Source organism: Coffea arabica, chromosome 8e (assembly GCF_036785885.1).
Source record: "Coffea arabica cultivar ET-39 chromosome 8e, Coffea Arabica ET-39 HiFi, whole genome shotgun sequence".
Taxonomy (NCBI): domain Eukaryota; kingdom Viridiplantae; phylum Streptophyta; class Magnoliopsida; order Gentianales; family Rubiaceae; genus Coffea; species Coffea arabica.
This window is the reverse complement of record NC_092324.1, coordinates 30,890,744-30,962,832: the sequence shown is the minus strand read 5'-3', so window position 1 is coordinate 30,962,832 and position 72,089 is coordinate 30,890,744.

The window sequence follows — 72,089 nt, the reverse complement described above, 5'->3', positions numbered from 1 at the left end:
TTAGCTAAGGCTCTATCCCTATCCCTATGTACATTCAAAAACCACCACTATCCAAAAGGTGCCCTAAGATTCAGGGCCTAGTCAGTCGCTGGGGTCTGGGACCCAGGCGATGGGGTAGACTCCTCCCCAGGGTCGGCCTACGCACACGAAGCCTCATCACTACACTCTTCCAGGCCGTCGTCACACAAATTAAGGATCGCCTCAGCGCGACCCCTGACCTTGCGAGCTCGCTTCAGCTCTCGCTCTCGTGCCTCCTTTAATTGAGCACAAAGGTCGTCCACTCGATCCTCAGCCTCAAGCACGTCATATTCTAACTCTTTTATACGCGCCGCTTGCTTATCCTTGGTCGCCCTATCTTGAATAGCATCGACCTCCAGTCGAGCATTCTCTCTTGCCAACCCCTTGCGCTCTTTATCCAGCGCAAACACGAGAGTGATCGGATAAGCATATCTCTCTTTACACGGGCACCGTCGAAGACGGTTCGACGGGCTCCAACGAATGACGGCCCCTCCCGGCCGTATCTGATAGGGGATCACAGGAAGTACTTTACGAGGTCTAGCCCCCGAAAGACTAGCACTAGTGTCACCCTGTTCGGCCATCCTACATCACAAGAACATGTAGTTATCAAAATAAGCTTAAAGGCCAAAAGCAACAATCCGTAAGGCAAACAATCCGATAACACCCAGGCTAATTCAAACCTAGGCTCTGATACCACCTGTGACAGCCCCACCTTCCCCTAAGGCGAACCAAAGGGGTTAGCGGACTGCCTGCCCAGCTCTCGCCAGGACTACGGTACAGTTAACGTCGTTCTATAACGTTCCGGAACACACCAATGCAAGCAAACAAGTCAGAAAACACAAAATAAAAAAAACGAAAATTTGCGCCGAAGATGAATAGTGCAGGCCACGTCAGAATCCGGCCGGAATCTGGCCGGATTAGCGGCCGGATTCTTGGCCGGATACTGTCCAGTAAGCATCTCGAATTTTTTCAAAAGTTCCACTCAATCCGGCCGGCAATCCGGCCAAGATTCCGGCCGGATTGTCTGGCCGGATACCGGCCAGTGAGCAACTGGCCGGATTTTCAAATTTTCACAGGCAATCCGGCCTTCAATCCGGCCAGTTTCTGGCCGGATTCCTGGCCGGATTCAGGCCAGTGACCTTCGGTCAAATTTTTTTCCTTTTCCGTTTGAAATCCGTGGTGATCCGAAATCCATCAAAACATATATATACAATGGAAACCAACATTTACAAGCCAAACGGCCTACCAAAGTATCCATTTCGTTCATACATATACAATAGCCATTTACCCCAAACATTGGTGCAATCAAAGCACTTAGGGTTTTCACCCTCAAGGAGCTAATCAAAATACATATACATGAGCTCAACTTGTCACAACCTTTTCCAAAAGAATTCATTTGCCTGTAAGGAAAACAAATAACACGGAATGAGCCAAAGCCCAGTGGTATACCACCCATTAAGCAATCAAATTCATATAAGAGTGAACCTTCATTTAAAGTGCACAATTAAGCAATGAAGCAAAACGGTAAAAGGATACGGTCGGCTCTCAAGAGCCCAATTCCACGCTTGCCATCTTGATCCAATTGCATTGACCCTCCGTCAATGGTACGAGTACCAAACCGTAGACCTCACTATACTTCCATTCCTTCCACCAAACATACCCCAACCGGGCCCGCACTCCAATTTAGTAGTTTTTGGTAATACTCGAGTTTACCGGAACCAAGGGTCTCATTACCACAAGGTTCCCCAGTACAGTCCCCGTGGCAATTCAATCTTCACGACCAAGCCCTCGCCGGCTCGATCCAATTGACTACCAAACGGGGTTGAGCTCAGTAATACAATAAGGTCGTTGGACATCGTCCAAACAACACCAAATCAGTTTCCATAAAATGGAATTCACCAACCAATATATCCAGTTCAGTAATGCAATAAAACGGTAGCCATTCAGTGACAATATCAAAAGAGGTGAGGGCGGTCAAGTACACCCTCACCTTAATCAATTCCAATATGCAAGTAAGCCTTCAAGGCATCACATAAACATTTAGCAAAGCCACATAGTAACCATTTAGTGAGTAGTATACTCACCAAGTGAGAAAGTGGTGTTTCATACACCGCGATCACCAAAACGTCGTGAGCTACCGTCACGCCCTAGAATCACACAACAAATGCAATGAGACTCGAGAACGAGTCACCAAACAATGCTAAACACAACCCCAATAGGGTTTCATATGCATAAGTAGGCATGATAGCAAACCAGAAATTAAGATATGGCCTTAACTTAAGCCTTGATAGAAAAACCGTGTTTGAGCGTATAATGCGGTAATGGCGTCAATTTCACTACGGTTATCGGTTGGGGGTGTAAGACCCACCGTTTCGAAGCTATGAAACAGGGTTACAATAATGTAGAAGGGCACTCAATCCAGTTCCTAGCACCACTAGGTCAAAAATGCCAAAAACTATACCAGAATTCCCAAAACAGGTTTGCAAAAGACAGAAAACTGTAATCGGTATAACTCAGTCTATACAAGTCCAAATGCCGAAATTCCAAAGGCATATGTTAGCTAAGACATTCAGCTACATTTCATCAGAAGACACCAACTCCAAAATCCAAACCAATTCCAGTCAAAATGTCCAATTACTATCGCAGTTTTCGCATTCTGTCCAAGCAGAACAGCTACCGTAATATCGTCATAACTCATTCTACATTGATCCAAATGACCTGAAATTTTACAGGCATCTTCATCACATCAATACCTACAACTTTCATGTTTTGAGCAAAGTCTAATTCGGCCTCTAACCTAGTGATCTAAAACCGGACAGAATTGGGGATTTTCAAACCCTAACTTTCCAATTTTCCATCCAAATCCAAAATTAGTTGCATTTATCCACATTTCACATCCACTAGAGCCATTATAGTCCATTGCCAATCATCAAAGATGGCCACAACATTCATTTCATATGAAACCAGAAAAATTCCCAAGAAAATAGAAAACTTCACCAAATCACTTCAAACCAAGATAAAACCAGAAATTTCAGCACTTCACTCACTAATAAGCATAATTTAAGCTTCATAAGGTGTAAGAGGGTGTTCAAGCTTCACTTACCAAGAAACAAGAGAAAGAGAGATTGTGGTCACCTTTGCTCTTCAAACAAAGTTCACCAACACACTTACTATCACTAGAAGCAAAGTTTTTATGGATTAGAACTAACTTAAGCACTTGATTTGGTGGATTTTGGATCAATTGGAAGCTTGAAAAATGATGAAGTTCTTCTCCTTCTTGAGCTTGGGATGGCCGGCCAACACAAGGTAAGAAATGGTGAATTTTTATGATTTTTTTGAGATATTTAACCTTTGGTCAAGAAAGTCAAAATTGGGAATAGTAATTCTTAAAAAACTTCCAATGAGGAGGTGACACTTGTCACCTCCATAAATGCATTCTTATCTTTCTTTCCTCTCTCACATCAATCACTTCACACATTCTACTTATCACTTAACACCCGATAAATTTTAAACAGTATCCGAAACTTAACCTTATTGGCCGAATTTTTCCGAACTTTTCGCACTAGTGGGTCCCACGTCCACTATTTACTCATAATTTTCTAAAAAGTCACCAATGCTAGAAAAATCATCTTAAAACTATAATTGCTCATAAAATCCACTAGGAAAATATTTCTAAGCCAGAAAATGCAGAAAACATGCAATTAAGGGGAAATAAACCCTAGGAAAATATTAGGGTTTTACGGGTTCTCACATCCGGTGCTTCAATGCTTTGCGTCTGAAGTGTTGCAATGTTTATCGGACGTCCGGTACTCAAGTGTTGTACGTCCGAACGAAGTGAGTAAATTTAGAGAACTCGGCTTATTATTTTCAGACGTCCGAGAATGCGTTCCTTATGTGTCTGAAGTCACTCGAAGGTTGTCGGACGGCTGATGCAGACTTTTTGTGCGTCCGACTAATGCTTCAGCATATGTTAGCTTGTGTTTGCTCCAAATCTGAAAACATCTATTTAGGAAATATTAGTAACATCCATTTGTTTTGTAATCATCAAAAGATACGAACTGAGATGAACAATCTACCCCTTTTTGATGATGACAAAATAATGGATGGAGCAAAAAATTAAGTACAGCTCCCCCTTACTTAATGCATCTCCCCTCTTTGCTTAAGTACATAATTTAAGTACAACTTCTTTATTTTTTTATTTTATTTTATTTTTCTGGTTTAATTAATTATTTACTCACCAGTTTTCTCTGAATAATTTATTTCAACCATTTTAAACTTATTTACATGGAACTATGGTTTACATGTATTTTTAAAATGACTTGTTACAAAAATTAATTTTTGGTAAGCTCGTTTAGTAAGAATAGTGAATACGTGTTTGGAAACAATAATCGAATCGAGAATACAATAAGTTTGAAAAATTGGAAACTTGTACATTAGTCTTAAAATAGGTATTTTTATGTTTAAATACTCAAGTGTTAGTTAGTTATATTATCGTTATAAGAATTTATTAGAAATTTCACTCTATCGTGTTTAAATTGGAAGTACACCTTTTCACGTGCGCGATTAATTGAGAAACTTAAGACCTTTATTTTGGGACTATTAAGAATGAATAATAATAGTATGAATGAAATTGCATTAGAGGTTTAGTGCACTAGTAAAACAAATTCGAGAAAAATCGAGCACGAAATGCGCGCGTGCACGTGCGAAGGGAGAGTTGACTTTTGGAGCAATTCTTGTCCACAAACTTATAAGCTTCACAAGGAAGCTTCTTTATCAGCAACGCCACTTCTTTGCTTTCTCATAGCAGCCGAGCTGCACCAAGAAAAAGAAGAACAAAACCCATCATCATTCCACTTCAAATCTTGCACCTTTTCTCTTCAAAATTCACATACACTTTACTAACCACTTGGTGATCAACCTAAGCTAGGAGAAGAAATTGCTTTCCACTTTTTTTTTTGAGGTTCAAGAGGCCGAAATTTTCTACTTTATTCATCAAGGAAGGTAAACAACGATCAACTACTAAAATCTTAGTTTGTGGAAGATATCTTGCACTTGTGAACTCATAATTTCATATAGGTAGCTTTATATTGTTGAAAATTTTGTGTGTGGACTCTATGAAATTCCACTATGGCTTGATGGACTGATTTGATGAGATTTGATGTTATTTATGTTGGATTAGTGCTTAATCTAGTGGAAATAAGTTGTATTGTGGAAGAAAGTTGTGACGCCCCCACTTCTCCCTAAGGCAGACCAAAGGGTATCCGCAGAGCGCTTGTCCAACTCTCGCCAGGATTCAAGTAATTCCCGTTCAAGCTTATTGCAGTACTAGACGTCACGATCAGATAAAATAAATGCAATTAGTGTGGAAGCGTTCAAGTTTAACAATGTTTAACAATTGCCCAATCCTTACATAGGATTTCCAAAATACAGCCCAAATACCAAGATATACAATAACCATAGTGTCTAGTCAATATCACTGAAATCCTATTACAAAAGTGCCACAAAAATAGTTCTTCCGAGTTTCAATCCATGTCCAATCCTGTAAAGAAAAACAAATCTACAGGGTGAGCAAAACGCTCGTGAGACCAAGAACACACATCCAAGCACATAGTCCAAGTAACAAGCCCAAATAACAGGTCAAATAATAAAGTGCGGGTAATTTACAATTTCAATACAATATAAACAGAAACAATTCAAGAATATGGTAGCTCTCAGGAGCTAAGTTCCACTTGCTTTGCCAATGTCACTCGTATACCTTCCCGCGATGACATTCCGTCATCCGGGTCGATATTTCAAATCCGTAGATCACCACTTACTTCCATCCGTCCACCGTACTCCGCACCGGATCCACATGACATTTATAAGGCGATACTCCATGAGTATGCTAAGCGAGATCTCTCACATAGATCAAGCTTATCAGGTAATTCTCATGGCTCACCAAGGTTCGCGACCAAGCCCATGTCGGCTCGAGTTCCAAGGTCGGCCTATGAGTTTGGGCGTCCCCCATGTACATTTGAGAGTCGAGGAGATTCACTCCAACGACGTATGCAGCCATAGCATACTATTTCATATAATTCATGCATTTGATACATTCAAGCATTTGAACTTTTGAGCATTTGACATATTCAAACATTTCAAGCATGAGTGATTCATTTCAAATGAGAACGAGTGTAATAAAGTACATACTCGACTCCATTTTCAAAATCTCAAGTCATCGATAGTAAACAAGCATGTATAAAGTTCACAGGAGTTCAAGTAGTCACACACTTGACACTCACCAAGTAAACAAGAAGAAAAGTCACTTGAAGTTCAAGTGTCCACCATGGGATCCTCTTGAAGGTCCTCACACGAGCCTGAGTAATTAATAATGATTCATTACTCATAAACCCCAATTATCGAAGAAGATTGCACTAGTGTACAACCTAAGGAAATCTCATGAAAATGAACCCCAATTATTCGTAAATCGAGGCTCAAAGATGGGGTTTTAAAACACTAGAGTAATCGAATTTTCATCTTTGAAATCAAGCATAAAACGTTCAAGTAATATCGAAGGAATAAGGAGAATTCGAAAAACTCCATTTCCTTAAGATTCGGAAATTTCAGTTTTGATATGAGATATTTGAAAAATCGTATCTCACTCTTTACAAGTCCAAAATTAGAAAACTTGATACCGTTGGAAAGCTGGGAATGTCTAGTTTCCAGTGCCTCAAACGGCACTCAATTTCGACATCAGAGTAAAAAGTTATGGCCGAAAGAAAAAGACTGCCTGGGCAATCTGGGAAAATTTTCCAGTTTTGCTAAACCTTTGAAATCACTACAATTGACCAACCAGATCATGTTATTTTTCAATGAAACTTTCTACACCATTCATATAACATGTATACATCATAAACAAGTCATTAGAACCTTAAAATTTTGCACCAAGGTGCACGAACATGGCAGGGATAAAATGGTCACTTTAGTTCATTGCACCTTCCTTGAGTTTCTACCAACAACCCAACATTATTCCACTAATTTAAGCACTAAACCAACATTAATAGCCTCATCATTCATTAAATCAGTCTATCCAACCAAAGTGGGAGTTCATAGAGCCCACACAACAATTTTCATCATAAATAAAGTTACCCACATGAATATACAAGATTATAAGTGCAATACTGCTCCCATAAATCAAGTTTTCAAGGTTTGATCATCACTTACTTTGCTAGATGTTCAAGGCAGAAATTTTCGGTCCTCCTTAGCCCAAGAAAACTGCAGAAAGGAGCCCCCTTTTGTAGCTTAAGATGATCACCAAGTGTTTAGTGAAGTGTGGATAAATTTTGAGGTGAACTGGTGAAGGATTGGAGCTAGATTTGGTGAAGAAAAATGAGGAATTTTGGTTGTTCTTCAAGCTCAAGATGGCCGGCTGTCTTGGTGAGGAGAGAGAGAGAGGTTTGATCAAAATGAAACTTTCTTGGGAAGCTTTAATATGTGGCCCAAAATGAAGCAAAAGTCAACTCTCCCCTCGCGCTCGAACGCGCGCGTTTTGTGCTCGATTCCTCTCGAGTTTGTTTCACTAGTGCACTGAACCTCTAATGTACTTGTATTCATATTAATATTATTCACTCTTAATTACCCGAAAGTAAGGGTCTAAAGTTCCTCAATTAATCGCGCGCATAAAAACGCGTACTTCCGATTTAAGCGCGATAGAGTAAAATCTTAATGAAATTCTTATTACGATAGTATAACTAACTAATATTTGAATACTTAAACATAAAAATACCTATTTTAACACTAATATACCAAATCTCCAATTTTTCAAGCTCATTATATCCTTAAATCAGTTATTGTCTCCAAACGCGTATTCGCTATTCTCATTTAACGAGCTTCCAAAAATTAAATTTTGAAGCAAGTCACTTTAAAATGTAACGAAGCTATAGACCCATGTAATTAGATCTAATTAGGTTAAAAAATAATATTCGGGACAAACGGGCCATTAAATATTTAAATAAGCTCGAAATGGATTTTAAAATAATAATTTTTTTTGTGAGTCCTCACATCCTCTCCCTCTTAAGAGAATTTCGTCCTCGAAATTTACCTTGATTCACGAACAGGTCTGGATACTTTCCTCGAATTGCTTCTTCAATTTCCCAGATTGCTTCCTCTAGTCTATAATTTCTCCAAAGAATTTTTACCAAGGGTATCTGCTTATTTCTTAATTCTTTCACCTTCCTATCCAGAAGTTTTACCGGTTTCTCCTCATAGGTCAAAGTCTCATCAATCTCAATACTTTTCGATTGTAAGACATGTGAAGGGTTTGGATGATACTTCTTAAGTATAGACACATGGAACACATTGTGAATCCGAGACAAACTCAGTGGCAATTCCAACTTATACGCTACCTTTCCCAAGCGTTGGATAACCCTTATAAAGCCCTACAAACCTTGGTTGTAGTTTCTTCCCTTTTCCAGACATTAAGCTTGCTTTCAAAAGAGTAATCTTGAGAAATACTAGATCTCCAACCACAAATTCTAAATCCTTCCTCCGGTTATCTGCGTAACTCTTTTGACGACTCTGTGCGGTTTGAATCCTCTGACGTACCAGCTTTACTTTCTCATTAGTTTCCTCAATCCAAAACACTGTAGTCGGGTTTAAAATCTTCCATTCACCTACTTCGTCCCAACAAATCGGAGATCTACACTTTTTGTAACAGTCCCACTTTCCCCTAAGGCGAACCAAAGGGGTTAGCGGACTGCCTGCCCAACTCTCGCTAGGACTACGGATCAGTTCACGTTGATCTAATACGTTCCGGAACATACCCACGCGCGTAAACAAGTCAAAATCACAAAATAAAAAAAAATAAAAATCGAAGCCGATGATGAACAGTACCGGCCATGTCCGAATCCGGATACTAGGCCGAGAGTAGCCAAATTTTTCTTTTGCCGTTTGAAATACAAGTTAATCAGAAATCCAACCAAATGTCAACCAAACATTGAAATGTAACATTTACAAGCCAAAAGCCAAAGCGGCATATCAAAACGATTCATCATGGATATACATGTTCGGTTTGCCAATCAAAAGAAATTGAACCCAATACACATTAGGGTTTCATTCAAAGAGCTATTCAAAAGACATTTACAGGAGCTCAACTTGACAACCAACTAACACAACCTTTTCCAAAAGTGGTCATTTCCTGTAAGGAAAACAAATAGAACGGAATGAGCTTAAGCCCAGTGAGTTACTACCACATAAGCAACAAAGAGCATATAGCATAACCTTTCATGTCAAGTACACAATTAAAGAATAAAACAAGTCGGTAAAAGGATACGGTCGGCTCTCAAGAGCCCATTTCCACGCTTACATTCTTGATCCAATCTCATTGACTCTCCGTCAACGTTTATGAGTACCAACCGTAGAACCCACTTCACTCCCATCCCTTCCACCAAACATACCCCAACCGGGCCTGCACTCCAATCAGTAGCTTTTGGTAATACTCGAGTTTACCGGAATCAAGAGTCTCATTACTACAAGATTCCCCAGTACAGTCCCCGTGGCATGTCAATTTTCACGACCAAGCCCTCGCCGGCTCGATTCAATTGACTACCAACGGGGTTGAGCTCAGTAGTACAGTAAGGCCGTTGGATACTCGTCCAAACGACACCAAATCAGTTTTTCATGAAGTGAATTCAATATCTCATATAGCAAGTGCAGTATATCAGTGAAGCGGTAAACAGTCATTAACGGTATCACAAGGGGTGAGGGCGGTCAAGTACACCCTCACCTCAATCAATTCCAATAGCCAAATAAGCCTTCAAGGCATCAAAATCACATATAGCAAAGCCACATTGTAACTTGCAAGTGAGTAGTATACTCACTTATCACTTAAGTGTTGTTTCATGCACTTCCGTCAAGAGAACGTCGTGAACCACCGTCACGTCCTAAAACACGTAAACAAATACCATGAGACTCGATAACGAATCATAAAGCCATACCAATCACAACCCCAATAGGGTTTCATATGCATATATAGGCATTATAGCAAACCAGAAAATCAGGAAATGTAACCATCTTGGCCATAACAACAAAAACAGTTTTGCCCTCATTATGCGGTAATGGCACAAAATGCGCTACGCTTATCGGATTAGGGTGTAAGACCTACCATCTTGAAGCTAAAAGACAGGGCTACAACAATGTAGAAGGCCACTCAGTCCAAATCCTAGCACAACTAGGTCAAATATGCAGAATACCAAACCAGAACTGTAATTGCAGGTTTATAAATCACACTATGCTGTAATCAGTACAACTCAGTCTATACAGGTCCAAATGCAGAAATTACAAAGGCATATGATAGCTAGGCCATCAAGCTACATTTCATCAGAAGACACCAACATCCAAATCCAAAGCAATACCAGTCAAAACAACCCATTTCAGATGCAGTTCGCACATTCTGATCAACCCAGAACAGCAACAGTAAAATCGACATTTTTCACTCTACACTACTCCAAATGACCTGAAATTTTACAGGAACCTCAAGCACATCAATACCTACAACTTTCATGTTTTAAGCAAAGGCCAATTCGGCCTCTAACCATATGATACAAAACCGGACAGAAAGGGGGTTATGAAACCCTAACTTTCTCAAATTCCATCCAAACCCAAAATTGGTTGCAATTACCAATCATTTACACCTACTAGAGTCATTACCCCTCATTACCAACCATCATAAATAACCACAACATCATGATCACATTAAACCAGAAAATTCCTCAATAAAATAAAAACTTAACCAATTCATCTCAAACCAAGAAATAAACCACAAATTTCAGCACTTTAGCCACCACTAGGCACAAATTAAGCATCATTAGGTGTAGGAGGAATTTCAATCACCACTTACCTAGTAAACAAGAGAAAAGGAGTTGTAGAACACCTTAGCTTCCTTGAACACTTCCACAAAATCACTTACTAGCACCAAATGGAGGGATTTTATGGAGTAGAAACAATTGTAAGCAATTGGTTTGGATGATTTGAGCTAGTTGGAAGCTTAAAATTGGTGAAGTTTTCTTTCTTCTTGAGCTTAAGGTGGCCGGCCAACATGGAGAAAGAAAGAGTGAATTTTTGGTCAATTTTTGAGATATTTAATCCAAGGGTAAGAAAGGTCAAAAAGGTGAATAGTTGTCTTAGGCTTCAACCAATGGAAATGTGACACTTGTCACTCCATTAAATGCATTTCTATCCTTCTTTTACACTCTCACATCAATCACTTCACCTCCTCTACTAATCTCTTAACACCCGATAAATTTCACTCAGTATCCGGAACTTAACCTTATTGGCTGACTTTTTCCGAACTTTTCGCACTAGTGGGTCCCACATCCATTATATATCCGTAATTTTCCAAAAACTACTCAATGCTAGAAAAATCATCTAAAAACTATAATTACTCATAAAATCCACCAAGAAAGTTTTCCTAAACCAGAAAATGCAGAAAACATGCCATGAAAGGGAAAAAACCCTAGGAAAACATTAAGGGAAAATACGGGTTCTCACACTCTCTCCCCCTTAAAGAAATTTCGCCCTCGAAATTTTCTTACGGAATCTATCATGATCTAAGGTACCCAACGGATCGCACCTTTCTCTGGTTCAGAAAATCGGGGACCTGTTGTGGCTCCAGTGAATACACTCGAGCCGCTACCCTAGGTTTGGTCCCTTCCACCTTGGTCGATTCGGAATTAGTCCTCGCCCTCTACCTTTACCTCGAGTACCGGGGCCATTTAGGTGCAAAAGTCTATAGATCCTCACCTATCGTGTGCGTAATACTCCAACTAGGAACAAAATAAAAACACAAAACAAATACACGAAAAGCACGCAAAAGCGTAGGTACCAAAAGATAATACTCGAATATATACATTTATTTACAAAACCACACCAAAAGATATACAAAATACCCGACCTCCAGTCGGTACAAAACCCATTATGCACACGAGCACTCCGGCTCCAAAAATCTAGTCAGTCCACCAAATAACCAAAGAAAGTAGCCATGCCAGTCCTAGCAAAAGTAATCTACCAGCTACTCATAATACAAAAGTGACCCTAATCACCTCCCCTAGGGCCCCGGTTCCCAACGGAACCTAAAGTATCTATCTCGCCTATCTGCTCTGGACCAGTAGCTCGTGGTGGTGCCTCCGCGGCCATGTCTAGTAAAACCCCACAGTCAAACGTAATACTCCGGGCCCTCTCCCTAAGCTGCATCCTCATAGCGAAGAGGTGCTGGTGTGTGTGTCGGAGATCCCGCTCCAGGTCCCTAACGCGCAACGCCTGCCAACGGCTAAACTCTCTAGCCTCCTCCAGCTGCGCCCTCAAAGTCTCAACTGTCCTGCCTAGGTGATAACGCTCGTCATCCATCGCTAAAACAACCTCGTCAGGATAGCCATAGGTATACCAGCACTCACAGGGTCGGCGCGACACCTGTCCAAAAGGGGAATACAAACTATAAGGCTCCCCAAGCCTCCTCCGATATCGGATCGCCCGCTTACGCAGCACCCGGTCCTCTGGGCCCCTCGCACTCGGAGGTCTCGGTCCCGGTCCCATGCCGCTAGAACTGCCCGGATCCATACCTACAAACATTAATTCGTTAGTTAACTGACATTTCAACTTAAAATATATCATTCATCTTAAAGAAAATAATGTATTCCTAAGGCCTATCACATATGTCCCACAATTGCCCAAGTCCTCTAACCTAGGCGCTCGTATTTCGTTCGTATCCGGGCCCAAGAATCCCATCCAAGATAATTCACAACTCGAGCCGGCCGGTCCCAAGCGTAAATCATCCTTATTAAAGATTCCTACCCGACATACATACTTAACTTCCTCATGTCCCATGCTAATGATCCTTACACTTATCACATGCCCGGTTCATAACTTATGCTCAAACGAGCACTTAGACATATTCATGAAATTCGGACCACAACACCACTTGGCCCAGTCTCACTCCGCGCAGAGACCACGCGAAGTGGCTCTGATACCACTTGTAACAGTCCCACTTTCCCCTAAGGCGAACCAAAGGGGTTAGCGGACTGCCTGCCCAGCTCTCGCTAGGACTACGGATCAGTTCACGTTGATCTAATACGTTCCGGAACATACCCACGCGCGTAAACAAGTCAAAATCACAAAATAAAAAAAACGAAAATCGAAGCCGATTATGAACAGTACCGGCCATGTCCGAATCCGGATACTAGGCCGAGAGTAGCCAAATTTTTCTTTTGCCGTTTGAAATACAAGTTAATCAGAAATCCAACCAAATGTCAACCAAACATTGAAATGTAACATTTACAAGCCAAAAGCCAAAGCGGCATATCAAAACGATTCATCATGTATATACATGTTCGGTTTGCCAATCAAAAGAAATTGAACCCAATACACATTAGGGTTTCATTCAAAGAGCTATTCAAAAGACATTTACAGGAGCTCAACTTGACAACCAACTAACACAACCTTTTCCAAAAGTGGTCATTTCCTGTAAGGAAAACAAATAGAACGGAATGAGCTTAAGGCCAGTGAGTTACTACCACATAAGCAACAAAGAGCATATAGCATAACCTTTCATGTCAAGTACACAATTAAAGAATAAAACAAGTCGGTAAAAGGATACGGTCGGCTCTCAAGAGCCCATTTCCACGCTTACATTCTTGATCCAATCTCATTGACTCTCCGTCAACGTTTATGAGTACCAACCGTAGAACCCACTTCACCCCCATCCCTTCCACCAAACATACCCCAACCGGGCCCGCACTCCAATCAGTAGCTTTTGGTAATACTCGAGTTTACCGGAATCAAGAGTCTCATTACTACAAGATTCCCCAGTACAGTCCCCGTGGCATGTCAATTTTCACGACCAAGCCCTCGCCGGCTCGATTCAATTGACTACCAACGGGGTTGAGCTCAGTAGTACAGTAAGGCCGTTGGATACTCGTCCAAACGACACCAAATCAGTTTTTCATGAAGTGAATTCAATATCTCATAAAGCAAGTGCAATATATCAGTGAAGCGGTAAACAGTCATTAACGGTATCTCAAGGGGTGAGGGCGGTCAAGTACACCCTCACCTCAATCAATTCCAATAGCCAAATAAGCCTTCAAGGCATCAAAATCACATATAGCAAAGCCACATTGTAACATGCAAGTGAGTAGTATACTCACTTATCACTTAAGTGTTGTTTCATGCACTTCCGTCAAGAGAATGTCGTGAACCACCGTCACGTCCTAAAACACGTAAACAAATATCATGAGACTCGATAACGAGTCATAAAGCCATGCCAATCACAACCCCAATAGGGTTTCATATGCATATATAGGCATTATAGCAAACCAGAAAATCAGGAAATGTAACCATCTTGGCCATAACAAGAAAAACAGTTTTGCCCTCATTATGCGGTAATGGCACAAAATGCGCTACGCTTATCGGATTAGGGTGTAAGACCTACCATCTCGAAGCTAAAGGACAGGGCTACAACAATGTAGAAGGCCACTCAGTCCAAATCCTAGCACAACTAGGTCAAATATGCAGAATACCAAACCAGAACTGTAATTGCAGGTTTATAAATCACACTATGCTGTAATCAGTACAACTCAGTCTATACAGGTCCAAATGCAGAAATTACAAAGGCATATGATAGCTAGGCCATCAAGATACATTTCATCAGAAGACACCAACATCCAAATCCAAAGCAATACCAGTCAAAACAACCCATTTCAAATGCAGTTCGCACATTCTGATCAACCCAGAACAGCAACAGTAAAATCGACATTTTCCACTCTACACTACTCCAAATGACCTGAAATTTTACAGGAACCTCAAGCACATCAATACCTACAACTTTCATGTTTTAAGCAAAGGCCAATTCGGCCTCTAACCATATGATACAAAACCGGACAGAAAGGGGGTTATGAAACCCTAACTTTCTCAAATTCCATCCAAACCCAAAATTGGTTGCAATTACCAATCATTTACACCTACTAGAGTCATTACCCCTCATTACCAACCATCATAAATAACCACAATATCATGATCACATTAAACCAGAAAATTCCTCAATAAAATAAAAACTTGACCAATTCATATCAAACCAAGAAATAAACCACAAATTTCAGCACTTTAGCCACCACTAGGCACAAATTAAGCATCATCAGGTGTAGGAGGAAGTTCAATCACCACTTACCTAGTAAACAAGAGAAAAGGAGTTGTAGAACACCTTAGCTTCCTTGAACACTTCCACAAAATCACTTACTAGCACCAAATGGAGGGATTTTATGGAGTAGAAACAATTGTAAGCAATTGGTTTGGATGATTTGAGCTAGTTGGAAGCTTAAAATTGGTGAAGTTTTCTTTCTTCTTGAGCTTAAGGTGGCCGGCCAACATGGAGAAAGAAAGAGTGAATTTTTGGTCAATTTTTGAGATATTTAATCCAAGGGTAAGAAAGGTCAAAAAGGTGAATAGTTGTCTTAGGCTTCAACCAATGGAAATGTGACACTTGTCACTCCATTAAATGCATTTCTATCCTTCTTTTACACTCTCACATCAATCACTTCACCTCCTCTACTAATCTCTTAACACCCGATAAATTTCATTCAGTATCCGGAACTTAACCTTATTGGCCGACTTTTTCCGAACTTTTCGCACTAGTGGGTCCCACATCCATTATATATCCGTAATTTTCCAAAAACTACTCAATGCTAGAAAAATCATCTAAAAACTATAATTACTCATAAAATCCACCAAGAAAGTTTTCCTAAACCAGAAAATGCAGAAAACATGCCATGAAAGGGAAAAAACCCTAGGAAAACATTAAGGGAAAATACGGGTTCTCACACTCTCTCCCCCTTAAAGAAATTTCGCCCTCGAAATTTTCTTACGGAATCTATCATGATCTAAGGTACCCAACGGATCGCACCTTTCTCTGGTTCAGAAAATCGGGGACCTGTTGTGGCTCCAGTGAATACACTCGAGCCGCTACCCTAGGTTTGGTCCCTTCCACCTTGGTCGATTCGGAATTAGTCCTCGCCCTCTACCTTTACCTCGAGTACCGGGGCCATTTAGGTGCAAAAGTCTATAGATCCTCACCTATCGTGTGCGTAATACTCCAACTAGGAACAAAATAAAAACACAAAACAAATACACGAAAAGCACGCAAAAGCGTAGGTACCAAAAGATAATACTCGAATATATACATTTATTTACAAAACCACACCAAAAGATATACAAAATACCCGACCTCCAGTCGGTACAAAACCCATTATGCACACGAGCACTCCGGCTCCAAAAATCTAGTCAGTCCACCAAATAACCAAAGAAAGTAGCCATGCCAGTCCTAGCAAAAGTAATCTACCAGCTACTCATAATACAAAAGTGACCCTAATCACCTCCCCTAGGGCCCCGGTTCCCAACGGAACCTAAAGTATCTATCTCGCCTATCTGCTCTGGACCAGTAGCTCGTGGTGATGCCTCCGCGGCCATGTCTAGTAAAACCCCACAGTCAAACGTAATACTCCGGGCCCTCTCCCTAAGCTGCATCCTCATAGCGAAGAGGTGCTGGTGTGTGTGTCGGAGATCCCGCTCCAGGTCCCTAACGCGCAACGCCTGCCAACGGCTAAACTCTCTAGCCTCCTCCAGCTGCGCCCTCAAAGTCTCAACTGTCCTGCCTAGGTGATAACGCTCGTCATCCATCGCTAAAACAACCTCGTCAGGATAGCCATAGGTATACCAGCACTCATAGGGTCGGCGCGACACCTGTCCAAAAGGGGAATACAAACTATAAGGCTCCCCAAGCCTCCTCCGATATCGGATCGCCCGCTTACGCAGCACCCGGTCCTCTGGGCCCCTCGCACTCGGAGGTCTCGGTCCCGGTCCCATGCCGCTAGAACTGCCCGGATCCATACCTACAAACATTAATTCGTTAGTTAACTGACATTTCAACTTAAAATATATCATTCATCTTAAAGAAAATAATGTATTCCTAAGGCCTATCACATATGTCCCACAATTGCCCAAGTCCTCTAACCTAGGCGCTCGTATTTCGTTCGTATCCGGGCCCAAGAATCCCATCCAAGATAATTCACAACTCGAGCCGGCCGGTCCCAAGCGTAAATCATCCTTATTAAAGATTCCTACCCGACATACATACTTAACTTCCTCATGTCCCATGCTAATGATCCTTACACTTATCACATGCCCGGTTCATAACTTATGCTCAAACGAGCACTTAGACATATTCATGAAATTCGGACCACAACACCACTTGGCCCAGTCTCACTCCGCGCAGAGACCACGCGAAGTGGCTCTGATACCACTTGTAACAGTCCCACTTTCCCCTAAGGCGAACCAAAGGGGTTAGCGGACTGCCTGCCCAGCTCTCGCTAGGACTACGGATCAGTTCACGTTGATCTAATACGTTCCGGAACATACCCACGCGCGTAAACAAGTCAAAATCACAAAATAAAAAAAACGAAAATCGAAGCCGATTATGAACAGTACCGGCCATGTCCGAATCCGGATACTAGGCCGAGAGTAGCCAAATTTTTCTTTTGCCGTTTGAAATACAAGTTAATCAGAAATCCAACCAAATGTCAACCAAACATTGAAATGTAACATTTACAAGCCAAAAGCCAAAGCGGCATATCAAAACGATTCATCATGTATATACATGTTCGGTTTGCCAATCAAAAGAAATTGAACCCAATACACATTAGGGTTTCATTCAAAGAGCTATTCAAAAGACATTTACAGGAGCTCAACTTGACAACCAACTAACACAACCTTTTCCAAAAGTGGTCATTTCCTGTAAGGAAAACAAATAGAACGGAATGAGCTTAAGCCCAGTGAGTTACTACCACATAAGCAACAAAGAGCATATAGCATAACCTTTCATGTCAAGTACACAATTAAAGAATAAAACAAGTCGGTAAAAGGATACGGTCGGCTCTCAAGAGCCCATTTCCACGCTTACATTCTTGATCCAATCTCATTGACTCTCCGTCAACGTTTATGAGTACCAACCGTAGAACCCACTTCACCCCCATCCCTTCCACCAAACATACCCCAACCGGGCCCGCACTCCAATCAGTAGCTTTTGGTAATACTCGAGTTTACCGGAATCAAGAGTCTCATTACTACAAGATTCCCCAGTACAGTCCCCGTGGCATGTCAATTTTCACGACCAAGCCCTCGCCGGCTCGATTCAATTGACTACCAACGGGGTTGAGCTCAGTAGTACAGTAAGGCCGTTGGATACTCGTCCAAACGACACCAAATCAGTTTTTCATGAAGTGAATTCAATATCTCATAAAGCAAGTGCAATATATCAGTGAAGCGGTAAACAGTCATTAACGGTATCTCAAGGGGTGAGGGCGGTCAAGTACACCCTCACCTCAATCAATTCCAATAGCCAAATAAGCCTTCAAGGCATCAAAATCACATATAGCAAAGCCACATTGTAACATGCAAGTGAGTAGTATACTCACTTATCACTTAAGTGTTGTTTCATGCACTTCCGTCAAGAGAATGTCGTGAACCACCGTCACGTCCTAAAACACGTAAACAAATATCATGAGACTCGATAACGAGTCATAAAGCCATGCCAATCACAACCCCAATAGGGTTTCATATGCATATATAGGCATTATAGCAAACCAGAAAATCAGGAAATGTAACCATCTTGGCCATAACAAGAAAAACAGTTTTGCCCTCATTATGCGGTAATGGCACAAAATGCGCTACGCTTATCGGATTAGGGTGTAAGACCTACCATCTCGAAGCTAAAGGACAGGGCTACAACAATGTAGAAGGCCACTCAGTCCAAATCCTAGCACAACTAGGTCAAATATGCAGAATACCAAACCAGAACTGTAATTGCAGGTTTATAAATCACACTATGCTGTAATCAGTACAACTCAGTCTATACAGGTCCAAATGCAGAAATTACAAAGGCATATGATAGCTAGGCCATCAAGCTACATTTCATCAGAAGACACCAACATCCAAATCCAAAGCAATACCAGTCAAAACAACCCATTTCAGATGCAGTTCGCACATTCTGATCAACCCAGAACAGCAACAGTAAAATCGACATTTTTCACTCTACACTACTCCAAATGACCTGAAATTTTACAGGAACCTCAAGCACATCAATACCTACAAATTTCATGTTTTAAGCAAAGGCCAATTCGGCCTCTAACCATATGATACAAAACCGGACAGAAAGGGGGTTATGAAACCCTAACTTTCTCAAATTCCATCCAAACCCAAAATTGGTTGCAATTACCAATCATTTACACCTACTAGAGTCATTACCCCTCATTACCAACCATCATAAATAACCACAACATCATGATCACATTAAACCAGAAAATTCCTCAATAAAATAAAAACTTAACCAATTCATCTCAAACCAAGAAATAAACCACAAATTTCAGCACTTTAGCCACCACTAGGCACAAATTAAGCATCATTAGGTGTAGGAGGAATTTCAATCACCACTTACCTAGTAAACAAGAGAAAAGGAGTTGTAGAACACCTTAGCTTCCTTGAACACTTCCACAAAATCACTTACTAGCACCAAATGGAGGGATTTTATGGAGTAGAAACAATTGTAAGCAATTGGTTTGGATGATTTGAGCTAGTTGGAAGCTTAAAATTGGTGAAGTTTTCTTTCTTCTTGAGCTTAAGGTGGCCGGCCAACATGGAGAAAGAAAGAGTGAATTTTTGGTCAATTTTTGAGATATTTAATCCAAGGGTAAGAAAGGTCAAAAAGGTGAATAGTTGTCTTAGGCTTCAACCAATGGAAATGTGACACTTGTCACTCCATTAAATGCATTTCTATCCTTCTTTTACACTCTCACATCAATCACTTCACCTCCTCTACTAATCTCTTAACACCCGATAAATTTCACTCAGTATCCGGAACTTAACCTTATTGGCCGACTTTTTCCGAACTTTTCGCACTAGTGGGTCCCACATCCATTATATATCCGTAATTTTCCAAAAACTACTCAATGCTAGAAAAATCATCTAAAAACTATAATTACTCATAAAATCCACCAAGAAAGTTTTCCTAAACCAGAAAATGCAGAAAACATGCCATGAAAGGGAAAAAACCCTAGGAAAACATTAAGGGAAAATACGGGTTCTCACACTCTCTCCCCCTTAAAGAAATTTCGCCCTCGAAATTTTCTTACGGAATCTATCATGATCTAAGGTACCCAACGGATCGCACCTTTCTCTGGTTCAGAAAATCGGGGACCTGTTGTGGCTCCAGTGAATACACTCGAGCCGCTACCCTAGGTTTGGTCCCTTCCACCTTGGTCGATTCGGAATTAGTCCTCGCCCTCTACCTTTACCTCGAGTACCGGGGCCATTTAGGTGCAAAAGTCTATAGATCCTCACCTATCGTGTGCGTAATACTCCAACTAGGAACAAAATAAAAACACAAAACAAATACACGAAAAGCACGCAAAAGCGTAGGTACCAAAAGATAATACTCGAATATATACATTTATTTACAAAACCACACCAAAAGATATACAAAATACCCGACCTCCAGTCGGTACAAAACCCATTATGCACACGAGCACTCCGGCTCCAAAAATCTAGTCAGTCCACCAAATAACCAAAGAAAGTAGCCATGCCAGTCCTAGCAAAAGTAATCTACCAGCTACTCATAATACAAAAGTGACCCTAATCACCTCCCCTAGGGCCCCGGTTCCCAACGGAACCTAAAGTATCTATCTCGCCTATCTGCTCTGGACCAGTAGCTCGTGGTGGTGCCTCCGCGGCCATGTCTAGTAAAACCCCACAGTCAAACGTAATACTCCGGGCCCTCTCCCTAAGCTGCATCCTCATAGCGAAGAGGTGCTGGTGTGTGTGTCGGAGATCCCGCTCCAGGTCCCTAACGCGCAACGCCTGCCAACGGCTAAACTCTCTAGCCTCCTCCAGCTGCGCCCTCAAAGTCTCAACTGTCCTGCCTAGGTGATAACGCTCGTCATCCATCGCTAAAACAACCTCGTCAGGATAGCCATAGGTATACCAGCACTCACAGGGTCGGCGCGACACCTGTCCAAAAGGGGAATACAAACTATAAGGCTCCCCAAGCCTCCTCCGATATCGGATCGCCCGCTTACGCAGCACCCGGTCCTCTGGGCCCCTCGCACTCGGAGGTCTCGGTCCCGGTCCCATGCCGCTAGAACTGCCCGGATCCATACCTACAAACATTAATTCGTTAGTTAACTGACATTTCAACTTAAAATATATCATTCATCTTAAAGAAAATAATGTATTCCTAAGGCCTATCACATATGTCCCACAATTGCCCAAGTCCTCTAACCTAGGCGCTCGTATTTCGTTCGTATCCGGGCCCAAGAATCCCATCCAAGATAATTCACAACTCGAGCCGGCCGGTCCCAAGCGTAAATCATCCTTATTAAAGATTCCTACCCGACATACATACTTAACTTCCTCATGTCCCATGCTAATGATCCTTACACTTATCACATGCCCGGTTCATAACTTATGCTCAAACGAGCACTTAGACATATTCATGAAATTCGGACCACAACACCACTTGGCCCAGTCTCACTCCGCGCAGAGACCACGCGAAGTGGCTCTGATACCACTTGTAACAGTCCCACTTTCCCCTAAGGCGAACCAAAGGGGTTAGCGGACTGCCTGCCCAGCTCTCGCTAGGACTACGGATCAGTTCACGTTGATCTAATACGTTCCGGAACATACCCACGCGCGTAAACAAGTCAAAATCACAAAATAAAAAAAACGAAAATCGAAGCCGATTATGAACAGTACCGGCCATGTCCGAATCCGGATACTAGGCCGAGAGTAGCCAAATTTTTCTTTTGCCGTTTGAAATACAAGTTAATCAGAAATCCAACCAAATGTCAACCAAACATTGAAATGTAACATTTACAAGCCAAAAGCCAAAGCGGCATATCAAAACGATTCATCATGTATATACATGTTCGGTTTGCCAATCAAAAGAAATTGAACCCAATACACATTAGGGTTTCATTCAAAGAGCTATTCAAAAGACATTTACAGGAGCTCAACTTGACAACCAACTAACACAACCTTTTCCAAAAGTGGTCATTTCCTGTAAGGAAAACAAATAGAACGGAATGAGCTTAAGGCCAGTGAGTTACTACCACATAAGCAACAAAGAGCATATAGCATAACCTTTCATGTCAAGTACACAATTAAAGAATAAAACAAGTCGGTAAAAGGATACGGTCGGCTCTCAAGAGCCCATTTCCACGCTTACATTCTTGATCCAATCTCATTGACTCTCCGTCAACGTTTATGAGTACCAACCGTAGAACCCACTTCACCCCCATCCCTTCCACCAAACATACCCCAACCGGGCCCGCACTCCAATCAGTAGCTTTTGGTAATACTCGAGTTTACCGGAATCAAGAGTCTCATTACTACAAGATTCCCCAGTACAGTCCCCGTGGCATGTCAATTTTCACGACCAAGCCCTCGCCGGCTCGATTCAATTGACTACCAACGGGGTTGAGCTCAGTAGTACAGTAAGGCCGTTGGATACTCGTCCAAACGACACCAAATCAGTTTTTCATGAAGTGAATTCAATATCTCATAAAGCAAGTGCAATATATCAGTGAAGCGGTAAACAGTCATTAACGGTATCTCAAGGGGTGAGGGCGGTCAAGTACACCCTCACCTCAATCAATTCCAATAGCCAAATAAGCCTTCAAGGCATCAAAATCACATATAGCAAAGCCACATTGTAACATGCAAGTGAGTAGTATACTCACTTATCACTTAAGTGTTGTTTCATGCACTTCCGTCAAGAGAATGTCGTGAACCACCGTCACGTCCTAAAACACGTAAACAAATATCATGAGACTCGATAACGAGTCATAAAGCCATGCCAATCACAACCCCAATAGGGTTTCATATGCATATATAGGCATTATAGCAAACCAGAAAATCAGGAAATGTAACCATCTTGGCCATAACAAGAAAAACAGTTTTGCCCTCATTATGCGGTAATGGCACAAAATGCGCTACGCTTATCGGATTAGGGTGTAAGACCTACCATCTCGAAGCTAAAGGACAGGGCTACAACAATGTAGAAGGCCACTCAGTCCAAATCCTAGCACAACTAGGTCAAATATGCAGAATACCAAACCAGAACTGTAATTGCAGGTTTATAAATCACACTATGCTGTAATCAGTACAACTCAGTCTATACAGGTCCAAATGCAGAAATTACAAAGGCATATGATAGCTAGGCCATCAAGATACATTTCATCAGAAGACACCAACATCCAAATCCAAAGCAATACCAGTCAAAACAACCCATTTCAAATGCAGTTCGCACATTCTGATCAACCCAGAACAGCAACAGTAAAATCGACATTTTCCACTCTACACTACTCCAAATGACCTGAAATTTTACAGGAACCTCAAGCACATCAATACCTACAACTTTCATGTTTTAAGCAAAGGCCAATTCGGCCTCTAACCATATGATACAAAACCGGACAGAAAGGGGGTTATGAAACCCTAACTTTCTCAAATTCCATCCAAACCCAAAATTGGTTGCAATTACCAATCATTTACACCTACTAGAGTCATTACCCCTCATTACCAACCATCATAAATAACCACAATATCATGATCACATTAAACCAGAAAATTCCTCAATAAAATAAAAACTTGACCAATTCATATCAAACCAAGAAATAAACCACAAATTTCAGCACTTTAGCCACCACTAGGCACAAATTAAGCATCATCAGGTGTAGGAGGAAGTTCAATCACCACTTACCTAGTAAACAAGAGAAAAGGAGTTGTAGAACACCTTAGCTTCCTTGAACACTTCCACAAAATCACTTACTAGCACCAAATGGAGGGATTTTATGGAGTAGAAACAATTGTAAGCAATTGGTTTGGATGATTTGAGCTAGTTGGAAGCTTAAAATTGGTGAAGTTTTCTTTCTTCTTGAGCTTAAGGTGGCCGGCCAACATGGAGAAAGAAAGAGTGAATTTTTGGTCAATTTTTGAGATATTTAATCCAAGGGTAAGAAAGGTCAAAAAGGTGAATAGTTGTCTTAGGCTTCAACCAATGGAAATGTGACACTTGTCACTCCATTAAATGCATTTCTATCCTTCTTTTACACTCTCACATCAATCACTTCACCTCCTCTACTAATCTCTTAACACCCGATAAATTTCATTCAGTATCCGGAACTTAACCTTATTGGCCGACTTTTTCCGAACTTTTCGCACTAGTGGGTCCCACATCCATTATATATCCGTAATTTTCCAAAAACTACTCAATGCTAGAAAAATCATCTAAAAACTATAATTACTCATAAAATCCACCAAGAAAGTTTTCCTAAACCAGAAAATGCAGAAAACATGCCATGAAAGGGAAAAAACCCTAGGAAAACATTAAGGGAAAATACGGGTTCTCACACTCTCTCCCCCTTAAAGAAATTTCGCCCTCGAAATTTTCTTACGGAATCTATCATGATCTAAGGTACCCAACGGATCGCACCTTTCTCTGGTTCAGAAAATCGGGGACCTGTTGTGGCTCCAGTGAATACACTCGAGCCGCTACCCTAGGTTTGGTCCCTTCCACCTTGGTCGATTCGGAATTAGTCCTCGCCCTCTACCTTTACCTCGAGTACCGGGGCCATTTAGGTGCAAAAGTCTATAGATCCTCACCTATCGTGTGCGTAATACTCCAACTAGGAACAAAATAAAAACACAAAACAAATACACGAAAAGCACGCAAAAGCGTAGGTACCAAAAGATAATACTCGAATATATACATTTATTTACAAAACCACACCAAAAGATATACAAAATACCCGACCTCCAGTCGGTACAAAACCCATTATGCACACGAGCACTCCGGCTCCAAAAATCTAGTCAGTCCACCAAATAACCAAAGAAAGTAGCCATGCCAGTCCTAGCAAAAGTAATCTACCAGCTACTCATAATACAAAAGTGACCCTAATCACCTCCCCTAGGGCCCCGGTTCCCAACGGAACCTAAAGTATCTATCTCGCCTATCTGCTCTGGACCAGTAGCTCGTGGTGATGCCTCCGCGGCCATGTCTAGTAAAACCCCACAGTCAAACGTAATACTCCGGGCCCTCTCCCTAAGCTGCATCCTCATAGCGAAGAGGTGCTGGTGTGTGTGTCGGAGATCCCGCTCCAGGTCCCTAACGCGCAACGCCTGCCAACGGCTAAACTCTCTAGCCTCCTCCAGCTGCGCCCTCAAAGTCTCAACTGTCCTGCCTAGGTGATAACGCTCGTCATCCATCGCTAAAACAACCTCGTCAGGATAGCCATAGGTATACCAGCACTCATAGGGTCGGCGCGACACCTGTCCAAAAGGGGAATACAAACTATAAGGCTCCCCAAGCCTCCTCCGATATCGGATCGCCCGCTTACGCAGCACCCGGTCCTCTGGGCCCCTCGCACTCGGAGGTCTCGGTCCCGGTCCCATGCCGCTAGAACTGCCCGGATCCATACCTACAAACATTAATTCGTTAGTTAACTGACATTTCAACTTAAAATATATCATTCATCTTAAAGAAAATAATGTATTCCTAAGGCCTATCACATATGTCCCACAATTGCCCAAGTCCTCTAACCTAGGCGCTCGTATTTCGTTCGTATCCGGGCCCAAGAATCCCATCCAAGATAATTCACAACTCGAGCCGGCCGGTCCCAAGCGTAAATCATCCTTATTAAAGATTCCTACCCGACATACATACTTAACTTCCTCATGTCCCATGCTAATGATCCTTACACTTATCACATGCCCGGTTCATAACTTATGCTCAAACGAGCACTTAGACATATTCATGAAATTCGGACCACAACACCACTTGGCCCAGTCTCACTCCGCGCAGAGACCACGCGAAGTGGCTCTGATACCACTTGTAACAGTCCCACTTTCCCCTAAGGCGAACCAAAGGGGTTAGCGGACTGCCTGCCCAGCTCTCGCTAGGACTACGGATCAGTTCACGTTGATCTAATACGTTCCGGAACATACCCACGCGCGTAAACAAGTCAAAATCACAAAATAAAAAAAACGAAAATCGAAGCCGATTATGAACAGTACCGGCCATGTCCGAATCCGGATACTAGGCCGAGAGTAGCCAAATTTTTCTTTTGCCGTTTGAAATACAAGTTAATCAGAAATCCAACCAAATGTCAACCAAACATTGAAATGTAACATTTACAAGCCAAAAGCCAAAGCGGCATATCAAAACGATTCATCATGTATATACATGTTCGGTTTGCCAATCAAAAGAAATTGAACCCAATACACATTAGGGTTTCATTCAAAGAGCTATTCAAAAGACATTTACAGGAGCTCAACTTGACAACCAACTAACACAACCTTTTCCAAAAGTGGTCATTTCCTGTAAGGAAAACAAATAGAACGGAATGAGCTTAAGCCCAGTGAGTTACTACCACATAAGCAACAAAGAGCATATAGCATAACCTTTCATGTCAAGTACACAATTAAAGAATAAAACAAGTCGGTAAAAGGATACGGTCGGCTCTCAAGAGCCCATTTCCACGCTTACATTCTTGATCCAATCTCATTGACTCTCCGTCAACGTTTATGAGTACCAACCGTAGAACCCACTTCACCCCCATCCCTTCCACCAAACATACCCCAACCGGGCCCGCACTCCAATCAGTAGCTTTTGGTAATACTCGAGTTTACCGGAATCAAGAGTCTCATTACTACAAGATTCCCCAGTACAGTCCCCGTGGCATGTCAATTTTCACGACCAAGCCCTCGCCGGCTCGATTCAATTGACTACCAACGGGGTTGAGCTCAGTAGTACAGTAAGGCCGTTGGATACTCGTCCAAACGACACCAAATCAGTTTTTCATGAAGTGAATTCAATATCTCATAAAGCAAGTGCAATATATCAGTGAAGCGGTAAACAGTCATTAACGGTATCTCAAGGGGTGAGGGCGGTCAAGTACACCCTCACCTCAATCAATTCCAATAGCCAAATAAGCCTTCAAGGCATCAAAATCACATATAGCAAAGCCACATTGTAACATGCAAGTGAGTAGTATACTCACTTATCACTTAAGTGTTGTTTCATGCACTTCCGTCAAGAGAATGTCGTGAACCACCGTCACGTCCTAAAACACGTAAACAAATATCATGAGACTCGATAACGAGTCATAAAGCCATGCCAATCACAACCCCAATAGGGTTTCATATGCATATATAGGCATTATAGCAAACCAGAAAATCAGGAAATGTAACCATCTTGGCCATAACAAGAAAAACAGTTTTGCCCTCATTATGCGGTAATGGCACAAAATGCGCTACGCTTATCGGATTAGGGTGTAAGACCTACCATCTCGAAGCTAAAGGACAGGGCTACAACAATGTAGAAGGCCACTCAGTCCAAATCCTAGCACAACTAGGTCAAATATGCAGAATACCAAACCAGAACTGTAATTGCAGGTTTATAAATCACACTATGCTGTAATCAGTACAACTCAGTCTATACAGGTCCAAATGCAGAAATTACAAAGGCATATGATAGCTAGGCCATCAAGCTACATTTCATCAGAAGACACCAACATCCAAATCCAAAGCAATACCAGTCAAAACAACCCATTTCAGATGCAGTTCGCACATTCTGATCAACCCAGAACAGCAACAGTAAAATCGACATTTTTCACTCTACACTACTCCAAATGACCTGAAATTTTACAGGAACCTCAAGCACATCAATACCTACAAATTTCATGTTTTAAGCAAAGGCCAATTCGGCCTCTAACCATATGATACAAAACCGGACAGAAAGGGGGTTATGAAACCCTAACTTTCTCAAATTCCATCCAAACCCAAAATTGGTTGCAATTACCAATCATTTACACCTACTAGAGTCATTACCCCTCATTACCAACCATCATAAATAACCACAACATCATGATCACATTAAACCAGAAAATTCCTCAATAAAATAAAAACTTAACCAATTCATCTCAAACCAAGAAATAAACCACAAATTTCAGCACTTTAGCCACCACTAGGCACAAATTAAGCATCATTAGGTGTAGGAGGAATTTCAATCACCACTTACCTAGTAAACAAGAGAAAAGGAGTTGTAGAACACCTTAGCTTCCTTGAACACTTCCACAAAATCACTTACTAGCACCAAATGGAGGGATTTTATGGAGTAGAAACAATTGTAAGCAATTGGTTTGGATGATTTGAGCTAGTTGGAAGCTTAAAATTGGTGAAGTTTTCTTTCTTCTTGAGCTTAAGGTGGCCGGCCAACATGGAGAAAGAAAGAGTGAATTTTTGGTCAATTTTTGAGATATTTAATCCAAGGGTAAGAAAGGTCAAAAAGGTGAATAGTTGTCTTAGGCTTCAACCAATGGAAATGTGACACTTGTCACTCCATTAAATGCATTTCTATCCTTCTTTTACACTCTCACATCAATCACTTCACCTCCTCTACTAATCTCTTAACACCTGATAAATTTCACTCAGTATCCGGAACTTAACCTTATTGGCCGACTTTTTCCGAACTTTTCGCACTAGTGGGTCCCACATCCATTATATATCCGTAATTTTCCAAAAACTACTCAATGCTAGAAAAATCATCTAAAAACTATAATTACTCATAAAATCCACCAAGAAAGTTTTCCTAAACCAGAAAATGCAGAAAACATGCCATGAAAGGGAAAAAACCCTAGGAAAACATTAAGGGAAAATACGGGTTCTCACACTCTCTCCCCCTTAAAGAAATTTCGCCCTCGAAATTTTCTTACGGAATCTATCATGATCTAAGGTACCCAACGGATCGCACCTTTCTCTGGTTCAGAAAATCGGGGACCTGTTGTGGCTCCAGTGAATACACTCGAGCCGCTACCCTAGGTTTGGTCCCTTCCACCTTGGTCGATTCGGAATTAGTCCTCGCCCTCTACCTTTACCTCGAGTACCGGGGCCATTTAGGTGCAAAAGTCTATAGATCCTCACCTATCGTGTGCGTAATACTCCAACTAGGAACAAAATAAAAACACAAAACAAATACACGAAAAGCACGCAAAAGCGTAGGTACCAAAAGATAATACTCAAATATATACATTTATTTACAAAACCACACCAAAAGATATACAAAATACCCGACCTCCAGTCGGTACAAAACCCATTATGCACACGAGCACTCTGGCTCCAAAAATCTAGTCAGTCCACCAAATAACCAAAGAAAGTAGCCATGCCAGTCCTAGCAAAAGTAATCTACCAGCTACTCATAATACAAAAGTGACCCTAATCACCTCCCCTAGGGCCCCGGTTCCCAACGGAACCTAAAGTATCTATCTCGCCTATCTGCTCTGGACCAGTAGCTCGTGGTGGTGCCTCCGCGGCCATGTCTAGTAAAACCCCACAGTCAAACGTAATACTCCGGGCCCTCTCCCTAAGCTGCATCCTCATAGCGAAGAGGTGCTGGTGTGTGTGTCGGAGATCCCGCTCCAGGTCCCTAACGCGCAACGCCTGCCAACGGCTAAACTCTCTAGCCTCCTCCAGCTGCGCCCTCAAAGTCTCAACTGTCCTGCCTAGGTGATAACGCTCGTCATCCATCGCTAAAACAACCTCGTCAGGATAGCCATAGGTATACCAGCACTCACAGGGTCGGCGCGACACCTGTCCAAAAGGGGAATACAAACTATAAGGCTCCCCAATCCTCCTCCGATATCGGATCGCCCGCTTACGCAGCACCCGGTCCTCTGGGCCCCTCGCACTCGGAGGTCTCGGTCCCGGTCCCATGCCGCTAGAACTGCCCGGATCCATACCTACAAATATTAATTCGTTAGTTAACTGACATTTCAACTTAAAATATATCATTCATCTTAAAGAAAATAATGTATTCCTAAGGCCTATCACATATGTCCCACAATTGCCCAAGTCCTCTAACCTAGGCGCTCGTATTTCGTTCGTATCCGGGCCCAAGAATCCCATCCAAGATAATTCACAACTCGAGCCGGCCGGTCCCAAGCGTAAATCATCCTTATTAAAGATTCCTACCCGACATACATACTTAACTTCCTCATGTCCCATGCTAATGATCCTTACACTTATCACATGCCCGGTTCATAACTTATGCTCAAACGAGCACTTAGACATATTCATGAAATTCGGACCACAACACCACTTGGCCCAGTCTCACTCCGCGCAGAGACCACGCGAAGTGGCTCTGATACCACTTGTAACAGTCCCACTTTCCCCTAAGGCGAACCAAAGGGGTTAGCGGACTGCCTGCCCAGCTCTCGCTAGGACTACGGATCAGTTCACGTTGATCTAATACGTTCCGGAACATACCCACGCGCGTAAACAAGTCAAAATCACAAAATAAAAAAAACGAAAATCGAAGCCGATTATGAACAGTACCGGCCATGTCCGAATCCGGATACTAGGCCGAGAGTAGCCAAATTTTTCTTTTGCCGTTTGAAATACAAGTTAATCAGAAATCCAACCAAATGTCAACCAAACATTGAAATGTAACATTTACAAGCCAAAAGCCAAAGCGGCATATCAAAACGATTCATCATGTATATACATGTTCGGTTTGCCAATCAAAAGAAATTGAACCCAATACACATTAGGGTTTCATTCAAAGAGCTATTCAAAAGACATTTACAGGAGCTCAACTTGACAACCAACTAACACAACCTTTTCCAAAAGTGGTCATTTCCTGTAAGGAAAACAAATAGAACGGAATGAGCTTAAGGCCAGTGAGTTACTACCACATAAGCAACAAAGAGCATATAGCATAACCTTTCATGTCAAGTACACAATTAAAGAATAAAACAAGTCGGTAAAAGGATACGGTCGGCTCTCAAGAGCCCATTTCCACGCTTACATTCTTGATCCAATCTCATTGACTCTCCGTCAACGTTTATGAGTACCAACCGTAGAACCCACTTCACCCCCATCCCTTCCACCAAACATACCCCAACCGGGCCCGCACTCCAATCAGTAGCTTTTGGTAATACTCGAGTTTACCGGAATCAAGAGTCTCATTACTACAAGATTCCCCAGTACAGTCCCCGTGGCATGTCAATTTTCACGACCAAGCCCTCGCCGGCTCGATTCAATTGACTACCAACGGGGTTGAGCTCAGTAGTACAGTAAGGCCGTTGGATACTCGTCCAAACGACACCAAATCAGTTTTTCATGAAGTGAATTCAATATCTCATAAAGCAAGTGCAATATATCAGTGAAGCGGTAAACAGTCATTAACGGTATCTCAAGGGGTGAGGGCGGTCAAGTACACCCTCACCTCAATCAATTCCAATAGCCAAATAAGCCTTCAAGGCATCAAAATCACATATAGCAAAGCCACATTGTAACATGCAAGTGAGTAGTATACTCACTTATCACTTAAGTGTTGTTTCATGCACTTCCGTCAAGAGAATGTCGTGAACCACCGTCACGTCCTAAAACACGTAAACAAATATCATGAGACTCGATAACGAGTCATAAAGCCATGCCAATCACAACCCCAATAGGGTTTCATATGCATATATAGGCATTATAGCAAACCAGAAAATCAGGAAATGTAACCATCTTGGCCATAACAAGAAAAACAGTTTTGCCCTCATTATGCGGTAATGGCACAAAATGCGCTACGCTTATCGGATTAGGGTGTAAGACCTACCATCTCGAAGCTAAAGGACAGGGCTACAACAATGTAGAAGGCCACTCAGTCCAAATCCTAGCACAACTAGGTCAAATATGCAGAATACCAAACCAGAACCGTAATTGCAGGTTTACAAATCACACTATGCTGTAATCAGTACAACTCAGTCTATACAGGTCCAAATGCAGAAATTCCAAAGGCATATGAGAGCTAGGCCATCAAGCTACATTTCATCAGAAGACACCAACATCCAAATCCAAAGCAATACCAGTCAAAACAACCCATTTCAGACGCAGTTCGCACATTCTGATCAACCCAGAACAGCAACGGTAAAATCGACATTTTTCACTCTACACTACTCCAAATGACCTGAAATTTTACAGGCACCTCAAACACATCAATACCTACAACTTTCATGTTTTAAGCAAAGGCCAATTCGGCCTCTAACCATATGATACAAAACCGGACAGAAAGGGGGTTATGAAACCCTAACTTTCTCAAATTCCATCCAAACCCAAAATTGGTTGCAATTACCAATCATTTACACCTACTAGAGTCATTACCCCTCATTACCAACCATCATAAATAACCACAATATCATGATCACATTAAACCAGAAAATTCCTCAATAAAATAAAAACTTGACCAATTCATCTCAAACCAAGAAATAAACCACAAATTTCAGCACTTTAGCCACCACTAGGCACAAATTAAGCATCATCAGGTGTAGGAGGAAGTTCAATCACCACTTACCTAGTAAACAAGAGAAAAGGAGTTGTAGAACACCTTAGCTTCCTTGAACACTTCCACAAAATCACTTACTAGCACCAAATGGAGGGATTTTATGGAGTAGAAACAATTGTAAGCAATTGGTTTGGATGATTTGAGCTAGTTGGAAGCTTAAAATTGGTGAAGTTTTCTTTCTTCTTGAGCTTAAGGTGGCCGGCCAACATGGAGAAAGAAAGAGTGAATTTTTGGTCAATTTTTGAGATATTTAATCCAAGGGTAAGAAAGGTCAAAAAGGTGAATAGTTGTCTTAGGCTTCAACCAATGGAAATGTGACACTTGTCACTCCATTAAATGCATTTCTATCCTTCTTTTACACTCTCACATCAATCACTTCACCTCCTCTACTAATCTCTTAACACCCGATAAATTTCATTCAGTATCCGGAACTTAACCTTATTGGCCGACTTTTTCCGAACTTTTCGCACTAGTGGGTCCCACATCCATTATATATCCGTAATTTTCCAAAAACTACTCAATGCTAGAAAAATCATCTAAAAACTATAATTACTCATAAAATCCACCAAGAAAGTTTTCCTAAACCAGAAAATGCAGAAAACATGCCATGAAAGGGGAAAAACCATAGGAAAACATTAAGGGAAAATACGGGTTCTCACACTTTCGACCATATAGCACTTCATATGGGGCCATTTGAATAGAAGAGTAAAAGCTTTTATTATAGACAAACTCCACCAATGTCAAAAACTTACTCCAACTCTCCCCAAAAGAGTAAAAGCTTTTATTATAGACAAACTCCACCAATGTCAAAAACTTACTCCAACTCTCCCCAAAATCCAAAACACAAGTCCTCAACATGTCCTCAAGGGTCTGAATTGTCCTCTCAGATTGTCCATCAGTCTGAGGATGATAAGTGGTACTAAAATTTAGTTTAGTCCCCAACACATCTTGCATCTTTTGCCAGAATCTCGAAACAAATCTTGGATCTCTATCGGATACAATATTGACAAGGATTCCATGTTACCTAATGATCTCATCCAAATACAACTTGGCCAACTTCTCCAATGGGTATTTTATATTAATCGGCAGACAGTGAGCTGATTTGGTCAGTCTATCCACTATTACTCAGATAGCATCATGGCCCTTTTGTGTCCTTGTTAATCCTGATATAAAATCCATAGTGATATCCTCTCATTTCCATTCAGGTATTTCTAAAGGTTGTAAAAGTCTAGATGGTTTTTGATGTTCAGCCTTAACCTGTTGACAAACCAAATAGGTCTGGACAAATTGAGCAATCTCCTTCTTCATACTCTCCCACCAATAAAAACTCTTCAAATCTTGGTATATTTTATTCCTTCCCGGGTATACCGTAAACTTCGATCGGTGTGCCTCTTCCAAGGTTTCCTTTTTAAGCCCTTCATCTTTTGGCACTACTATTCGATTCCGAAATCTCAATACACCATTTGATCCTAAGTTAAAATCTGACTTGTTTCCCTTTTTGACTTTTTCCAACCATTTTTGCACTTCGGCATCCTTTTCCTGGAATTCCTTGATACGTTCCATCAGAGTAGAATTCACTACAATATTCCCCAAAATTACTTTCCTCGGTTCCAATCGAGAATTCCAATAACTAACTTCTTTCAACAAATGAAATTCCTTGATCATTAATCCAGCCATTTGCACCTGACGACTCAAAGCATCGGCCACTACGTTGGTCTTTCCTGGATGGTACTTAATTGTACAATCATAGTCTTCCAAAAATTCCATCCACCTACGTTGCCTCAAATTCAGCTCCTTTTGAGAAAACAAATACTTAAGGCTTTTGTGATCAGTAAAAACCTCAAATGTCACTCCATACAGGTAATGTCTCCATTTCTTTAAAGCAAATACCACCGCTGCCAACTCCAAGTCATGAGTCGGGTAATTTCCCTCATGTGGTTTCGATTTCATAGAGGTATACGCTATCACTTTGTCATTTTGCATTAAAACACATCTCAATCCTTCTTTAGATGCATCTGTATAAATCACAAAGCTATCCTTTCCATTCGGTAGAGCTAATACAGGTGCTCTCATCAAACGTCTCTTTAATTCCTGGAAACTCTCTTCACACTTAGGACTCATATAAACTTTTCACTTTTTTTGGTCAACTCAGTCATGGGTCCAGCAATTCGGGAAAAATCCTGAATAAACCTCCGGTAATACCCTACTAGTCCAATGAAACTTCGAACCCCAGTAGGGTTTTCCGGTCGTTTCCACTTTGCGACAGCTTTAACTTTAGTCGGATCCGCCTTAATCCCATTTTTAGAAATTATATGTGTGAGGACTCGTAAAAACTATTATTTTTAAGCCTAATTTGTGGCTTAATAAATTATTTAATTGGATATTTGCCTCGAGGAATATTTTCTAGTCTTATTAGACCTAAATACATGGTAATATAACTTCGTTATATTTTTAAAATAACTCATTTCACGAATTAATTTCCTGGAGCGCGTTTAGTAAAAACAGTGAATAGTGCCTGGAGATTTTATCCGCTTGAGAGTACAATAAGTTTGGAATATTGGAGACATGTACAATGGACCTAAATTCGGTATTTTAATGTTTAAATACTCAAGTGATAGTTATTAGTACTATCGTTATAAGAATTTCCCGGAGGTTTCGCGTTATAGCGTAAAAAATTGACGGTACGCGTTTTCACACGCGCGACTTTATTTGAGGGACTTTAGACCTTTATTTCGGGACAATTAAGAGTGAATATTATCTACATGAATATAAATACATTGGAGGTTTAGTGCACTAGTGAACCAAACGCGCGAGAAAATCGAGCCCTAATCGCGCCAAACGCACCCTAATGTGAGTTGACTAATGGGTGACTTGAGGCCACAAGTTAATGTCTTCTCTTGGAAGCTAAAATCTGATCACTCTCTCTCTCTCTTGAGCTTCAAACAGCCGGCCAGCTCTCTCTCTCTCTCTCAACCTCCAAGTTTCAAAATTTCTTCTCACAAAAACCTCACCAAATCATCTCCAAATTCAACCAAACTTGCACCACACTTAGCTTAACACTAGGAGATCATTTTGAGCTGAAAAAGGGTGCTGGAAATCATGGTTTCTTGGAGCATTTTGAGGGCCAAAAATTCTGATCTAGTACACTAAGAAGGTATAACATGATCCATCACCTTAAACTTGGATTATGATGGTAGAAATGCATCTTTAAGCTATTGCATGTGGTTGGGTGGCTTGATATGGTTGTAAAATGTTCTAGTGGGCTCTTTGTATTCCCACACTTGGGTTGTTGTTGCTGATTAGAGGATCAATGTTGGGTTTAATGGTAGTTTAATGGTTATAATGATGGATTTATGGAGTATTATTGTTGGAAACTCAAAGTAGAGGTCATGACCAGAAATTGCTGAATCTGCCCCTGTTTTGTTCGGCCATGATAAGGCCAATTTTTGGTGATTTATTGGCATGAACCTGATGTGTATATGTTATATTATATGTGTAGAAATTTTCGTTGGAAAACATTAACGTTTGGATGGGCAAATGAATTTATTCGTGGACTAGGCAAGCTGGAAAATTATTTTCGGGTAACCCTGTCCAGCGGTAGCATTTTGGCCATAACTCTGTCCTCGGGTGTCGAAATCAAGTGCCGTTGGTGGCGTTTGAAACTAGACATTCCTGGATTTAATTTGAGATAAAATGCACGTCTGATTCTTGGTGAGTGAGCCGAAAAAAATGTTTTAAGATAGCTGTCCTGTCTCTCGGATTTGCTGGAATGGCTTGTCGAGGCAGCAACTTGAGGCTCAATTTTGAGCTGGTTTCTTGCCGAATTTCAGAACATTTCCTTCTGTGAACTTTTAGTCCCGTGAATGTATTTTCTAACGCCATAAACCATGCCTCATTCCGAGTTAAATTGATTGAGTTGTGACTAAAACAAGAGGACTGCCCTGTTTTGGAAAAACGTAGTATTTGGACTGATTTGGGGCAAAACTTGGGAATGATTTTATTAATTGAAATTTTGATGCTAAACCATTACCAAAGGTATCATGGATGTATCTTAGACCTTTATTCCACCAATGAACCATGGTCGGATAGTTTTCTTGGTTAAACGATTTGAAATTGGGGAATGAAAGTCAAAAGGCAGATTGCCTTAGAAATTTTCCGGAACTTTGGATGATTAGTTAACTACCTTCCCGAGGGTATTTTTCCCTGAAATTTGATAGATAAATACCTTGCATATAGGAGTAAAATACTGCCGATTTTGGCACCAATTCAAGTTCGTTTCTATACTGAATTAAATTTCTAGTGTTGGAGGTTCAAAACTGGAAATTCTTCTTCAGTCTTGAATCTTCCTCAACTTGGGGCTACTATATCTTGGTGCTCGAAACTCCGTTTCTCAATCCGCTTGTTTTTTTATACTCTTGGATTGCAACACTATTTGATTTCCAAATTTCAAAGGTTAGTTCAAAACAAGTGAATTTTGCCGAATTTCCAAAATTGGCCAAAAACCAACCTTGAAACTGTCTTAGTATTCTACAGCAGTAACTTTGATCCAACTTTTGAATACCTTCCATTTGGAATCATGGAAAAGTGTCTTCTAGAAACTTGTAGTACTCGGAATTTAGTTTCCAATGGTATCAAGCTTTCCAATTTTGGACCTACGTAGTGCAAGATACGATTTTTCTAGAATTGACACCCAAAGCTGAAATTTGGCAATTTCTTAGAAATGAGATTTTGGAAACTTGCCTTTTTTTCTCGATACCGATTGAACATTTTGAACTCGATTTCATGAAAAATGTTAGTCTCTTTCTTTAGACTTTAAAACTTTACTCTTGAGCCTCGATTATTAATAATTAAGGCCCAATTCATGAATTCCCTTTAGATTGTACAACCTTCTTTGATAAGTAGGAGTTCTAAGTGATAGTGTATAATAGTTAATGGTTATTTGCTCAGGCGCTCAAGGGGACCTTCAAGAAGAACTCGAAGTGGATGCCTAGACACTTGTTTGAGTATTACTCTCTTGTTGCTATAGGTGAGTGTTCCATATAGGAATACGTAATTGGAATAAGTCTAGGACATGCATAACCCATGATTATTAAGTGTTAAGTGCTATATGTTAAGTATTTACCACACTCATGCATATCTGAATAAGGTATACTTGAATTACTCGACATGAAATACCTGAAATATGTATATTTGAACTATTCGATATGAAATGCTTAAAGAGCAGATTTATGTGATTACTTGAAATACTAGATATGAAATGCTTGGAGAGCATATCTACATGATGTGTTTAAATGATTAATTATGCTATGACAGCATAAGTCGGTTGGAGTGAATCTCCTCGACTCTTATGTGAAAAAAGTGAAAAACGGCCAATGGTGGCCTATTAAAATGACATATGTCTACCAATTAACCGTAATTACCACCGTTTACCGTTTACCGTGTTTACTTACCGTTTTCTAATCCATTCGGCTACTTGCTTACTTGATTATCTGCTTACGTGATCACCAACTTACTTGATCACTTGATTATCATGAATCGCATGTTATATGAAGCTGTCCATCGTTGTTAGGCGAGTGTGTACTTTACCTCACTCGACCTACTCAAATGATGAATTTTACCTTTTGCCGAATTACTTGATTACTTGTGCATGTTGTAAGCTCTAAGCTGAACTTGGGCCCTGCCTCGGTTACTGACCTACTCGAGCCAGGACTGGGCTCGGTCGGGTAAGTTGGAACCCTGGACAACCGTTTCGGTATACTCGAGTATTACCACTGGAGGGATAAGGTGATGGCCAGTCAAACCGAGGGGATCCGGAAGTCATAAGGTGCAGATGACCGACAGAGTTCCACTGAAACACCGTATCCTATAGTATATGTTTACCTTGTATCATGATAATTGTTTCATGCTAAAATGTCAACATGAAATCCTGAGCCATGCCTGCGATATGCTCCATACCTGTTACCTGTTTAATGTACTCATATCATGATACCTGTTTCATGTTAATGCTCCATACTTGTAACATGCTTAATTACTCGCACCGGTACTAAGCTCCAATCACTCGTGAACTATACATGCCAATGTCTTGAACCATGATAACTGTCTCATGATAAATGTCTCATACCATGATAAATGTCTCAAATTACCCGTACTATGATTATCACCTCATGATAGCATGCCATTGGGTAACCTTGAACCATGCATATGATATGCCCAATCTACTTGATTTATTTGAACTGTTAGAGTGTCTTGGAACCTCACTGGGCTGTGTAGCTCATCCCACGTTGTGGTTTTCTTTTACAGGGTTCGAGACCAAGGGTGCTCGTGAGTAGTACTAGATTGCTTTCTTTTGAAGACTTTAAGTTATATTATAACGGATGGCTTTTGTGCCCTTTTCCGTTGGGTTGTATTTAAGCTTGAAAGCTACATAGTTGTAAGTGTAAGATATTTGAAGTACCTTAATTATGTATTGAAGTTACTTATAGTATTTCGAGCTCTCGAATGATGGATTGTAGTGAGTCCTGGCGAGAGCTGGGCAGGCGTCCCGCGGATACCCTTTGGTTCGCCTTAGGGAGAAGTGGGGGCGTCACAATATGCCCCAAGAATGTCACTTCTTTCAACCAAAATTCACACTTGCTAAACTTAGCATACAATTTGTGTTCCCTCAGGGTTTGCAAAACAATTGTCAAACGCTTCTCGTGATCTTTCGCATTCTTAGAGTACACCAATATATCATCAATAAAGACCACTACAAATTGATCTAGATAAGGCTTAAAAACCCTATGCATTAAATCCATGAAAGCGGCAGGTGCGTTCGTTAACCCAAATGGCATCACGACAAATTCAAATTACCCGTACCTCGAGTTAAAAGCAGTCTTGGGTATATCCTTCTCCAAAATCCTCAATTAAGAATAACCCTGCCTCAAATCCAACTTGGAAAATACTACAGCCCCTTGCAGTTGATCAAACAATTCATCAATGTGGGGCAACGGGTACTTATTCTTGATAGTAGCATCATTTAAGCCTCGGTAATCTATACACAGTCTCAAACTCTCATCCTTCTTCTTAACAAACAAAACCGGGGCTCCCCACGGAGAGTCACTCTCTTTAATAAAGCCCTATTTCAACAAATCCTGTAGTTTTAATTTCAATTCCTTTAATTCGGTTGGAGCCATCCGATATGGCGTCTTAGAGATAGGCGCTACTGTCGGAGTCACATCAATCCTAAAAACTATTTCCCGTTCCGGGGGTAAAGACTCTAATTCTTCAGAAAATATATCCAGGTAGTCCTTTACTACAGACATATCTTCCAATCTCACTTTATCACTAGGGGTGTTTATTAGAAAAGCCAAATATCCTTGAGCTCCCTTACTTAACAATTTTCTAGCCCGGATCCCTAAGATAAATACAGATGAAGCTAGTTTACCCCTTACTTCCAATCTCAGGATTGCCTCTCCTGGAATGCACAATTCTACAATCTTTGTCCTACAGTTCAACTGGACATTGTAACGGGCTAATAGTCCATCCTTAAGATCACATCATACCCCTTAATTATTAAACCTATTAGATCGGCCAATAATTTTCGTTCTCCAATCTAGATTTCACAATCCCCATACATCAAGTTATCAACTAGACTTTGATCCCCGGTAGGTGTTTTAACCTCCAAGTCGTAAGGTAACTTAATTGGCTTCAAGTCTATTCCACTCATGAAATTAGGGTTCACAAAAGAATGAGTCACACCCGGATCAATTAAAACCCTAGCTAATCGGTGAAAAATTGAAATTGTACCTTCAACCACCTCAGTCGCATCGGGAACCTGTTGATAATCCAACGCATAAACCCTGGCCGGTACTTTCGGTTGACTTTCTCCGGCACTGGTTTGCTTAGAGATTGACTTTTCTAACCTCTGAGTGCTACCTCCCCCTTCATTTTGCTTGGACAGTTCGCGAGTTGGTGCTCCGTACTACCACATGCCAGACACTTCCCAGATTTTTTCCAACAATCATTCTCAGAGTGGTTGGGTTTCCCACAGTACCCACAAGTAACTTGATGGGTTACAGCCGAACCAGTAGAAGGTGCTCCCCTAGCTTGAGTCGGCCCACTACGACCTCCTCTAGATAAAGCTCCCCTAAAAGCTCCAGTAGTCCTTGTTCCTCCCGTTCCTCTTCCCATTTTGGGAGGTTGTGCATTCTTACTAGTCTGCCCAGAAGTATGGCTTGAAAAATTCCTTTTTCCATTGTGAAAGTCCCTCACTTGTAGTCTTGCACTCTCAACCCTTTGTGCCTTCTCTAGAGCCTCAGTAAATGTAGAGATTTGGGCTGTAGCCAAGCCCTCCTGGATTTCCACATTGAGTCCCTGTACAAACCATCTAATCCTCCTCCATTCATTGATCACCAATTCAGGAGCGTACTTAGAAAACCTAGTAAACTTCCCTTCGTACTCAGCTACACTAAGGGTTCCCTGTTTCAACTTGATAAATTCATCCTCCCTTTTTTCTTAGATTAAGGGCGGAAGAAATTTTTCATTAAACTCTCTCGTGAAATTCTCCCAGGTCCAAGGGGTTTGAACTCTCTCCCATTTTCCTTTTATCATGTCCCACCAAGCACGAGCCAGTCCCTCAAATTGGAAAGCAGCAAAATTCACTCGCCTATCCTCAGTATAGCTTAGAGTAGCGAATATGTTAGTGTGATAGCCCCACCTTCCCCTAGGGCGAACCAAAGGGGTTAGCGGACTGCCTACCCAACTCTCGCCGGGACTAACGAGACAGTTCAATGCGATCTAAAACGTTACGGAACATACAAGCACGCTTAAACAAGTCAAAATCACAAAATAAAAAAACAAAAACCGGAGCCGACATGAATAGTGCCAGACACGTCATAATCCGGCCGGAATCTGACCGGATTTCCAGATTCTGGGCCGGATACTGGCCAGAGAGCAAAGCCGGATTTCAATTTTCTCCAAGGCAATCCGGCCGGATTTGACCCTGTCTTTTCCCGCCATTTTTTTTCTTTCGTCGTTTGAAACCCGAATCTGTCTGAAATCTGTCCAAATATCAACAAAGCGTATAAACCAAGAAATCACATAACTGCAAGCCCATATAACATACCAAACACATTTATACATGTACGGTTCCAAATTTACAACTCAAAAGAAAGGTCGGATCTAAATCCAACTAGGGTTTTGTACATTGAAGAGCTATTCAAAATGTGTTTAGTCAAGCTCAATTCGGCAACCAAAGTATCAAGGCCTTCCAAAAGGTTTTCAAACCCCTGTAAGGAAAACAAAAGAGAATAGGATGAGATTTCGCCCAATGAGGTACTTTCACTCAAGCAAGAATGTTCAAGTAAGCACAAGTCCGATCATTCCAAATTCATTCAATAAGAAACCAACTAAAATCACATATCAATACAAGTAGTAAAAGGATACGGACGGCTCTCAAGAGCCCCTTTCCTCGCTTGCCATACTTGATCGTATCTCATTGACCCTCCGTCAATGTACAAAGTAAACAATCGTAGACTCCACTTTACTCCCTTTTTCTTCCACCTCACATACCCCAACCAGGCCCGAACTCCAAACAGTTTAACATTGGTAATACTCGAGTATACCGGAATCGAGAGTCTCATACTGCAAGATTCCATATAACAGTCCCTATGGCTCGTCAATTTTCACGACCAAACCCTTGCCGGCTCGATTCAATTGACCACCAATGGGGTTGAGCTCAGTGATAACAGTAATGGCCGTTGGATACTCGTCCAAATGACACCAATTTCAGTATTTTCATGTATCATTCAAGTAACACAGTAAATGGTCATATAGGACATAAAGGGTGAGAGTGATCAAGTACACCCTCACTTTAATCAATTTCAACAGTACAAATAAACATTCAAGGCATCAAGTTCAAGTGTAACAAAGCCACATAGTAACAAGCAGGTGAGTAGTACACTCACCAAGCAAGCAAAGAGAATTTTCACACTTGTCCACCCGACGAACGTCTCGGACCACCGTCACGCCCTAAAACATTCAAACAAGCACAATGAAACTCAATTACGAGTCATAAATCGAAGCTACAAGTCACTAGGATAAAACCAAAGGAACTTGCAATTAAACTAAGAAACACCCGGCGCTAAGGGTTTAGATAACCCTAAGGTCTCTAATAACCCCTAAAACAACCGAAGTCATATAAAGCACCAGAAACCCCAATTTGGACAGCATTTCCCTTAAATTTCTAAGGTTCCAACCTACCAACATTCACCCACACTTTCCAAATACAATCACCAAACCCATTACAAGTCGTAAACCCTTCAATACACCTTATTAGAGTCTCAAAACTCTTTAATCCAAGCCAATTCGAGTGCTATATAGAACCCTAGAAAAATCCCCAAATCCAAACCCTAAATCTGAAATTGTCTGTCCAATGCGAAAATTTTCCGCAAACAACCACAATTTACACTCTAAAGTGTCATTCTAAACCATTCCAAGCCATCATCCATGGCCCCACAATATTAAACATATGAAAACAGAAAAATCATGAATAAATATAAAAATTCACCAATTTCTACCAAAAGCCATGAAATAACACCTAAAACCATCTCTTTAACTCATATAAGCAACTAATCACACATTATTAAGAACAAAAGAGAGGTTCCTTAGCTACTCACCTTACCAACTCAAGAAAGGAAGCAACTTAGCACCTTGGTCTTCCAAACCACTTCACAACCAACCCTAATATCCCTAGACTAAGGATTTTTATGGAGGAAATCCAAGTTTAATCGGTTAGATTTGAAGATTGGAGCAAGTTTTAGAAGGAAGATGTTGAAGGTTTTTCTTTCTTTTCTCTCCAAGATGGTCGGCCAAGAGGATGAAGAAAGTGATGAATTTTTGGTCAATTTTTTTGTTAATTGGTAAAGTAGGTAACTTGGTCAAAGTCCAAGAAGAAATAGGGAAGTGACACTTGTCACCCTAATTAATGCATGGCTATCCTTTTGTCCCTCTCACACCAATTCATATAGTAACCTCTAGTTATCTCTTAACACCTGCTAAATTAATCCCAGTATACAAAACTTAACCATACTGGCCAAAATTTACCGAACTTTCAGCGCTAGCGGGTCCCACGCCCGGTATCCACTTCTAAAATCTCATGAACTAGCTTATAATAGAAAAATGCTTTTAAAACCCTATTTACTCATAAAAATTATGTGTAAAATTTTTTGAATAAAGAAAATGTGAAAAGCATGCAATTAGAATAAAATAAAACCTAGAAATTAAGAAAATTACGGGTTCTCACAGTTAGTCATCCTTTCTAATCAATTCTCCGCTATTTTTGGGTCGGGTTCACCAACAAATTTAGGCGGGTTGAATTTTAAGAACCTATCTAAGGCTCTATCCTCGCCCCTATCCTGTCCCCCAGGTTGGTTAAGCGGTTCAGGACCTTGTCTTTTCGCTAAACGTTCTAGAATATCAGTCATCCTATTAATGGCAGTAGCCACTTGATTACCCTTAATATTTTCTTGTCCTTGGGTCGGTCTAGTTGCCGATCCCTGGTCATCCCCATGAGGTTGGGCCTGTCTAATCCCATGCCCACGGCCTCGACCACTCTTCATCCTTCCATTATCCTAGATGTGCCTAGTGCCAGAAATAAATCAATTAAGCGGAAAAACACTTGAAACAAGAGCCAGTCAAGGAAACATTGGAGATAACAATAATTTACATTCATTAACATGTCAAGTTTATACAATTAACAAATCACGGGAAAAATCATAAAATATAGCACACAGGTGCCATGAGAGTACTTTTAGTCACAAAAGACTAAAGTAAAACAAGTGCCTCAAAAATAGGCCACACAGTCATGCAAAATACAAAGGTCTCAGCACTCGCATCACCCCAACTAATCCTAACTGTACTAATCAAAAGGTCAAAAGGTCAAGTAATCAATCACTAGGGCCTAATCCACAGTAGGGCTACCAGGCGGAATCTTCTCCTTATGATCCTCCTCAGGATCCTCCTCCTGATCAGGGCTCTGGACTACATCCATCACCTCATCTACCAGCCTAGTAGCATTAGCCAGGATCTCGGAAGCCCGATCACGGACCTCCTCACCTAACCTAGTGAGTCGAGCCCTAGTACTCTGGAGCTCCTTACGAGTGACTGCAGCAGTAGCCATCTCGCCCTCTATAACCTCCTCAAGCTCCATAATCTGCTCTCCCTGGGCACTAACCATCTGCCTCAACTCATCCACTTCTGCCTGTAAGTCCAAGTTGGCATTTACCAACTGACGACGCTTGTCGTCCAAGGCCAGTACAACGTGGTTCGGGTAGGCAAAAGTCAACCTACACGAACATCGGGGGTACCTATTAGCAAGTGACTAGCGTACACGAGCTCTCCTACCTAAAACTCGGTAGTAGATAGGCCTAGGAGGCTCTATGTGACCATTAGCATGGCCATTCCCATTAGCTGCCGGAGTCCCATTTCCATTATCCATCCCTACAAAACAATCACACTTTTCGGGTTAGGAACGTAATCACTAGCTCGCTCGGATATCACTTATGCATGCCTAACCTAGTCACTAGTTTGCCCCAGGTACCACTTAAGGTATAAATTAGTTTTCCGGTCTCAGGTCTTAAGGGTAGAGTATCTAATATGTCTCCCATATAGATCTCTAACCTAGTGCTCTGATACTAACTGTGACGTCCCCACTTCTCCCTAAGGTGGATCAAAGGGTATCCTCGGGCCGCTTGCCTAGCTCTCGCCAAGATTCAAGCAATTCCCGTTCAAGCTTATTGCAGTACTAGACGTCACAACCAGATAAAACAAATGCAATTAGTGCGGAAGCGTTCAAGTTTAACAATGTTTAACAATTGCCAATCCTTACATCGGGTTTCCAAAATACAGCCCAAATACCAAGATATACAATAACCATAATGTCTAGTCAATATCACTGAAATCCTATTACAAAAGTGCCACAAAAGTAGTTCTCCCAAGTTTCAATCCATGTCCAATCCTGTTAAGGAAAATAAATTTACAGGATGAGCAAAATGCTCGTGAGGCCAAGAACACACATGCAAGCATATAGTCCAAGTAACAACCCCAACTAACAGGTCAAATAATAAAGTGCGGGTAATTTACAATTTCAATACAATATAAACAGAAACAATTCAAGGATATGGTAGCTCTCAAGAGCTAAGTTTTACTTGCTTTGCCAATGTCATTCGTATACCTTCCCGCGATGACACTCCGTCACCCGGGTCGGTATTTCAAATCCATAGATCACCACTTACTTCCATTCGTCTACCGTACTCCGCACCGGACCCGCACGACATTTATAAGGCGATACTCCACAAGTATGCAAAGCGAGATCTCTCACATAGATCAAGCTTATCAAGTAATTCTTATGGCTCACTGAGAGTCCCGACCAAGCCCATGCCGGCTCGAGTTCCAAGGTCGACTTATGAGTTTGGACGTCCCCCATGTACTTTTGAGAGTCGAGAAGGTTCACTCCAACGACGTATGCAACCATAGCATACTATTTCATGTAATTCACGCATTTGATACATTCAAGCATTTGAACTTTTGAGCATTTGACATATTCAAACATTTCAAGCATGAGTGATTCATTTCAAATGAGAACGAGTGCGATAAAGTACACACTTGACTTCATTTTCAAAATCTCAAGTCATCAATAGTAAACAAGAATGTATAAAGTTCACAGGAGTTCAAGTAGTCACACACTTGACACTCACCAAATAAACAAGAAGAAAAGTCGCTTGAAGTTCAAGTGTACACCGTGGGATCCTCTTGAAGGTCCTCGCACGAGCCTGAATAATTAATAATGATTCATCACTCATAAACCCCAATTATCGAAGAAGAATGTACTAGTGTACAATCTAAGGAAATCTCATGAAAATGAACCCTAATTATTCGTAAATCGAGACTCAAAGATAGGGTTTTAAAACACTAGAGCAATCGAGTTTTCATCTTTGAAATCAAGTATAAAATGTTCAAGTAATATCGAAGGAATAAGGAGAATTCGAAAAACTTCATTTCCTTAAGATTCGGAAATTTCAGTTTTGATATGAGATCTTTGAAAAATTGTATCTCACTCTTTACAAGTCCAAAATTGGAAAACTTGGATCGTTGGAAAGCTGGGAATGTCTAGTTTCCAGTGCCACAAACGGCACTCAATTTTGATATCAGAGTAAAAAGTTATGGCCGAAAGAAAAAGACTGCCTGGGCAATCCGGAAAAATTTTCCAGTTTTGCTAAACCTTTAAAATCACTACAATTGACCAACCAAATCATGTTATTTTTCAATGAAACTTTCTACACCATTCAATAACATGTATACATCATAAACAAGTCATTAGAATCTCAAAATTTCACACCAAAGTGCACGAACATGGCAGGGGTAAAATGGTCACTTTTGTTCATTGCACCTTCCTTGAGTTTCTACCAACAACCCAACATTATTCCACTAATTTAAGCACTAAACCAACATTAATAGCGTCATCATTTATCACATCAGTCCATCCAACCAAAGTGGGAGTTCATAGAGCCCACACAACAATTTTTATCATAAATAAAGTTACCCACATGAATATACAAGCTTATAAGTGCAATACTACTCCCATAAATCAAGTTTTCAAGGTTTGATCATCACTTACTTTGCTAGATGTTCAAGGCAGAAATTTTCTGTCCTCCATAGCCCAAGAAAACTGTGGAAAGCAGCCCCCTTTTGTAGCTTAAGATGATCACCAAGTGTTTAGTGAAGTGTGGTTAAATTTTGAGGTGAAATGGTGAAGGATTGGAGCTAGATTTGGTGAAGAAAAATGAGGAACTTTGGTTGTTCTTCAAGCTCAAGATGGCCGGCTATCTTGGTGAGGAGAGAGAGAGTGGTTTGATCAAAATGAAGCTTCCTTGGGAAGCTTTAATGTGTGGCCCAAAATGAAGCAAAAGTCAACTCTCCCCTCGCGCGCGAACCCGCGAGTTTTATGCTCGATTCCTCTTGAGTTTGTTTCACTAGTGCACTGAACCTCTAATGTACTTGTATTCATTTTAATATTATTCACTCTTAATTGCCCCAAAATAAGGGTCTAAAGTTCCTCAATTAATCGCGCGCGTAAAAACGTGTACTTCCGATTTAAGCGTAATAGAGTGAAATCTTCAAGAAATTTTTATTACTATAGTATAACTAACTAACATTTGAATACTTAAACATAAAAATATCTATTTTAAGACTAATATACAAGTCTCCAATTTTTCAAACTCATTATATCCTTAAATCGGTTATTGTCTCCAAACGCGTATTCGCTATTCTCACTTAACGAGTTTTCAAAAATTAAATTTTGAAACAAGTTACTTTAAAAATGTAACGAAACTATAGACCCATGTAATTAGGTCTAATTAGGTTAAAAAATAATATTCAGGACAAACAAGCCATTAAATATTTAAATAAACTCGAAATAGAATTTAAAATAATAAATTTTTTTTGTGAGTCCTCACAAACGTTCAAAGGAAGTGAAGAGAAGAATTTTACCCGTTCTGCCCTTGCCATTGCCGTGACCCTTAGTGCATTTTTTTGTAGTTCAAATGACTGGATTTTGATGTAAATGTGTAATATAGGTTGTAGAAAGTTTCATCAAAAAACTTCGTGATTTGAATGGGTATTTAATGTTGAGATTTCGAAAATTTACCAAAACTGGAATTGTGTCCCATATTGTTTTGGCAGTGTTTTTGTTTCGGCCATAACTCTTTACTCCGATGTCGAAATCAAGTGCCATTTGTGGCATTAGAAACTAGACACCCCCAATTTTCCAAAGGTATAAAATGAATGCCCTGATTCCACCTGAGTGAGCCGTACCAACCTTGTAAAGTTGCCTGTCCTGTTTCACGTCTGTACTGGAAGCCCTGTTTTGAGCTGCGATTGGATGCTCAAATATGAGTTAGTTGTGGATAGAATTTTAAAATGATTCCTTCTAAGAAATTGTAGCCTTATGAATTTAGTTTTCAACGCCACCAACCATGCTCAATTCTGAGTTAAATTGGGTTAATTATGGCCAAATTACAGACCTGCATCATTGCTTGAAAACCCTCATTTTGGACTGATCAATGGCCTATCTTGTTTGGGACTTGTTATTTTGAAAATTTTGGTGTCAATCAGTTATCAAATGTATATTAGATGTTTCTCAGACTTTTGTTTCATAAATGGACCAGATTTGAATCGTTTTCATTGGGCAAAATGTTTGAAAACGAAGAAGAAAGCAAAAGACAGATTGGTCTTGGGATTTTCTTGAATTTTGGTAGTTTAGTTCACTACATTCCCGTGTGAATTTTCAAATGAAATTTGGTAGAGGAGTATTCCTCATATGGAAGTTGAATTGTATCAATTTTGGTGTCAATCTAAGACCATTTTGATATACAAATGATGTCCCAAAGTTGCTCTTCGAATCTGGAAAATTTTTCCTTTTCTCTTGGCCGAATGGTCAAATCTGATTTGGAAAGTTATATTTTGAAAACCTTGATGTCAATTACTTCTAAATTGCTTATTGGATGTTTATGGAACATTAGTTTCAATATTTGAATTAATTGAAGTTGATTGTGTGGAACAAAGCTTTTAAAAAAGGAAAATTGAAGTACAAGGCAGAATTGCCTTGGAAATTCTTAGAACTTTAGTGACTTTATTAACCGACTTCCCGAATGAATTCTTATATGAAATTTGACAGAGGAATAGCCCTTATATGGTAGAGTAATACTACTAAATTTTGTGCCATTCCAAGTCTATTTCAATGTCCAACTGAAGTGCCAAAATTCATGTTTCAAATCTGGAAATTCTTGATCAATGAGGAATTTTTGGTCAACTTTGAACTGCTATATCTTGGCGCTCAAAACTTAGATTCTTGTTTCGTTTGTCTTGTTTTAAACTTTGGTTACAACTCTAATTGAGTTCCAAATTTTGGAGGTTAGTTCGCATTGTGTAAATTTTGCCGAATTTCTAAAGTTTGCCAAAAACCAACCCGAATCTGTCTTGGGAGTCCAAGTCAGCCACTTTAAGCCAAAATTTGAGTATCTTCCATTTTGAATCTTAAAAAGTGTCTTCTAGGAACTTTTAGTATTTTGGAACTAGTTTCCAACGGTACCAAGTTTTCCATTTTTTGGACCTACTGAGTAAAGACATGATTTTTCTAAGTTTGACCCACAAATCTGAATTTTGCCAATTTCTTAGAAAATGCAATTTCAGAACCTTGACTTTTTTTCTAGATATAGATTGAACGTTTTGAACTACATTTCATGGATGATGTTAGACTCTCTTCGAACTTTAAAACTCCACTCTTGAACCTCGAGTAGAGAGAATTGAAACTTTCTTTTAAGACTTTGATTTTGTCTAATTGAGTGTGCATCCTTCTTGGTAAATGCATGATTTTAAGTAAAGTTAATTATTACTTGTTCAGGCGCTCAAGGGGACCTTCAAGAGGAATTCGAAGCAGACGCCTAAACACTTGTTTGAGCACTTACTCACTTGTTTTGAATAGGTGAGTGTTCCATATAGGAGTACGTGATTTGAATAGTTTTATGACATGTTTACTCCATGGTCATTATGTGTTTAATTGTTAAGTACTATCGATAATTGCTCCTATGGACTTTTCCATCATTTTGAGTCCAGTGTGTGTATTACCGCACTCGTTTTCACTTAAGTAAAATGTACTTGAATTACTCGATATAAAATATTTGAAATGCATATTTACATGAAGCATTTCAATGATTGATTATGCTATGGCTGCATAAGTCGATTGGAGTGAATCTCCTCGACTCTTAAATGGTAAAAGTAGGGAAAGGCTAATGGGCGACCTACGAAAATGATGAATTCTTACCGTTAACCGAGATTATTTACCGTTTACCGTTTACCGTTCATTGTTTACCGATTTACTTGATTATCTACTTACTTGATTACTTGACTACTTGATTACTTGATTATCATAAATTACATGTTCATGTGAAATTGGCCACCGTTTTAAGGCGAGTGTGTATTTTATCTCACTCGACCTACTAAAAGGATAAATTTTTACCGTTCACCAATTTACTTGATTACTTGTGCATGTTGTAAGTTCTAAGCTGAACTGGGCCCTGCCCTTGGTTACTAACTTACTTGAGCCAGGACTGGACTCGGTTGGGTAAGTTGGAACCCTGGGACACCATTTTGGTATACTCAAGTATTACTATTGGAGGGATAAGGTGATAGCCAGACAACCAAGGGGATCACTGGAGCGGGACTGTAGGATTGGTTTGAAAGTTCAGTGACCATTTGTAGGGATGAAAATCAGAGTCGCTTCGCGTGGTCTCTGCGCGAGGTGAGTTTGGGCCAAGTGGTGTTATGGTCCTTACTATGTGAATGAGTAAAGACTTAAGTGCTCTTCTAGAGTGAAGTTATGAATCATGCATATGATAGGTATAAACTTTTATCTTGATACTTGGAGAAAATTAGATATGTATGTTGGGTAGGAATCTCAAATGTGGTGATTTACTCTTGGGATCGGCCGGCTCGAGTGGTGAATTACCTTGTTTTGGATTCTTGTATCCGAGTATCTAAGAGTTGAGGGCAATCCTAAGGACTTGAGATCTCCATTTGTGGGGGAATATGAATGGACCAATAGTTCACATGAATAGTTACAGGAAACCAATAATCGTTTGGCTAAGATTGCACAATAATTAAGAGCGGCAGGTGGAGAAGATCATAACCCAGAAGATCTTGGTGTTGGGATTAAAGTTGAAGGTGTTAGGAAACAGAAATCATCTAGTTCCAATTAATCTAGTGAAGCACTACTTGTGACTTTTTGTAGTGGGACGATGGGAGTAGAACTTAAGAGTTTGTGCCTTGGAGATGAATGTACTTTTGATAACCACTTGTTTACTTTTGTTTATTGACTTTGACTTGGTATGAACTTTACTTGACTGTAACTTGTGTTATGATTTAATGAGAATTAGTTTATGTTTGACTTGTATAGTGATAATGTTATTTGTGCAAGTGATTCCATTTTTCTTTAAAGTTGTTACTAGTATGTGTGTGTAGTTCATATTATAGCTTAGTGTGAGGTTTCTGTATATGCGTATAGATTAGCTGTGAACATGGAAACTAGAGGACAACGAAAGGGACGTCAACCTAGACAACCCCGAAATCAAAGAGTAGGTAATGGGTCTGATATTGATCAAACGCCGAGCCAAGAGCTAGGGAAGGAAATGACCAAATGGCATTAGTTTTAACTCGCATAACGGATGTACTAGAACTCTTAGTTGCTCAACAGGGCCAAGGGGTTGGACAAGGAAACCAACGTGAAAACCAAGAGATAGGGGAGGATCGAGCTTTGGAGCGGTTTTAGAAATTCTTCCCGCCTAAATTTTTTGGAGGGCCTGACCCAGAAGTGGTTGAGAATTGATTAGAGAATATAAGGAATATATTCGATGCCTTGGATTATACGGAGGAAAGACAAGTCACCTTTGCTGTATTTCAACTTGAAGAACCGGCCCGAGTCTGGTGGAATGTTATAAGAAACAAGTGGGAAAGAAATCAAACTCCAAGGACTTCGATAAACTTTGTATGAGAGTTTAATGAGAAATTTCTCCCTTCACTTGTTCAAGAAAAGAGAGAAGACGATTTTATAAAGTTTCGACAAGGAACTTTGAGTGTGGCTGAGTACGAAATACAATTCACGAAATTATCTACATATACTCCAGAATTGGTGGCTACAGAACGAAAGAGAATAAGACGGTTTATCCAAGGATTAAATTTAGAAATCCAAGATGCCCTTGCCACAGCACAGATTGAAACATTTAGTGATGCTCTCAAGAAAATGCAAAGGGTGGAGAGCACAAAATTCCAACTGAGAGCTTTTCAAGCAAGGAAAGAAGATATATCTGATAGTAAACTAAGAGAAATTGGACCATCACCCAAAGTTAGAAAAGGAGTGGATGGAGTAAGACTATCACTTCCTTCACCACTCATGATAAAGGAATCAAAAGGAACTATGTCACGAGGAGCTCCAATAGGACAAATACAATCAAAGAAAACCTCACAGGCAAGTCAAGTCACAATGCCTCGTCCGACCTGTGGATATTGTGGAATGACGAATCATACCGAAGAAAACTACTGGCTAAAGGGGTAAAAGTGTATGGGATGTGGGAGTACCAACCATAAAGTTCATGACTGTCCAAAGAGGTATCCACGAGAAGCTACTACTTCACAAGGAAATAGAACTATCCCTCGATGAGTCAATGGAAGAGGAAACCGACCAGTAGCATCTGCAAGAACATATGAGAATGAAATTATGGAAGGCATGAATTTCGAGAAAAAATTCTTTTTAAGGAGGGAAGGTTGTAAGGATCTGAAATTTTCTTATTTTATTTTATTTTTCTAGCTTAATTAATTATTTACTCACCCGTTTTCTTTGAATAATTTATTTCAACCATTTTAAACTTATTTACATAGAACTATGGCTTACATGTATTTTTAAAATGACTTGTTACAAAAATTAATTTTTGGTAAGCTCGTTTAGTGAGAATAGTGAATACGCGTTTGGAGACAATAATCGAATCGAGAATACAATAAGCTTGGAAAATTGGAGACTTGTACATTAGTCTTGAAATAGGTATTTTTATGTTTAAGTGCTCAAGTGTTAGTTATATTATCGTTATAAGAATTTATTAAAAATTTCACTCTATTGCGCTTAAATTGGAAGTACGCGTTTTCGCGCGTGCGATTAATTGAGGGACTTAAGACCTTTATTTTGGGGCTATTAAGAGTATAAATGAAATTGTATTAGAGGTTTAGTGCACTAGTGAAACAAACTCGAGAGAAATCGAGCACGAAATGCACGCGTGCGCGCGCGAGGGGAGAGTTGACTTTTGAAGCAATTCTTGTCCACAAACTTATAAAGCTTCACAAGGAAGCTTCTTCATCAGCAACGCCACTTCCTGCTTCCTCACAGCAGCCGAGCTTCACCAAGAAAAAGAAAAATAAAACCCATCATCATTCCACTTCAAATCTTGCACCTTTTCTCTTCAAAATTCACATACACTTTGCTAACCACTTGGTGATCAACCTAAGCTAGGAGAAGAGCTTGCTTTCCACATTTTTTTTTGAGCTTCAAGAGGCCAAAATTTTCGGCTTTGTTCATCAAGAAAGGTAAACAACGACCAACTACTAAAATTTTAGTTTATGGAAGATATCTTGCTCTTGTGAACTCATAATTTCATATGGGTAGCTTTATATTGTTGAAAATTTTGTGTGTGGGCTCTATGAAATCCCACTATGGTTTGATGGACTGATTTGATGAGATTTGATGTTATTTATGTTGGATTAATGCTTCATCTAGTGGAAATAAATTGTATTGTGGAAGAAAGTTCAAAGGAAGTGAAGAGAAGAATTTTACCCGTTCTGCCCTTGTCATTGCCGTGACCCTTAGTGCATTTTTTTGTGGTTCAAATGGCTGGATTTTGATGTAAATCTGTAATATAGGCTGTGTAGAATGATTCATCAAAAAATTTTGTGATTTGGATGGGTAAATGTTGAGATTTCGAAAATTTGCCAAAACTGGAATTGTGTCCCGTATTGCTCTGGCAGTGTTTTTGTTTCGGCCATAACTCTTTACTCCGATATCAAAATCGAGTGCTATTTGTGGTATTAGAAACTAGACACTCCTAGTTTTCCAAAAGTATAAAATGCATTCCCTTATTCCACCTGAGTGAGCCGTACCAACCTCGTAAATTTGCTTGTCCTGTTTCACGTCTGTACTGGAAGCCCTGTTTTGAGCTGCGACTTGATTCTCAAATATGAGCTAGTTGTGGACAGAATTTTGAAATGATTACTTCTAATAAATTGTATCTTTATGAATGTAGTTTTCAACGCCACCAACCACGCTCAATTCCGAGTTGAATTGAGTGAATTATGGCCAAATTACAGACCTGCATCATTGCTTCAAAACCCTCATTTTGGACTGATCAATGGCCTATCTTGTTTGGGACTTGTTATTTTGAAAATTTTGGTGTCAATCACTTACCAAATGTATATTAGATGTTTTTCAGACTTTTGTTTCATAAAATATTTGAATCATTTTCATTGGGCAAAATGTTTGAAAAGGAAGAGAAAAGTAAAAGACATATTGGTCTTCGGATTTTCTTGAACTTTGGTAGTTTAGTTCACTACCTTCCCGTGTGAATTTTCAAATGAAATTTGGTAGAGGAGTAGTCCTCATATGGAAGTTGAATTGTACCGATTTTAATATAAATCTAAGACCATTTAGATATACAAATGATATCCCAAAATTGCTCTTCGAATCTGGAAAATTTTTCCTTTTCTCTTGGCCGAATGGTCAAATCTGATTTGGGAAGTTATATTTTGAAAACCTTAATATCAATTACTTCTAAATTTCTTATTGGATGTTTATGGAACATTAGTTTCAATATTTGAATTAATTAAAGTTGATTGTGTGGAACAATGCTTTTAAAAAAGGAAAATTGAAATACAAGGCAGAATTGCCTTGGAAATTCTTGGAAATTTAGTGGCTTTATTAACCGACTTCCCGAATGAATTTTTATATGAAATTTGACAGAGGAATAGGTCTTATATGGTAGAGTAATACTACCAAATTTTGTGCCATTCTGAGTCTATTTCAATGTCCAACTGAAGTCCCAAAGTTCATGTTTCAAATCTGAAAATTCTTGATCAATGAGGAATTTTTGGTCAACTTTGAGCTGCTATATCTTGGTGCTCAAAACTTATATTCTTGTTCCGTTCGTTTTGTTTTAAATTTTAATTGCAACTCTAATTGAGTTTCAAATTTCAGAGGCTAGTTCCTATTGTGTGAATTTTACCAAATTTTCAAAATTTGCCAAAAATCAACCCGAATCTGTCTTGGGAGTCCAAGTCAGCCAATTTAAGCCAAAATTTGAGTATCTTCCATTTTGAATTTTAGAAAAGTGTCTTCTATGAACTTTTAGTACTTCGGAACTAGTTTCTAACGGTATCAAGTTTTCCATTTTTTGGACCTACTGAGTAAAGACATGATTTTTCTAAGTTTGACTCACAAATTTGAAATTTGCCAATTTCTTAGAAAATGCAATTTCGGAACCTTGACTTCTTTTCTAGATATAGATCGAACGTTTTGAACTCCATTTCATGGATGATGTTCGAACTTTAAAACTCCACTCTTGAACCTCGAGTAGAGAGAATTGAAACTTTCTTTTAAGACTTTGATTTAGTCTAATTGAGTGTGCATCCTTCTTGGTAAATGCATAATTTTAAGTAAAGTTAATTATTACTTGCTCAGGCGCTCAAGGAGACCTTCAAGAGGAACTCAAAGCAGACGCCTAAAAACTTGTTTGAGCACTTACTCACTTATTTTGAATAGGTCAGTGTTCCATATAGGAGTACGTGATTTGAATAGTTTTATGACATGTTTACTCCATGGTCATTATGTGTTTAATTGTTAAGTACTATCGATAATTGCTCCTATGGACTTTTCCAGCATTTTGAGTCCAGTGTGTGTATTACCGCACTCGTTCTCACTTAAGTAAAATGTACTTGAATTACTCGATATAAAATATTTGAAATGCATATTTACATGAAGCGTTTCAATGATTGATTATGCTATGGTTGCATAAGTCGATTGGAGTGAATCTCCTCGACTCTTAAATGGTAAAAGTAGGGAACGGCCAATGGGTGACCTACGAAAATGATGAATTCTTACCGTTAACCGAGATTATTTACCGTTTAGTGTTTACCGTTCACTGTTTTCCAATTTACTTGATTATCTGCTTACTTGATTACTTGACTACTTGATTACTTGATTATCGTAAATTACATGTTCACATGAAATTGGCCACCATTTTAAGGCGAGTGTGTATTTTATCTCACTCGACCTACTAAAAGGATAAATTTTTACCGTTCACCAAGTTACTTGATTACTTGTACATGTTGTAAGCTCTAAGCTGAACTGGGCCCTGCCCTTGGTTACTAACTTACTCGAGCCAGGATTGGACTCGGTCAGGTAGGTTGGAACCCTGGGACACTGTTTCGATATACTCGAGTCTTACCACTGAAGGGATAAGTGATAGCCAGACAACCGAGGGGATCACTGGAGCCATAAGGTGAAGTTGACTGAAATGGTTCCACTGGAACACCGTATCCTTCAATGTGTATTTATTTTTGCACATTGATAACTGTATCATGCTAATGTGCCAAGATGCAACCTTGAACCATGCTTGAGTTATGCTCAAATTACTCGTACAATGATAACTATCTCATATTAATGTACCAAATATGTAACCTGGAACCATACATGTGGTATGCTCAAATTCCTTGATTTATTAGAACTGCTAGAGTGTCTTGGAATCTCACTGGGTTGTGTAGCTCATTTCACATTTTTGTTTTCCTTAACAGGGTTCGAGACCAAGGGCGCTTGTGAATAGTAGTAGATTGTTTTCCTTTGAAGAGTTTAAGTTGTATTATAACGGATGGTTGTAGTTCATATTGTTTTGGCGTGTATCAAGTTTGAAAGCTAACTAATTGTAAGCATGCAATACTTTGGAGTACTTTGAATATATATTGAAGTTATTCGCAGTATTTTGAGCTTTTAAATTGTGGATTGTAGTGAGTCCTGGCAAGAGATGGACAGGCCTCCCGCGGATACCTTTTGGTTCACCTTAGAGAGAAGTGGGGGCGTCACAACCTCACCTTTGTCGTTCATTTTGTTTCTAAAAACCCACTTGGTGCCAATGATAGGATGATCTTGTGGTCTAGCAACTAATGTCCAAACTTTGTTTCTTTCAAATTGATTTAACTCCTATTCCATGGCTAAAATCCAGTTCTCATCTTTCAATGCATCAACAACATTTTTGGGTTCAAAGTGTGAGACCAATGCAAAATTATTTATTAGTTGTCTAGAGGAGGAACGTGTTCTGACCTTTTCGGATGGATCACCAATGATGAATTTCTTAGGATGATTTTGGACAAATTTTCAGGCTCTTGGAAGATCATTAGGAGTGGTAGTGTCTCTGTCGTTGTTTTCCCTAGCTAGATTGTCTTGAGTTTCATCTTTCTTTGAATCATTTTCGGGTGAAGCAGTGCCTTGGTCACTGATTGTTAGCTTCTTTAGTTCTTCTTGAACACCTGCATCATCATCTTCACCACAACTCATGGAAATGTCACCATTAGATTCATCAAAAGTAATGTGTATAGCTTCCTCTATAACCAGAGTCCTACGATTATAGACTCTAAAATCTCTTTTATTCTCACAATATCCCAAGAAAATTCTCTAATCAGATTTTTTATCAAACTTTCAAGATGTTCATTGATGTTTAGAATGAAGCATCTGCAACCAAAGACTTTAAAATATCCAACAACAGGTTTTTTATCAAACATCAGCTCATAGGAAGTTTTGTTCAAAATTGGTCTTAAAAGTACTCTGTTCATGGTATAGCAGGCTGTGTTTATAGTTTCAGCCCAAAAATACTTTAGTAAATTACATTCACTGAGTATGGTTCTAGCAGCCTCTTGAAGAGTTCTATTTTTTCTTTCAACAACCCCATTTTGTTGGGGGACTCTTACAATGGAGAATTCATGTGTAATACCATTGTTATCACAAAATTCTGGAAAACCACAAAAACAAAATTCTGAGCCATTGTCACTCTTTATTTTGATGATTTTTAAACCAATCAGATTCTGAACTTCTGCAAATAGTGAAGCAAAGTTTTTGAAAGCATCATCTTTGTGTGCAAAAAACATCACCCAAGTGTATCTAGAATAATCATCAACAACAACAAAATAAAATCTTTTGCCACCTAGGCTTGTGGTTTGAGTATGACCAAATAGATCAAGATGTAAAAGTTCTAAAGGTTTTGTAGTAGAAACACATTTATTGGGTTTAAAAGATACCTTGACTTGTTTTCTAAATTAGCAAACATCACAGATTCGGTCTTTTTCAAATTTAATTTTTGGAAGCCTTCTAACAAGTTCCTTTTTGAAAATTTCTTTTAACAAATCCATATTGAAATGATAGAGCCTTCTATGCCACAGTCAGGGGTCCTCATTTGCTGTTTTGAGACAACTAAGGCTAGAGGAATCAACTTTTTCAAGGATGACTACATAAATGTCATTTACTCTTTTTCCTTTGAAAACAGTGTTGAACTTTGAGTCAAGAACAAGGCATTCATGCTTTTTAAATAGCACAAACAGATTCCTATCACACAATTGACTAACACTTAACAAGTTGTAGCTCAAATTGTCAACTAAAAGAACATTGTGAACAAAGGTTTGACCATTCTTACCAACATCACCAATTCCAACAGTTTTGGCTTTGTTGTCATCTCCAAAAGTTACCTTCCCGCTTGCTTTTGGCTTGAGGTTGATGAACTGTGATGTATCACCAATCATATATCTGGAGCATCCACTATCTATAAACCACTTTGATTCCTTAACAATGTTCACCAGGTTCACCTACACAGAGATCCACAAGATAATATTTGGTACCCTTTATTTTTTGGATTCTTGAGAGTTAGCATTATGTCTAACCATCCACATGCATCTCATGCCATTTCTCATATTTTTCTTGACATAATAATTGCTTTTTATGTGGCCAAATTGACAACAGAAGTTACACTCAGTTAAAGAATTATTCAAATGAACAGGTTTAATAAATCTGACTTGCCTTTTCCTATGGATAGCAAACTCATTTGCATTGTGATTCAGCCTATTCTGATGAGTACCAAAATGAGATTTTGCGTCATTTCTTTGAAAACAATTTTGTTTCTTATGTTGAAATATCTGATTAAGATCATCCATTCTTCTTTTCAAGTTACTTTGTTTATTTTTGAGCATGTTACAGAAGATTATTTTTCTATCAAGTTCAGCATGCAAATCATTTTCAATTCTTTTCAGGTTCTCATTTTCATTTACCAGACATTTGTTTTGTCGAAAAAGGCTTGCATTGTCTTGTATCAGAAAGTTAATTTTCCGTTTTAGTTCCTTGTTTCTAATATAGGATTCTTTCAAACTGTTGTGTATTTTTTCCAAAAACGAATTAATATCATCATCAGATTCACTATCACTATCAGTTTAAGAGTTACACGTGGTTACCTCTTCATCACCAATGGCCATGAAAGCCACTTGGACAGATTCATCTTCTTCTTCGATTTCACCTTCTGAATTGCAGTCATTCCAGGTGATCTGAAAATTGTTGAACTTTGGTTTTCGTTCAACCTTGCTCTCATTCTTTTTCTTCATTGGACACTCATTTGCATAGTGTCCAGGTTGATCGCATTCAAAGCACTTATTAGTTTGCTTTTTGTTGAACTCTAGCTTCCCTTTGTTTCTCAATTTGTTGGACTGATTTGGGAAGGAATTGCTAGGTCCATCTTTTCTGAATCTTCTCTTGTTGAGTATTCTTTTGAAACTTCATATGATGAGTACAATATCACTATCATCACTTTCCATGTCATCTCCATCCAGGGAGGCTATATCATCTTCATCTTGTGAAGCCTTCAGAGCAATATTCTTTCTTACCTTTGTGTCTTCTTCTTCCTGTGCCTTGGACTTGAATTTTAGCTCATAAGAGGTCAGTGAATTAATAAAAGATTCGATAGGTAAAGTATTTAGATCTTTGACTTCCTCAATGGCAGTCACTTTACTCTCCCAATCCTTCGATAAAGCATTCAGAATTTTTCTATTTTTCTCACCTAGAGAGTAATCCTTCTCAAGCACTTCTAAATCCTTAATAAGATCATTGAATCTACAATATATCTTGTCAATGTTTTCATGAGGTTCCATCTTAAAAGATTCATACTTAGTAACCAGAATGGACTTCTTCTGTTCTCTCACATTCTCACTTCCTTCATGTATTTCTCTAAATTTATCCCAAATCTCTTTTGCAGATTTGCAGCCCTTGACTCTAATAGACTCATTTGAATCTAAGGCACTGTCACCTTAGCATTTAGAGTGAGATGAGTTATATCTTCAGCAATCAGCTCACTTCTTGTTTTTGGTCTCGGCCTATTAGTATTTTCATCAACAATAAAGGCATCATATGGACCTTCATTGACAATAAACCACAGCTCAATATCAATAGATTGAAAGAAAATAATCATCCTCTCCTTCCAACTCATATAATTTGATCCATTGAACATTGGGGGTCTAGTGACTGATTGTCCTTAAAAAAACATGGTAGTGTTGGTTGTCATTTTTACTCCAAAGCCAATTGAGCTTAATCTCTAAAAGACCAAGATCGGATATCAATTGTAAGGATCGAAGGTAACCTAAGAGGGGGGTGAATTAGGTGGTTAAAAAACTAGCTAAGATGTGAGTCACTTTTTGTGAACTTGGCCTCTTTTTCTAAAAGACCACCCAATGGAGCAATTGATGAGGAAGAACAAATGCTTGTGAGTAGAAGAAATAAGCAGTTTATATTACAAGATAGTAAGTAAAAAGGTAGGATAACAAACCAAGCTTCAAACTCCACTTGAGTTTGAACAACACTTTATATAGGAAGGTTCTTCAAGTTGATCAACTTACAACCAATCTCTTGTGTACAAAGGAAAGATCACTTTTTCCTTGCCCCAAGTCTCACTTGGTCAAGCAAGGAAGTTTTACAATCTCTCGGATAACCCTCACAAAACTATACTATTGAAGAAATTGAAACACACTTGAAAAATTTATCGAAAATTACACAACTAAGAGTACAAATCTTCTTTTTGGAGTAATCTCACACTTGAATTACTCAGGATCTGATGTAGTCTCAATGTGCAAAGTTGTTTTGAAGTGGTTGACTTTGCTCTATTAATAGGAGACCAAAAGGTACTTCAATTAATGCTGTCAACGGATAGAAGGTAACTGAAGAGTCAACTAGCCGTTGGTGGTGTCGGAAATCCGATAGGCTGTTTTTCGCGTTCGATAACAAGCAGTGAGTTCAAGAAGTTTTCTTGAAATGTTTAAGACGTCCAGTGCTTCAATGCTTTGCGTCCGAAGTGTCACAACGTTTATCAGACGTCTGGTACTCAGGTGTTGTACGTCCGAACGAAATCAGTGAATTTAGAGAACTCAGCTTATTATTTTCGGATGTCCGAGAGTACGTTCCTTATGCGTCCGAAGTTACTCGAAGGTTGTTGGACGGCCGATGCAGACTTTTTGTACGTCCGACTCCTGCTTCAGCATATGTTAGCCTGTTTTGCTCCAAATTTGAAAACATCTATTTAGGAAATATTAGTAACATCCATTTGTTTTGCAATCATCAAAAGATACGGACTGAGATGAACAGCACCGGATACCCAAAGCAGACACACGCCTAACAAAAGCGTTGCCAGGTACATCAGGTTTATCGTCTCGCCAGAAGGAACATGATCAACAGCCTTCAAAGGATCGAACGACGATCACCTCACACCTAGCCCCAGCAAGGAGCTCGACCTGTAATGGCCCCCCTCAAACGAACGCAACGCTCAGGGAAGCGGTAGCGGAGTTGATGCAGCATCCCACTATGCCAATCCTCTCGGACACAAATCATTTAGCTGGAACTGTTCTGGATGACCACCGCCTCCTGCCTAAGCGAATGATACGCATCCCTAACTCTCTTTCTGACACAGAAGACTTCCCACAGGAGCACCCGAGACATCTTGTGGTACAAGATTTTGTTCTGCTCAAGCAGAAGATTGATCATCTCTTTCCCATCCCGAGCCTAGTGGCAGCGGCGAAATGGGGAAGGAAACGGTGGATCTTAAACTTGTCGAAGATAGTTGTAACTCGCCAATCGTTGAGGACAGCCCCCACCCACACCCCTTCCCAACTGTTTTGATGATTAACGTGCTAGTTTGGAATGTGTGGGGGGTGGCAGGCTGTTCTACGGTCCAGTGCCTGAAGAAATTGGTATGGCTTCACTTTATCTCATAGCAAGATGAAACCCGAATCTGTTTTTAAATGGTAGATCTCCAACAACTCGAAGCATTTAAAAATAGATTCAGGTTTCATCTTGCTATGAGCAACATCACCAATAAAATCTAGGTCATGTGGAAAGCAGATTTTGCTACTCACGTCTTACTCAACGAAGACCAACTTATTCACTTAGCGATTACCCCCTCTTCGTGGACAGGGGAGGTGTTTTGCTTCTTTGTTTGCGCTAGCTGTTCCCAGGTGGGCAGGCAACAGCTTTGGTCTAGCCTGCTGTCCTTCTCGGAACCCCTTTCCTCGAAACCATGGCTGGTTGGAGGAGATTTTAACATAATTACGAACTTAGGGGAATACCTGGGACGTGCGTAACAGAATTTGGTAGCAGTGAATGAGTTCGCTGAATGTGTCTCCAGCTGCGGGTTGAAGACGATGACGCCGCTAGGAAGTTGATACACTTGGACTAGTATTCGCCAAGGCCGACGAGTATGGAAGCGCTTAGATCGGATACTGATGAATGTGCCTTGGCAACACCAGTTTCCTAGCTTGGTGCTCTATCACCTTAACAGGGCAGGTTCAGATCACAACCCTTTGCTGGTACAACTTGACGAGGGGAGCAAACGTGTGCATGGAGTATTTCGGTTCTAGCACATGTGGCTAAAACATCCAAGCTTCTTGGCAACAGTTCGGCAGAACTGGACACAATCGCTTGAAGGATACGAGATGTTCCTTCTTGGGCAGAAATTGAAGCACCTGAGGAAGGGGGAAACCCTTGGTTCTATGATTAATTGTAACTATTTGGGAAGTGAATAAGTAGTAAAGTTATTGTACAGTAATAAATTCCGAATTAAAAGGAACTTTTTTAAAAAATATATAAGGAATTTTACAAGTTCTCACACTTTTCACCAATTTCCGTCCACCGTGACACCCCCTAACCGAGAACGAACATCAAAAGTTTTGATATTACTCGAGTTTATCGAGGCAAGTAGTGTATGAGCCCAAGGTTTACCAAAGTCCTCAACCAAGCCCTTGTTGGCTTGAGTTGAATGGCTAGCCATTGGGGTTTAGGCATCCCCACGAGTATGAGTGGTCGATGAGATTGCTCTCAAATCAACGCCAAGTCAAACACAGGTATAATTGTCAAATACGAGCAGATCAATTATCAAGTCAAGTAAAAGAGAACGAGTTCGATAAAGTACACACTCGTCTCGACAAGTCCTGTCGCGCCCCATTTTTTATAAGAAAAAATAAATGAATATGTTTAAAAAGTGAATTTTTGATTTGAAAAATGAATTTTTGATTTACCAAGAAAATGAAGAAAAATATGGGTCTAAATGGGACATGAAAATGCGACGATTTGACCGAAAATATAGTTTAAAAAGGGTTTATTGAATGAAAAATGGAGTCGCCACTTGGTATAGAGTTAAGGTGTACCAAGCCACCTAAAAATGAAATTTTAACGAAAAAAATGGAAAAACCCTTTTTAAACGACTCCAAAGTCTACGAAAACCAACGAAAAAGGTTCGGGAGTCACATTTGACGAAGGGGAAGGCAAGGATAAAAATCTAAGGCACCCCTTCGACCTAGCCAAGGCTAGTTGCGTGATTTAGTCAAAGATTTTCTTGTTTTAACCAAAGCATTTATCACATTTGGATGCACTATATGAATGCAAACCCTAAACCTAGGAGGGTATCGGAGGGTCAAAATATCTCTTCAAAGCTTGAATGGTGCCAATCACATTAATTGTGATGCCCAATAATGACTCTTTGGAGAGGTCATGAATAGTGCAAAAATATGAGATTCCAAAAAAAGAAAAGGGATAAAATAATTATAGAAATATACATGTCTTAAGGGAGTGCATCATGTCGGGTACGGGGGACTAATGTTCGTGACTCAATTTTCCCTTTTAATAGAGGGAATACGAGCGTGCTAAGGCTAGAAAAGCCAAACTCGTCCATATCCCATATTCAAGGGGGTTCCCTAATCTAATCAAGCAAATGCACTACCCTAATCCTAAATCTAAAATGAAATTCAAGTCTAATGTTATGTAACATACAAATGGGTATATATAGATAGGAAAATTAGGGAATAGGGGATATAAATAGAAAGGAATATGGGATAAAGGATGTACATATATAAGAAAGTGTCATGCAACATGGTAACGCCCTAAAAAAAGTGAAAACATGCATGAGATGGAGTGATTTTATCATGCAATCATGATCTAACGCGCGAAGGGCTCCTAAGGGTCTAGCATTGGATTAGCCCACATCTACGCTCTCTCACAAGCATTGGACTTGCAAGAGCTCGAGGGGACAACCATGACTAGCATTGGACTAGCCACGGTTACGTGCATTTGCATCCATCATACACATATATAAGTAATATGCATAATTAAAACAGGTAGACATGTGAGCACGTAATTCACATAACACATAAGCATGCATATCTAGATGCCAAAACCTAAGAAAGCGATTAAACACATAGCACATAGACATGCAAAACACACAAGGCAATTAAGGCCCTAACTATTACATTTTTAGGGGGGAAGGCCTACTACAATCTAAAAGGGGAAATAGAAGGAATAAAACAATTAAATCCCTAACTATTACAATTTTGGCATTCGAGTGCCTCCCAAATGATAAAATTGAATTAAAATTAAAGCAAAAACTAAGCAACTAAAGAAATAAATAAAGTGAAAATGAAATAAACACTTAAAGTCATGCAATTGCACACATAGGACACATATACGCACGTAGAGTCAAATAAAGTCCAAAAAAAGGATAGAATGTACCTCCCTCGCAATGGTAAGCAAATGAAGGAAAAATGGCATCAAAACAATAAAAGGGTCAAGGCACCAATTAAATGCTAAAGTATAAACAAAATCACCAAATTCCTCTCAATTGCAACTTAAATGAAACCAAATAATGCATAATTTCCAAGAAAAGTAAATTATGGATCAAATTTCTAAAGTAGAAAAACTACCAAGGACCCAATTGCAAACATTAACCAATCACTCAAGTCCAAACAAAACATTTTTGGGACTTCAAGGGTATAAGAGCAAAGGAAATGTCAAGTAATGGTTCAAATTGCAACTATTTTAGGATCTAATTGCAAGAAATTGGAGCATGTTTGGGCTTTTGTAGCATAGATGGGAGCTAAAGGGAGTGAAGCGCAACTTTTGAAAGCAATTGTTGGGAAACTTTCGTGCAAAAACGCAATCGAAGCCGCGTCCTTCAGTAGAGCAAGAACGACAGCTTTTTTTGGCCAGCTTTTCACTCAAACCCTGGCATTTCAAACTCAGATAATGAAATATATACCAGGAATCCTCACGAATACTAACTAATCAGGTCGGATCATGCACTATTAGATAACAGAAAAAAAAAACAACAGACAAGAAACCAGATTTCCGTTCGTTTAGTACCAGGGTCCACCTAAACTTGGACATTCTGCCATGAGCAGAATCGTTGCAACAAAACAAAGCTACTCTGGGTTTGACAAAATTATTTTAAGTTCAAAAAATTGCACCCAAAAGGCTTCAACAGGTTGCTGGATGAAAAATACAAGCAAAAGGAAATCAGCAGGACAGAATGAATGCACCCGTCCGACATGAAACAAAGAACCGGCAAAGGACTCAAAAAACAGAACCAACTACACAAAAGGTGAGCTTAGCCGTGAAAGTTTCTAACTTTTCATCTCCTTTTTTCCTTTTTACAATGAATCCATTTCTGTAAGAAAAATAAACTTAATCTGCTCGACCCAAGGGTGATTTTCATCCAAGAACCCTTTCGAAAACTAAACAACAGCAATCTCCAATGTACTCAGGAGCAGAAAGTAGGCATACATATCTCTAAGATAGTCATTACTCTATACAGATTTCCAAGATAGCAATGAAAAATCATGCGAAACATGAATCAAGAAAGCGTTGGTTACCTTCAACGAAGATGCTTGCTGAAAAAAAAGGTTCTTACTTTGGAACAAATCTTTCCAGTTTGCTCTTTTCCTTCCGCTGATTTTCCGTTTCCGAATCCCCTCAGTTGCAGCACTCTCCTTCGTACGCAGTCTGCACCCCCTTTCTATCCGTAAGTTTTCTTTTCTTCTGCTTTGTTTTAGCCCAGCCGCCAACCTCAGCTCTCATCCGTTGTCAAAAACCCTCCTCTTTCTACCTAACTCTGCCTTTTTCTTCAGCCGTGAACAACCCCCAGCCCGTTGCTCCTAGCTCTCTCTACTGGCGGCTCTCTCCTCTATCAGACTTCCCTTAAAACTCCAGCCGCCTCTCTCTTTTTCCCTCTGATTTCTGTTCTTCCAATTTTCATCAACCCGGCCGTCAAAAAACCCCTCCTGTTCTCTGCTGTTTCTTTCCTTTTTATAGGAACCTACAACCCCTAAACCCTCACCTCAAAGGTGAGGATGAAGGGTTGTTTTCCTCCAAATATCTCAGCCATCCGATCCAGAAAAAAATCCTATGAAGATGATATTATTTATGCCGCTGCAAATTTTCCTGTACTCGTGTGCATGTTTGTGGTTGAAATGTGATACGGAAAAAAAATGGGCTAGGATCCTATGCAGCTCCGGGCGCATGAGCTTGGTTTTCTCTCTTTTTTTTTAAATTAAATAAACAATAAACTTGCATAAAATAAAATCTAACAGAGATAAGGCATATTTTTGTGACCATTTTCCAGCAACTCTTAACACTAAAAAACCTTAAAATATAATTAAACGACTAAATGATCAAAATGAATATACAAATAAATAAAATAAAAATAAATAATAACAATCTAAAATGCTATAAAATGCTAAAAGGTGCCTTAAAACAAAAATTATGAGATTAATAAATAAAATAGATAATACTAAAAGTAAAAATAAAAAATAGTTAAAATTTTGGTGTCTACAGTTTGCCCCTCTTTGTCTGAGTTTTTGAAAAACTTGAGACAAAGAAGTAGACACCAAATACTTACCTGCAAACCAGCCGAATGACTGTTGTTTTTTTTGAAATGAGGACTGACCCCTTTTGATGAGACTGACTCGGACGAGAAATTTAAAATCGGGACTGACCCGAAACAGGAATTTAACATCGGGACTGACCCGAAACAGGAAATTTAAACTGGACTGACCCGAACAGAAAATTTAAAACGGGACTGACCCGAACAGGAAATTTAAACGGGACTGACCCGAATAGGAAATTTAAAATCGGGACTGACCTGAAACAGGAATTTAAAAATCGGGACTGACCCGAGACAGAAATTTAAAATCATGGGACTGACCGAACAAAACTTAAAATCATGGGACTGACCCGAACAAACTTCAAATCATGGGACTGACCCGAACAAAAAATTAAAATACATGGGACTGACCCGAACAAAACTTAAAAAACATGGGACTGACCCGAACAAAATTTAAAGTCATGGGACTGACCCGAACAAAGTTTAAAATCATGGGACTGGCCCGAACAAAACTTAAAATCATGGGATTGACCCGAACAAAATTTAAAGTCATGGGACTGACCCGAACAAAATTAAAATCATGGGACTGGCCCGAACGAAATTTAAATCATGGGACTGACTCGAATAAAGTTTAAAATCATGGGACTGACCCGAACGGAACTTAAATCATGGGACTGACCCGAACAAAATTTAAAATCATGGGACTGACCCGAATTTAAAATCATGGGACTGACCCGAACAAAATTTAAAATCATGGGACTGACCCGAATAAAATTTAAAATCATGGGACTCTACAATACTTACCTGAAAAGGATCTCAAACTTTTGCCCCAATAGAGGTTAAGTCTTTCCATCTGAGCCTATTGTAGATTCTGCATTGTTATGTTGTTGCACCTTTTGACCAAATTTGCCCGTGACATTTTCGATCCGTCTTTGTTCACTGGAGAATCTTTTCCAATACTTGTCCCAGTGCGAAGTGTGACTGTTTTCACGCACGAAATTTTCTGCAACAGAGAAAGGACAAAGAAAAGTGCCACCATCATTTGAGTCGTTTGCCCTTGAGAATCGTGTAAACATGAGTCTTTTGATGCCTTCGCCAACTTTTGCTGCGGCATCTGACTTAGTTGGATTTGTCGCTGCCAAACGTCTCTGCTTTTCCCAGACTGACCGGGTATGCATTTTGCTATATTGTGAAGCCTGCGTAACTGGCTTTGTTGAACCTTAACCCTTTTCAAGAGATGACTGAATCCAAGTATGCTTCGAATAAATCACGGGGTTGTTATTCACCAAAATTCAATAACCAAGAATGATGTATGCAAGGTAACTTCACATGTCATGCAGGAATGAACATGCAAAAGAATGTAAAACACAACCAACTGTGCTTAATCCTACAAGATGCCATGAATACAAGTAATTGAGAAAAAATGAATTTCATAAGAATGTATTTGCAAAAGAATAATTTTACAAAGTGACACGGTTTTGGCCAACGGACGTCATATTCGAATCCCTGGACATCTTTGTTCCGGAATTCGACACTGGTAGAAGTATTACGTAGAGAAATTCCAAATGAACCAAGTCACCAGCTGTTCCTCCTTGTGCTCGCTCATTGCAGAAACCTACCTTGGCGCTTTTTCGGGTTTTTACCAAGGTTGCCCCCACCCCTTTTTTTTCTTTTCTTTTTCCTTTTTTTTTTTTGAGGTGCCCTTTCGAGTTTTCACCTAAAGAATGATGGAAAAGCTCGGCCATGATCGACTCAAGAATGTGAATTGAAGATCGCTGGCATCAGTAAACATGCGTTTCCCTTATAAATTTAGGCGAAGGCATTATGGACATTACTTGCCAGTTGATTAGCAAACTTCCCAATAGAAATATGACAAGTGACGAAAGCCAGGACTTTGGGCTTTTGTAATGAGGTCAGGTGGGGTGTTTTTCAAGGAAATTTGAGCCTTGAAAGCAAAAATCTTGATGAGAGAGGTGTGAAATAACCTGAGGTTGCATCATTTTGAAATTATCTCCAATTTTGAACGAAACCGAGGAAAATTTGCCCCAGTTTGATTGGATTTCTCTCTTTGCATTTTTCATTGCATTTCCTCACTTTTGCATTTTCCTTTAAAAAGTAAATTTGCCCCAGTGTGAGGTTTTCCTTTCCTTTTTCTCTTTTTCTTTTGATCACCTCTCTTTTCAAAATAAATTTGCCCCAGTGTGGGGTCTTCCTTCTTCTTTTCCCTCTTGATTATCTCTTCTTCTCAAAATAAATTTGCCCCAGTGTGGGGTTTACAAATCTCAGGGGCTGCCAAACGAAAATTATTGTTCTGATAGCTCAAAGGGGATGACTAGGGGGGATGACTAGGGATGAAATATTTTGATTAGAAAGGAAGATGGCCTTACTTTTGTCTTGCCCCTTGCATGATTTCCAAAAGAAATTTGCATAATCAAAAATAAAGAACTTCTTACACATGTCTGAGTTGATAGGTTGAGGGAATGTTTGTCCATCCATCTCTGCCAAAATGAGTGCCTCGCCAGGTAATTGAGAGGAATTTGCCCGTGACATTTTCTATCAGTCTTTGTTCACTGGAGAATCTTTTCCGATACTTGCCCAGTGCGAAGTGTGACTATTTTCATGCATGAAATTTTCTGCAAAAGAGAAAGGACAAAGAAAAGTGCCACCATCATTTGAGTCGTTTGCCCTTGAGAATCGTGTAAACATGAGTCTTTTGATGCCTTCGCCAACTTTTGCTGCGGCATCTGACTTAGTTGGATTTGTCGCTGCCAAACGTCTCTGCTTTTCCCAGACTGACCGGGTATGCATTTTGCTATATTGTGAAGCCTGTGTAACTGGCTTTGTTGAACCTTAACCCTTTTCAAGAGATGACTGAATCCAAGTATGCTTCGAATAAACCACGAGGTTGTTATTCACCAAAATTCAATAACCAAGAATGATGTATGCAAGGTAACTTCACATGTCATGCAGGAATGAACATGCAAAAGAATGTAAAACACAACCAACTGTGCTTAATCCTACAAGATGCCATGAATACAAGTAATTGAGGAAAAATGAATTTCATAAGAATGTATTTGCAAAAGAATATTTTTACAAAGTGACACAGTTTTGGCCAACGGACGTCATATTCGAATCCCTGGACATCTTTGTTCCGGAATTCGACACTGGTAGAAGTATTACGAAGAGAAATCCCAAATGAACCAAGTCACCAGCTGTTCCTCATCGGGCTCGCTCATTGCAGAAACCTACCTTGGCGCCTTTTCAGGTTTTTACCAAGGTTGCCCCCACCCTTTTTTTTTTCTTTTCTTTTTCCTCTTTTTGTTTTTTTTTAGGTGCCCTTTCGAGTTTTCACCTAAAGAACGATGGAAAAGCTCGGCCATGATCGACTCAAGAATGTGAATTGAAGATCGCCGGCATCAGTAAACATGCGTTTCCCTTATAAATTTAGGCGAAGGCATTATGGACATTACTTGCCAGTTGATTAGCAAACTTCCCAATAGAAATATGACAAGTGACGAAAGCCAGGACTTTGGGCTTTTGTAATGAGGTCAGGTGGGGTGTTTTTCAAGGAAATTTGAGCCTTGAAAGCAAAAATCTTGATGAGAGAGGTGTGAAATAACCTGAGGTTGCATCATTTTGAAATTATCTCCAATTTTGAACGAAACCGAGGAAAATTTGCCCCAGTTTGATTGGATTTCTCTCTTTGCATTTTTCATTGCATTTCCTCACTTTTGCATTTTCCTTTAAAAAGTAAATTTGCCCCAGTGTGAGGTTTTCCTTTCCTTTTTCTCTTTTTCTTTTGATCACCTCTCTTTTCAAAATAAATTTGCCCCAGTGTGGGGTCTTCCTTCTTCTTTTCCCTCTTGATTATCTCTTCTTCTCAAAATAAATTTGCCCCAGTGTGGGGTTTACAAATCTCAGGGGCTGCCAAATGAAAATTATTGTTCTGATAGCTCAAAGGGGATGACTAGGGATGAAATGTTTTGATTGGAAAGGAAGATGGCCTGACTTTTGTCTCGCCTCTTGCATGATTTCCAAAAGAAATTTGCATAATCAAAAATAAAGAACATCTTACACATGTCTGAGTTGATAGGTTGAGGGAATGTTTGTCCATCCATCTCTGCCAAAATGAGTGCCTCGCCAGGTAATACTTTTTGAACAACGAATGGCCCTTGCCAATTTGGAGCAAATTTGCCTTTGGCTTCATCTTGCATTGGAAAAATTTGCTTTAGCACTTTGTCCCATTCTTCAAAGGATTGCCGGTGGACCTTTCTTGTTGTAGGCCCGCGCCATGCGTTTCTGATAACATTGGCCATATCATTCAGATGCTTTTCATCAATCGGGGCCAGTTGTTCATGACGCTGCTTTAACCGATCAGCTTCTTTCAACTTGGCTCCCATTAGAACACGCAATGAAGGGATTTCTCAATGAAGGGCTTTCTTAATGAAGGGATTTTTCGATGAAGAGCTTTCTCAATGAAGGGATTTTTCAATGAAGGGACTTCTTAATGAAGGGATTTTTCAATGTATGGCATCATCGGAATCCTGAACAGTGATATTCAAAGGGTCAAATAATTTCATCTTTGGCCATCTAAAAGAATTAAAAATTCAGGACAATAATCAAATGAACAAATAAAACAAATTGTGCATTTCATGAAACTCCAAATCAAAGCGGAAACAAGACAAAAACTCAATTGCAAAAGATGCTTTCATTAAGCTATTCACATATGCAAGAAATAGTTTTCGTGAACTTTAGTAAATAATAACCCCTAGATTTAC